This window comes from Convolutriloba macropyga, chromosome 10 (assembly GCF_964194025.1).
Source record: "Convolutriloba macropyga chromosome 10, txConMacr16.3, whole genome shotgun sequence".
NCBI classification, from domain to species: Eukaryota; Metazoa; Xenacoelomorpha; order Acoela; family Convolutidae; genus Convolutriloba; species Convolutriloba macropyga.
Genome location: NC_134477.1, coordinates 18,507,995 through 18,580,083, shown reverse-complemented (window position 1 = coordinate 18,580,083; position 72,089 = coordinate 18,507,995). Strand labels below are relative to the sequence as shown.

The 72,089-nt window shown below is 37.7% G+C and overlaps 1 protein-coding gene across 1 annotated transcript; it reads left to right on the top strand.

Annotated features, from left to right (window-relative positions):
* The first annotated feature begins 54,941 nt into the window (after positions 1-54,941).
* Positions 54,942-60,150, top strand: LOC142348341 (alpha-1,4-N-acetylglucosaminyltransferase-like). The gene is made up of 3 exons (XM_075399655.1): positions 54,942-55,200; positions 58,919-59,145; positions 59,851-60,150. Exons 1-3 carry the CDS (start codon positions 55,088-55,090, stop codon positions 60,102-60,104), a joined length of 594 nt encoding a protein of 197 aa, XP_075255770.1. The 5' UTR covers positions 54,942-55,087; the 3' UTR covers positions 60,105-60,150.
* The last annotated feature ends 11,939 nt before the right edge of the window (positions 60,151-72,089 follow it).

The following is a 72,089-nucleotide window of genomic DNA, read 5'->3' as shown; positions in this document are numbered from 1 at the left end:
CTTCACTCACTAGCCTAATTCTATGGTGATTAAAATGCTATTATTGTCCTTTTCGGATCACCGCCTCAAAGTGTGATAGGAAAGCCACAACCAAATAGTCCTCTTTGTGTACGAACTTACTCGGGAGTGAGGCTTATTTGAAAGGAGATTTTTCACTAACTGTTGCTTAACGTTTAAAACCCCGACATTTCAATAATTTTTGGCCACGTTTTATTTTCACTCTTCAAAAAACAGAAGTTCTCTTTTAAGCCTTAATTTACCTAAGCAGTTCTTTCACTTTATTGCGGAACACCACGTAATGCTAACATTTTCACACTTGTTAAAGACTCCAGTTCCAATCTAATCGAAAATCGTTTTTTAAAAGCTCAAAGCCTGAAACGGGATGATTTCCAAAATGAGTCACTTAGACAGACATTTATCAGAAACTAAAACGACAGCTGTTTAAACAACACAAGACGAGAATGATTTCACTAGAGTACGCAGTAAAGGGAATAGATTCAGAAACAAATACAAATTTCAAGCGAAAATATCAGACCGATGGTTGTCTCTATCAATCCAAGGCCATCGCAACTTCAGTTCGTGCGAGCAATGCGAATGAGATTCCCTATGAGTAGGATCAAGCATATCAGAAAATCTAAGAACGAAGCCGAATTCTTTGTCCACCCAGAGGACACGGCATCCAGAGAGTGCCTAATGTTGCCATCTACCATCCAAGAAGCCTTCCTTAACGCAACTGTAAATGCTATAAACACTCTCTCTAAGCCAAATTCTTCGCCAAGTTTTGTAATTGTGAAATTTCGCCACAAAGTAATTGGAAGCGAGCAAAAACACAAAATTTTGAATAACAATGCCATGGATGTAATCAACGTAACAAGGATAATAAAGAGAAATAGTGGACAGCCGACAAAGCTAATACGATTAATCACCAGCTCAAACAATCAAGTCAGCCGTGCTCAGAAACGCGGCTTTAAAATAGGCTGGCAGCAACACCAAAGTGCCAACAGTTTCTTCATTCTGCATAAGAGTGTAGCAAAGCAACTCGTTGTCTCCGTTGCCCTCAAGAGCTTAGCGTTAAAAACTGCGCAATCCAAAAAGAACGCGCCAAGTGCTCAAACTGTTGTGGTGTTAAAGCCACTGTCTATCGCGGCGGCCCTGCCTGTCAGATCAAGACAGCTGAGGCTTCGAAAAATGGACACTATTTATTCAACTATCACAAACAAATTCAGGCCGCAGAGAAATCACGAAATGACTCCCTCTACTGAAAAGTTGCTATCCTATTAGAAGAGGTCCTGAAAAAAGAACCCTTTTCAACACCATGTCATACAAGGTCAGAATTATTGATGTTTCCGACACCGCTTCACGTATCTTCAACGAAAAATTGATAGACAAAAAAGACATCATCGAAAGCGCAAACATAGCCTCTGTATCTACGGCACCAGCGAATCAAATATCAAACATTACGAACTTCAGTCAAATTGGATAAACTTAGAATAATGCAATGAAGTTGCCTAAGAATATGTATTAAGCTGCCCTCGATTAAAAAGTTTTGAATGATCTCCCTACACAATTCTCCGGCGGAGCCCCTAGCCACAGAAAAACTGCCATCTTTATGCAGCCATTTTAACCGTATTATGATTGAATTGATCTTACAAATCAGAAAACGGCAAAAAACTTCCTAATCTAATTGACAAAGGTCATTTTAATACTCCTAGCAACAGTCAATTTACGCAACAATAATCAGACGGCAAAAACAGAAATATGCCGGATTTGCTCCTTTGCGATTTCACTGAATCAGATGACCTAGTAAAAGATCAAGGCGCAACAATTACGACAAAATTGAGTTTCAGGAAAAATAAATTGTTTCACAGGAGTCGAAACTAACTTTTATAGAAAAGAAGTTTAAAGAAATCACAGAAGTTTTTCATGCAATCAAAATCTTGGCCCCGCACAAGTCAAGAAAACTGATATCGATCAATTCACTGATAAATTGAAGGTTTAATTCACGAATCAATCGAAGATTCTTGTTTTAGTACAAAACAGTTTCCATACAGTTTTGAGACACCATAAATTGATAAAATTGAAAAGAGAAAAGCGAAGAGAACTAAAAACCGCACCCAGAGAAGAACACAAACCACTCAAAACAGAAATAAATTACATCCAGAAGGAAATAGAACGATCCCTAACAAGAAGCAAGCACAAGATAATAGCGAAAGTTTGAAATTGCCGGTGAAAAACGCAGCCACAGGTTCCCGAAAGCAATCAAAGACCTATGGCCAATGAGAATCAGTTAAAAGAAAAATGTAGACTACCCAAGTTAAGTTTACAAAAAGCGCATGGCATTCACAGACCCTAAATATGTGAAATCTTGAACAAGTGCTAAGTGACACAATGCGATGTGACACAACAGATTTACAAACAGCTGATCAAAACTGCAATAAAATGAACAAGGAAGCCCTGTCCCTGTTAGACTAAAACTGTGACAATGCGCAAACCTGAGTTGTAGTCACAGTAAAAAACTTTGAAGACCTTCTATGGTGTTCGAGAAATTCTTGCCCAGGATTTGACAGGATCTTTTACAATAAACTTATAGAGCTACCAAATTGTGTTAAGGTTTTAATACGCGTTCTATTTTCTAGCTCAAAAAACAACTTGTATGTTCTTGTTATTTGGAAGGAATCCCAGAAAAAAAGCTGTCAAAAGGAAACAAAACAAACAGAAATTTGTAGGCCCATTAATCAGACCAATTGTCTAGCAAAAATTTATCAAACTGTAGCAAAAACCAGTGAAACTCACCCAACACGTAAGTTAGGCTTTTCAGTGGTTGGAAAAGGTTAGACTGGTTGGTGCAGACGTTGATAAGGCTTTTGATGCTGTGTGGCGTCTTGGGTTGATCCATAAATTAAAATCAATAGAGCTAAAACTATCACTCATCAATTGAATAGACTCTTTCTTATCTCAGAAGAACGTATACGTCAAGATAAACTGTGCTATCAGTAAAAGTCTTTGCCCAGAGGTTGGAGTCCAACAAAGAGGTGTAATACCTTTAATTGTCTGCCGTTTCTACGTTAGACGGTTGCCCAAAACTGAAAGCCAAAATCTCACAATTCGCAGACGATTTTGCATTATATAACAGATCACGTTGCACTAAAAAAATTTAAACAACAATCTTCGATCTTCAATAAACATCCTTCTGAACTGCTGCGATTTACTCATAATCGAAATTAACAGTTGTAAATCTCAATACAGGTTCTTTCAAACTCCCTTAAAATAAGACTCGGCGCCAGACCTGAACATCAAATGAGTGCCTATTGGAATCACTAAATCTCATTGGTATCACTGTCAGCCAACATCTAAAGTGGAAACACTACAGCAACAACCTAGTGAAGAGAGCAAAGGGCAGAGTAATTGACGTCTGTAGACTAAGCAAATTTAACATAAACGAAAAAAGTCTGCTCCTAGTCTACAAACACGGGATTCAACTTCCGTTGTCGTACGCAAGTGCCTGCTGGCTTGATCATTCCCAAGCGCTCATCAACAAAATCAAAACGTTCCAAATCAAGCACTAACGAACCAAGATCGTACAGAACCCAAAAACTCCCTGACAAAGCATATATTGCACCAGTTAGAAAAATGCCGACAAAAATATCCAGAGGTTATATTAATCGAGCAACCAATCAAGGGATAGAGTCCATGCTAAGTTTAATAAAAGAAAAAGACCATATTCACTCAATACGTGCAAAAGAACTCTTGATCATCTCATTTAACGCCAATTTCTCTTTTTTCAGACCCATTAGTAACTGATTAAAAAAACCAGAACATTGGGAAATATTAGGATCGAACCTCATTGCACCCCAGACTCGAATATCCATTCCCTTGCAAAACTGGGTTTGGAGACCAAACAAAAAAAGAAAAAGAGGAAAATTAATCATAACAACTAAATAAAAACAAGTAAAAACTGATAACTGATGAAATGAAAGTGGAAAACACAGAAAAACGGAAGCAAATCGATGAAATGCCTTTTTATATCTGGTCCTCCGAATATGCAGCACAACAGCGCAGTTTTAAAAGCGCCAAAGCAAATCAACAAAGTTTAAGCGACTACAATTATTTTCCAAGTCAGACTAAAAAGAAGTTTTTCTCCTTTTTCTCTTTCTATTTCTCGCTCTTTTGAAATATTCTACTATCAATTGTACCGCAAAGCTAACGGCACAAAGCTCAGCAAAACAGAGCAATCGACAGACAGAATCCACAAAATTGTACAACCTAGTGGCTTGAGCTCTGCTTTATCAGTCTATCTATTCTTGTCCTCTTTTTGCGTTTAAAATTACATTATCTTCTTTTTTCACCAATCCAACATTTGAAAATCGAGTCAATCCGTTCTGCGAATTCACACTTTTCTAACTTAAGAGAAACATGTTCTTTATTATTAAATTTACGAAGTGTTCGTTCTACGATAATAATTTGATTATGTTTGGTTCACCGAATTACGATTAGTAAAACGTCAATGAAAGTATACTTCAGCAAAGCATATTTCCCTATGCGTTTTAGATTTTTATGCTTTTTTGGTTGATTTTGGAAAACCACAGTTTCTCAGGATATTAGGAGCAGGCTAAAACTATCAATCAATTTTTCTGATTTGTTTGTTAATCTGTTTCCAGTCCAGTTCAAGTGTTACAGAGCCATCTTTCTCGACCATTTCTCATATTCTTCATCGATTCAAGTTTGCAGCCTTTCAATGTTTTCCTGCTTCAAACTGTTTTAAACTATAGCTGTACTTTAGTTTGAAAGGAAGGAGGTACTCGGCAGTCATTTTGTTGTACTGAGTTCAAAGATTTTCTGAAGTCGGCTTTTTTTGTTAAAAATGGGAAATCATCCTTTTCGTGTGAAATAAGAATGCAATGATTTACGGATATATTCAGGTCAGGATGTGCGTTGTTGGAGTTGTTGATTTCGACATCCAACAGTAGTAGTTCACTTTTGCCATCGCCTTGGGTGCACTGTAATAGCTGCATCTCTCGGTGCTCTAGTAAACCGCGTCCGATGATTAAAGTTCGATTTGCTACTGCAATCCAAAAATTCGAGGATTTTTTGCCGCCCGTTGAATATAATTCCCTGTACTATACTTCCCCAAGAATATATTTTGTTCGATTTGTGATCCATGACTGATCTGGTTACACTTCGATTGGTTCCCTAAGGGTTTGTTTTAGCACTTCCAAAAAGTAATTGAGAATTGAGAACCGGTATCAATCCGAGAAGCAAATTGCCCGTTGTTCTCTTGTATTTTCAATTTCTTTGAAAAGGGTGTAAACAGTTCGTGTGATTTGGCTCGGATACACACCGCCGCACACTCATCATTTGTACGCCTACTTTTATGGAATTGTCGTCTGGTGTTCCACTTTGTCTTAGTTGTCCCATGTTCCTCTTGGCTCTACGCAGATGACGTTCCCTTGAGTTGATATGCGTACTCGCGCGTGCTCAATTTCATACATGTTGCACCCGGGCGATTGGTTCTGTTTTTATTTCAAGTGGATTACTTTTTGAGGTTGTGGAGAAGTTTTTTGTGTTTCCCATACTTTATCATACGCTAATGCTTGCCCTAGGGCTTTAGTTGCTTTTACGGCTTCTACGTAGCGCCCATTGAACGCTGGATCTCCTCATGTGAACATTTTATTTTCTCATTTTTGCCCAAAAATGCCTTTAACATGAAGGAAATGTTGATACTATAGGTTTGTTTATGTTTTGCACTATTGTTTTTATAAACAGCAGCTGTTTATGCTAAACGGCCAGTTCACTTAAGTGGTGTGCAATACAATACAAAACAATTTATGTACAACCAGAGGTGAAAGAAGTTATATACACAGTTACATACATAGTAAGAGGAGTTTTTTAGTTTATAAAAAAATGAGTTTGAGAAGTTCTTGTTAGGATTTAAAGTTCTATATAACTGCAGTAGAAGACTTCCTCTGCCTCAGATGCACTCAGCCATTTCAATTACCATGGAGGACTTCTGCTGGCTTAACTTGACGTATACAAACGCTAGTGGATCGTTTTCTTGGCTAGCCTCGTGGAAATTGTTTAAAAGGAGTGTGATAGTTTCTTCAGGTAAGTATGATGAATAAAAACAAAAATAAAATAAAATTGAAATGGGAAAACTTTAATTGCTCCATGGGCGTGGGTAGCACTCGAACCCAAGCTTGTTGATGTTTTGTTTCTTCGAGGTAATAGTTCACTGCACTAAGTTGACTTATCGTACAGAACCCAAAAACTCCCTGACAAAGCATATATTGCACCAGTTAGAAAAATGCCGACAAAAATATCCAGAGGTTATATTAATCGAGCAACCAATCAAGGGATAGAGTCCATGCTAAGTTTAATAAAAGAAAAAGACCATATTCACTCAATACGTGCAAAAGAACTCTTGATCATCTCATTTAACGCCAATTTCTCTTTTTTCAGACCCATTAGTAACTGATTAAAAAAACCAGAACATTGGGAAATATTAGGATCGAACCTCATTGCACCCCAGACTCGAATATCCATTCCCTTGCAAAACTGGGTTTGGAGACCAAACAAAAAAAGAAAAAGAGGAAAATTAATCATAACAACTAAATAAAAACAAGTAAAAACTGATAACTGATGAAATGAAAGTGGAAAACACAGAAAAACGGAAGCAAATCGATGAAATGCCTTTTTATATCTGGTCCTCCGAATATGCAGCACAACAGCGCAGTTTTAAAAGCGCCAAAGCAAATCAACAACGTTTAAGAGACTACAATTCTTTTCCAAGTCAGACTAAAAAGAAGTTTCTCTCCTTTTTCTCTTTCTATTTCTCGCTCTTTTGAAATATTCTACTATCAATTGTACCGCAAAGCTAACGGCACAAAGCTCAGCAAAACAGAGCAATCAACAGACAGAATCCACAAAATTGTAAAACCTAGTGGCCTGAGCTCTGCTTTATCAGTCTATCTATTCTTGTCCTCTTTTTGCGTTTAAAATTACATTATCTTCTTTTTCCACCAATCCAACATTTGAAAATCGAGTCAATCCGTTCTGCGAATTGACACTTTTCTAACTTAAGAGAAACATGTTCTTTATTATTAAATTTACGAAGTGTTCGTTCTACGATAATAATTTGATTATGTTTGGTTCACCGAATTACGATTAGTAAAACGTCAATGAAAGTATACTTCAGCAAAGCATATTTCCCTATGCGTTTTAGATTTTTATGCTTTTTTGGTTGATTTTGGAAAACCACAGTTTCTCAGGATATTAGGAGCAGGCTAAAACTATCAATCAATTTTTCTGATTTGTTTGTTAATCTGTTTCCAGTCCAGTTCAAGTGTTACAGAGCCATCTTTCTCGACCATTTCTCATATTCTTCATCGATTCAAGTTTGCAGCCTTTCAATGTTTTCCTGCTTCAAACTGTTTTAAACTATAGCTCTACTTTAGTTTGAAAGGAAGGAGGTACTCGGCAGTCATTTTGTTGTACTGAGTTCAAAGATTTTCTGAAGTCGGCTTTTTTTTGGTAAAAATGGGAAATAATCCTTTTCGTGTGAAAAAAGAATGTAATGATTTACGGATATATTCAGGTCAGGATGTGCGTTGTTGGAGTTGTTGATTTCGACATCCAACAGTAGTAGTTCATTTTTGCCATCGCCTTGGGTGCACTGTAATAGTTGCATCTCTCCGTGCTCTAGTAAACCGCGTCCGATGATTAAAGTTCGATTTGCTACTGCAATCCAAAAATTCGAGGATTTTTTGCCGCCCGTTGAATATAATTCCCTGTACTATACTTCCCCAAGAATATATTTTGTTCGATTTGTGATCCGTGACTGATCTGGTTACACTTCGATTGGTTCCCTAAGGGTTTGTTTTAGCGCTTCCAAAAAGTAATTGAGAATTGAGAACCGGTATCAATCCGAGAAGCAAATTGCCGGTGGTTCTCTTGCATTTTCAATTTCTTTGACAAGGGTGCAAACAGTTCGTGTGATTTGGCTCGGATACACACCGCCGCACACTCATCATTTGTACGCCTACTTTTTTGGAATTTTCGTCTGGTGTTCCACTTTGTCTTCGTTGTCCCATGTTCCTCTTGGCTCTACGCAGATGACGTTCCCTTGAGTTGATATGCGTACTCGCGCGTGCTCAATTTCATACACGTTGCACCCGGGCGATTGGTTCTGTTTTTATTTCAAGTGGATTACTTTTTGAGGTTGTGGAGAAGTTTTTTGTGCTTCCCATCCTTTATCATACGCTAATGCTTGCCTTAGGGCTTTAGTTGCTTTTACGGTTTCTACGTAGCTCCTATTGAACGCTGGATCTCCTCATGTGAACATTATATTTTCTCACTTTTGCCCAAAAATGCCTTTAACATGAAGGAAATGTTGATACTATAGGTTTGTTTATGTTTTGCACAATTGTTTTTATAAACAGCAGCTGTTTATGCTAAACGGCCAGTTCACTTAAGTGGTGTTTCAATACAATACCAAACAATTTATGTACAACCAGAGGTGAAAGAAATTATATACACAGTTACATACATAGTAAGAGGAGTTTTTTAGTTTATAAAAAAAATGAGTTTGAGAAGTTCTTGTTAGGATTTAAAGTTCTATATAACTGCAGTAGAAGACTTCCTCTGCCTCAGATGCACTCAGCCATTTCAAGTACCATGGAGGACTTCTGCTGGCTTGACTTGACGTATACAAACGCTAGTGGATCGTTTTCTTGGCTAGCCTCGTGGAAATTGTTTAAAAGGAGTGTGATAGTTTCTTCAGGTAAGTATGATGAATAAAAACAAAAATAAAATAAAATTGAAATGGGAAAGCTTTAAATTCTCCATGGGCGTGGGTGGCACTCGAACCAAGCAAGTTGATGTTCTGTTTCTTCGAGGTAATAGTTCACTGCACTAAGTTGACTTATGTTTCTGTAGGTTTCTCAATCCAAAGCTTCGTTCTTTCAATGTTTAAGTCGTTGCGAATTTAAAACGGAGATCGACAAACTGAATTGAACGGTTTCGAACCGAAGCTCCCAGTTGCGCTGTTTTATTAGCGGTCCAAGATAAGTGTCACGTATGATGTTACAAAAATTCAGCTTTCATTCAAATATGTTACTGTCCGCTTGATTCCATTATAGCTAGGGCTTAGATCGGTGGCCCTGATTTCAAATAGTCCTAATTCGATGTCAAAAAACAAAAGATTGACGTGAGAAACAGAAACGGTTATGATTGATGAAGAGAGGGAGAAAAAGAATAAACAGAAGCGTCGTTTCTGACTTAAAAAAGCATTATTATAAAAGTGACAGAATTAGGAAATTGATAAATAAAAGTGCTATGGTAACCTAAACCATAAAACCACTGGAACCAAACCACGCGCAGCACAAGAGTGAATGTTTTTGTCTAATCTCACAGATGTTTTCTTTTTAAATCAGTGGAGCGTTGAGGAAAATAGTAAAATAGTCATCAATAAAATAGAAATGAGAGGCTTCGAAAGAAGGCGTAAATGTTGATCAATAACTACACATAGAGATATTGATGACAGCCGTGATCTGTTCAGCCCCGAATTAACTAGGCGAGAGGCTGGCCGAACAGATGAAGACAATTGAATGAGATGGACAGAGAATGACAAAGATTGAATTGTATTTGGCCCCGAATTGACTAGGCGAGCGGCTGGCCGAATATATTTAACACGTCTGATTGTTCTGTTGTTTTCCATATTGTTAATATAGCGGGAAAAAAATTAATTATAATAAGGAAAGTTGGAGGCAACTGAGCTGGACTCGAACCGCGGTCGGGGAAAAAATGTTCTTTCTGTCGTTAATAATCCAGGCTTTGTCGACAACTCCGGCGCTTTCATCTTCTTCAAGACGTTAGAAATTTGATGCAGTTCATTGGATGGAGCAAACGTCTCAAGAAAATAAATGTAAGGTTGCTGGAGTTAGAAGCGAACCGCAGTTGTGTTTACTTTGTTAAACCTTTTTTTGTGCTCTTCGCAACTGTGCCATTCGACAGCTACTTTTGGTTATCCGACTGCCAGTTTTTCATTTGCACTATCAGTCAATATGTTTTCCTGTTTGTTGTTGCACTTTTTTCCCTGTTTCCTTAGTTTTCCTTTCTCAGTTTTTGCTTTTCTTTCGTCATTCAGCCCATTTCTGTTCTTTGAAAGATGAAGATCTTTGATATTGAATTTCTGGGATTAAACTGGGATTGATCCTTCGTCTGGTTAGTTGAATATTCTGTGTCACTATTCTGAGCAGTCAACTTAGCCACTAGTCTGTTGTTTATGCGGCTAGATGATATAGTAATTTAGATGATCAAGATTGCTTTTGCAAGAGTTTAGCGGGCACTGTCGTTTCTTATATATCAGCTCTGATACAGACAGCATGTTGTGTTTGATTGCCTTTTGAATATACCCGTCGGCAAGTTCAATCTGCATTTCCCTGACTGACTTCAACTTTGCCTCTTCGTGGAGTTCTTAAGTCTGGTACCATCTTGGTTTTCGAAGGCAAATTCGAAGGGCTCGGTTTTGAACGTTTTGTTTTTTATTGATAAAAGCATGGGATTGATCCAGCCAGCAAGCATTTGAGTACAAAAATAGTGGTCTGATCCAAGATTTGTAAACCAAAATTAGGCTTTCTTCGTTAACGTTGAGGTTACTAAGCTTCCAGAGTTGACATAGCCTGCTGTTCGCTCTTTGTATTAAATCTTTGCAATGTTCATTCCACTTGAGGTGTGGAGTAAGAATGATAACAAGAATTTTATCAATTTGGTCTTCTGAATGGACATTCCTTTTATGTTGAGCTCTAGAGAAGACTCTTTCTTTCAGGGGTTTTTAAAGATCAAGTAATGAGTTTTATTTGGGTTAATTATGATTTTCAATGAGTCGCACCAATTGATTAGACTATTCAGATGTTTTTCGATTAATTTGGGAAATTGTGACCTCTAGTAGAAGGCAAAGCCGTCAGCGAACTGTGAGATCTGGGTTTTTATTTTCGGCAAACCACTGACGTAAATGAGAAAGAGAATGAGAGCAATTACGCTCCCTTGAGGTACTCCAGCTGTCGGGTTGAAACTATCACTGAGAGTGCAGTTTATCTTCACGAACACATTCTTTTCGATAAGATTGAATTTATCCACCTTATGACTGAATTGTTTAGCCCTATCGAGTTTAATTTGTGCACAAATCCTAGGCGTCATACAGCATCGAACGCTTTTTCGATATCCAAGCATACGAAACCAACTAATTCTGACCACTGAAAGGCTTCACTGACGTGCTGAGTTAGTTTAATGAGGTATTCTGTGGTCAAGCGGTGTTTCCTGTAAGCACTCTGAGTCTCGCCGAATATATTTTGGCTTTCACAATATTCCATAACAAAATTTTTCACAACCGCTTCACATATTTTGGCTATGCAATTTGTAAGACTAATGGGTCGGTAGTTTTCAGCCTTCGATCGGTCTTTGTCTTATATTGGTATCATTTTATCTGCGATTCTTTCCAGTTAACAGGAACGAACGAGTTGTTTATGGAGCTAGATATGAGGAGACAGGCAAGGGCTTTAACATTCTTAAGTAGTTCTTCAAGGATTTTGTAGCAGATTTTGTCCGGCCCAGAGCATTTTTTTCTCCTCTCTTTCAATATTTCAACAAATTCTTTTGTTGTAACCACAATGCCAAGTTGTTCAGTATGTTCATTTGTGTTTTTTATTGCTTCTGTTTCGTTTTCAATATTGTCGCAGAGTTCAAAAATAATTGATGAATCCGTTTCGTGATTTTTCATTGTGTCCTTTAGCAGCTGTTTGAACATTTCACTTTTCTTCTTGTCGGTGACCGCCACGCAATCTTTGTAGAATAGTTCTGGGTGTTCTGCTGTTTTTTTGTTTGGGCTCGTTTTTATTAGTTGTTTCTTTTTTTGCTTTCCAGAAGCCTTTGCTACCCTTATCACATGCATTTTCCAAGACCTTTGCTATTTTTTTGTCTTCTGATCGCATCATTGGTCGTTTAATTTCTTTCTGTGGGTAATTTATCTCCGTTCTTAAAGAGGTATAGTGATCGCCAACTGCTATTTTGAGTTCTCTTCACCTTTTTCTCATCATTTTTATCAGTTTTTGCGTCTCAACACTGTAGGGAAACTCTTTCTTATTATTGCCGGAGTCTTCCAAAGATTTGTGTATTAATTCAATTAAACTGGTGCTAAACTGATGTAATTCTTTCTTCCTGGATACTTCACAGGCCAGAGGTTTGATGCTCTGTGTATTTTTCTCGCACGTTCTCTAAATTTTCTGTAGTTGATTTTTGATTTTAGTTGAAAAACTTCACCTTATCTCAAGTTAAGGGTCGTAATTGTAACGTTGCGATAGCTGCCTAAATCTTCTGATACTTGAAAGTCGTTAAAATGCGCAAAATGTGAATTATCGCAAAAGAGTAGATCTAACATATTTTTGCATTTTCCGTCAAACGACTGATAGGTGTGATAACCGTTGTTCAGCAGTTTAAAAGTGCCCTCGTCAATAAAATTTAGGAGCTTTTCCCCATTTTCAGAATCGTAGGAGCAGTTTAGTTCATGGTGGGGAGCATTGAAGTCGCCACATACGAAGACATTTTTCAACTTTCCTGAAAATATTTTATCGGTCGAGAGCGGCTTTCCAGGGGAATTATAAGCAGTTATTATCCAAAAATCATCGAAGGAGGGCAACTTAAGGCAAATTTTAAGTGTTTCTGGTGTTCTTCCACTGCAATCAATTTCTTTTTCTACTGGTTCTATTTGCTTGATAACAATGCTCTTCTTCACTAAGAGAGCAGAGCCATGATGACCGTTGTTGCAGGTTTCCGTTGCAACGATGTAGTCGTTGAGGGAGGTTGTTTTTTCCCGTTCTTAACTTCATTCAAACAAATTACATCTATTTTTTCTTCTGTTAAAAACAAAATCAGATCACTTATTTTGTTGTTTAGTCCGCGACAGTTCCATTGCAAAATCTTGAGCTTATCCATTTTGCGAAAAGTTTTGGCTGTTTGCTAACTTGTTTGTTTGAATTAAAATAACATGAGCTGTTTTTCTGCTTTTTATGCTGTCAAGTATTCTCTGACAATAAATTTTTTCATAGAAGATATGTGAGCCGCCGTTAAGGACAATATTTATTATGTCACTGTAAGACATATTGTTAAGAACTGTTCGTATCTTGCTCAAAACTTCAGCAACTAGAACAGCAAATTTTTCAGTTGATGGCGTTAGATCAGTTTTTGCTTGAGAGTTCAGGTTATTAGCTACGGCTGAGAATTTGTTCTCATCTTTTTTTTGAGGCCTCTGCTAACCTATGCTGATATGCTGGACAGCCTCGATAAACTGTCGCTTGAGCACCGCCAGAGTTTGAGCATTTGGCATTTTTTTTGCAACAGTTCGTTCTTTAACACTATGATCTTGCGGGCAGCGAAGACATCGAATTGCATTAGTGCAAACCCTTGCTGAGTGACCAAATTTTTGACATTTGAAACATTGCATAACATGTGGTGGTTCTCGGCTTGCTTCACACCTGTATAGCTGCCAGCCTATCTTGACGCCATGTGTTTGAGCTGCGTTGACTTGATTGTTTGATTCCGTAATCACGCGTATTAATTTTGTCGGTTGGCCCGTTGCTCGACTTATTATTCGTGAAACTTTGGTGACGTCCATTGCGTTATTATTAAAAAGTTCTTCTTTTACCTGATCTTCAGTAATGCTGTGGTGAAAGTTTACAATGTCGAAACTTGGTTTAGTTTTAAGCTTAGGATGTGTATTTTTGGCAATCACTTTGGCATTTGGAAAGGCCTGATTTAGGTTTAGTGACAACATCAAGCTTTCTCTTGAAGTGAGGTCCTCTGGCTGAATAAAGAAGTCGGTATTGTTCTTCAGTTCTCTTATTTGATTAATCTTGACGGCTGGAATTTTTGACTTGATTGTTTTTGCAAACTGAATTTGTGATGGTGTTGGATCAGTTGAAACAATCATCGGTCTTACGTTGTTGATTGGAGTTGGCACTTTTCTGAAACGTTTTCTTTTATTCCTTACTTCAGTAAAATCGCTTTCATCTTGCGTTGATTGTTCTGCTGTCATTCTAGCCTCAGATAAAAGTCTGTCAATTTGGCTCATGTTGAGAATCAGCCTCAATGAGGCTATGAGTTAAAGGAAAGAGCAACTTGAAAGAACTACTTACAAAGATAAAGCTAAGAAAGAAGGGGATTTAAAAGAACTTTTGAAGAGCGAAATTTAAAAGAAAAAGTCAGGATTTTAAATCTTAAGCAACTTTTAGTGAAGAATCTCTTTTTATAAAAGACTCACTCCCAAAGGACGTTCCTGCTCAATGTGGAGTACTTGCTTGTGGCTCCTATCACACTTTGAGGTACTGATCCGAAAGTGACATTAATAACGTTTTAATCATCATGGACTAATTAGGCCAGTTCACTTAAGTGGTGTTGCTCTTGAGCGACCTTCATCGCTGTAGAATTTCTTTCTTGAATTAACAGTTATTAGATTTTTGGACATTATTTATCCAAAAGAAAAGGCACGCAACAAATATTTTGACAAAGTTAGAACGTTATTGATCACACAATGAGGCGTACAACTTACTGAGGATCGTCCGAAGACGCCTTAGTTTAGCTTTCTTATAATTACACATTAGCCAGAACTCGAACGTGTATTAACAGCAAACTCAATATGACCAATGGTGAGGCTTAATGGACTAATAACTAAAACACATTTTATTCAAATATGTTGACTTTTTATATAGTGTAATTTTTGTTGGCAGCTGAGAGGCAGATTTCTATTACACAAACACCCTAGTTAGAGCGAACCCGAAATTTTTGTTATAAAAAGTCAAACTTTGGTCATCAACTGATCATTCTCCATAACTGACAATAGGCTGATCTTGTGGGGCGGGCGTCTGCTTTTCACTGTTTGATTATCAAAAAAATTTTCATGATTTTGTTACTGAAGTTTCCCGTGCTATCGTTAAGTTTACGGGATGCCCAACAAGATCCGAAATTTTGCTGGAATTACTACGAGTAAAGTTTGCAACAAATAAATTTAAAAGTAAGGGCAGTAAAAACGAACAGACATGAGAAAGCAGATCAAGTTTGATTCAAGTTTGATCATGGCATATTCTTGTTTCGATGCGTCTGATCACAATGGGTCTGACTTTGTCTGGATGGACCGAAAAAAACACCGAGTCGAGTTTTTCCGCCTGAAAAGATGTCAAAATCTGAGAGTTAGGCACGGTTAAGGCGCACCTCAACCTCGTAAGTCCTTAATAATTTTATTGGCCCAGTTGGTAACAGCGTTATGCGATGCTTTTTTCGAACACCATAAAAGCAGATTGCATTCATACATTGCATCAGAATCAATCGACAATTCGTCCATATTATGAATGCACTTATTTATTTTCACCAAAAAGAGTTTTCTGCAAAGTGTGAATAGATCGATTTCTGATTAGATGGTTTCAAACTATTATGTCAATGGATTAATTTTTATACAGCCCTCGAGAGAAAACAACTTGGGAATCTAAGAGCTTGAGAGAAATTGTAGGCTGTATTGATCAAATCATTATTAACTCAATAATGTTAGTTGAAAATATTGAAGCATGAAGACATTAAATAGATTCAGTGGTGGTAAAGAACAAGGTAAAATTGTAAAATATTTATCAGCAATTTGCATGAAATTGATCCGAAATAGAATTTCATGCAGGAGTTGTATCAAACAAAGTCTTTTATGCAACATATAGCTCAACACGACCTATTCAGTCGAGGTCGTGAAACTTGGAGAGTGCCAGTGTCTTTTTCAGCCAATTTTCCTCTTTTTTAAGTAATGCTGGTTTTCAAAAAAGATAGTTGATAATATTGATCAGACATAACCCAAAAAATCACACTTCAGAACTAAATAATCATTGAATCCGAATTTGCAAAACATCCTTCCACAATCAGTACGATGTGGAAAGATCCGTAGTGAACAACTCAGGAACGCTTGTCTTAGCAAATGTTTAAAAAAATTCGCTGTCGTCCTCTTGGGAGAGAAAACATGGCAGATGATCAACCGCACGGCAGCTTCAGATTTATACTTCAGCTTAGGCAGGGAAGCACGGCAAATATTCTGCTCCCAACAATCCCATCAAGAATTTGACACAACGACAACTTCTGAGTTGAGACTAATTGTTGATGCAATTTTTGTCAAACAAAAAAACAAAAAATTTTCGTACGAATTTTTACAACAAATTCGGAAACTTTTGCATTAATTTGTAAAATTTTGTAAACTCTTGCCTAAATTTAGAATCAGTTTGGAAATACTTCCAATAATTTACAACAAAATTACAAATTTAAGCGACGCTTTTTTCGAACACAACTAACGCACATTTCATTCTTACCTTGCATCAAAATCAATCGACCATTCGTCCATATTATGAATGCGCTTATTTATTTCTTACCAAAAACAGTTTTCTGCAAAGTGTGAATAGATTGGTTTCTGATTAGATTATTTCAAACTATTTTGTCAAGGGATTATTTTCTGTACAGCGCTCGAGAGTAAAACAACCTGGGAATCTAAGAGCTGTTATAACAAAACTGCGTATTTATAACGTATGAGCACAATTAATTATTAATCCAAAAAATAACACCTTATTATTTTCAAGTTATTGCGCTCTTTATTTACTTAATTGCGCTCAGGAGAGGAATTGTAGGCTTTACTCATCATATAATTATTAACTCAAAAAATGTTAGTTTGAAATATTGAAGCAAGAAAATAGTAAAAGGCATAATTATAGACTAATTGTAAGCAATTTACATGAAAATGATCAAAAATAGTACCAACGTCCTGCAGCAATAGCGTCAAAGATGGTCTTTTTTCTTGCTAAATTTTGCTCAGCAGGACCCATTGCATCGAGATCGTGGATTGATTGTGGGGGGGGGGGGCTGCCAGTGTCGTTTTCAGCCAATTATTTTCCATTTTTAAGTGATGTTGGTTTTCAAAAAACAGATAGTTGATAACATTGATCAGATAAGCTAATTCGCGCTGGTAAGATTTTCAGCAAAACGCAGCCACAGTAAAGAACAAAAGGTAACAAATGAAGTTTGTTTAACGCGCTGCATATTGGTACCGCAAAGTAGGCTCAGACTCAAGATTTCTGCTTATGTCGGAGACCGATTACATAACATAGGTTATCACGGACCAGTTATTTGGCTGATTTAATACCAGATCTGAGTAACCTTGTGTTATGTTGACTCCACGGTCAATGACACCCACATGCAGATGATTCCTCATACTGGCATAGTACTCCCGGGGCGAGGAAATTTGACAAAAATTATTTAACGTTAGCGGTAAATGGCGTTCACAAGTAAAAAAAATTCACCGCAATTTTCTTCATAATTTTTCGGTGAATACGTTGACTTAGCTATATAAAATCAGCACATTTACCGCAAAATAATGTACAAGAATTGCGATGATTTTCTAGCTTTTCAACCCTATTTACTGCTTATACTACATAAGTTTGCGGCTTTAAGCATACATCTAACATACGTTTTTCCGACCAATTTTGACGTTTTTCGAACCTGTTTTTGACGTTTTTTTACCTGTTTTTGACGTCTTTCCGACACATTTTGGCGTTTATCGGACCTGTTTTTGACGTTTTTTTTAACCTGTTTTGACGTTTTTCCGACCAATTTTGACGTTTTTTGGACCTGTTTTTGACGTTTTTTTGATGGATTTTCTATGGCCCAGTGAAATCCCATTGATGGATTTTCTATGATCCAGTGAAAATCAGAGGTTTCCCATCGATGGATTTTCTATGATCAGAGAAAAAGTGGCAATGAACCATCGATGACCCATCGATGAACTTTCCATGAAGTTTCTATTATCCATCGATGGGATTCACTGGGAGCCCAACCCGGGATAATTTTGCTTATCTTAGCGTAGATTAGGAAGGTTTTTGCATGAATATTTTGCATCATGAATATTTTAGGTTGCATTGTTTCTACTCGTAGCCTTCATTATGTGAGACTCAAACCACTCAGCCCCTATATGCTAGTCGGCTCTTCTACCTCTGTGCCACTACGAGATTAGTTTTCTTAAGGACTGTAATCTTTACAAATCGGACTCTCACTTCACGTATTTTAACTGGTAATGAAAGAGTTGATTTCCGTGGTGATTATAAGCGTAGAGGTAACAACTCAAAGAGTTAAGTGAACAAAATTTCATTAAATCTTTTTTCACAATCGGCCCAAAGGAATAACACTTAAACGGTCTGTAAGATAAACTTAAGTTTCAATATACTGGAATTCAAAATTGGTTATCAAACCTCAACAAATCACTGAAAGCAATATTAAGAAGGACTTAATAGTTGTGAGAACAACGTTTTGTTAAACGCTATTGTAATTTTATAATTTATGATAACTGAACGCTAAATTAACCGTTGATTTTATGCAAGACCAGCACAAAATTAAATGTGAAAATAAGTAAGATTAGCGCTTAGAAACGGCGATATTTTTTCATCGCGTGTGATACCTAATCAGGTTCCTTTATCAAATAAGTGACTCAAAGTCAAATTGATTTTAATTTGTGAATGATATGGGATGTCTTAGAATTTTCCCTTATTGTAATTTTTAACTCCGACTGGAAGGAAGTCATGGGATAAAATCTCCGTAACCCCATTTTTTGTTTTAATCATTATCTTAATCTCATTTCTTGACAACAGTTCATCTCTCCGATCTTCTTCTTAGCCAATCTTAAAAAGATAATTTTTCTTGCCCCAAACGTAACCCCTTGTGAAAAAAACCAAAACGCGACACTGCAAAACAATTCCAAACCCTAGTAAAGCGCATTCTATTTTGTAATCAAATCAAAACCCGGATACAATTCAAGTAACAAAACAGACAATCAGCTAACGATTGCATAAGCAATACAAACAAAATTTCCATGGAAAAGTCGGTAAATGAATCGGCACGTTTTTTACTGGGGATTGAGCCGTTCCGGGAAAAGAGCGCTGAGAACTGTAGGAGGTGCACATAGGTGCTAGCGAAGTAAGTTTTAACAATGGATGTATTCTTGAAGACCTCTCAAAAAAGTGATACTACCAGACGAACCAATCTACGAACCAGAAATAAAAAATAGCCCAAAACAATTGGAACCAGATCGTACACGCCAGCGGCATCCTCTGTGAAAGATGCGCGATCACAAGGCAGATGAACTCTCATACATTTGCTAAAGCATAAAATCACGTCAGAAATTTTCATGCCAAACGTATATTATGAACTCGAAAAGATGACAACAGAGTTGTCGACAAATTTTATCGAAATCTTTGCCAAACACAGAACATAACAGTTTTTTACTACGTCTTCCTTGCATGTAAACAAATGGGAGGTCAACCCGTTGAGTACTTCTACAGAACTCCACAAAAACTTTCTTTGAACTGTCATCTCGGGAGCAAAAAAGGCACGATCATCTGAAATTAGTTCCTTGCGAATACGCATAATGGCAAAATAAAGTAATGAACATGAATGGCGTTGAAATGGCAATGAACATAGAGACGGGCATTATGAAACAAATGCCAATAACAAACGAACACTGCCAGTGCCAACATCACATCACAAGCAACTCAAAAGCAAGTTTGCATCATATCCAACAAAATTATGAGGCCATTGCACAAATTGTTCAACAAAACAGAGGGACAAATTCTCAATTGCCGAAACATGGTACAAATTGCAGATCAATCTGAAGTCCTGGTTGTAAAAGTTCCTGCCCAGCTCTAGCTAAGGCCAGTAACAACTGTGGTATCAAAAACCATTTTGCAAAAAAGTCGAAAACCAGAATTGACTAACAACATTGAGCCAAAACAAAGGGTGAATCACGTTGATGATATCAATGCTGACAAGACAGTCTCGGGCAAAAAGAGGATAATGTTAATCAAGTAAAAAAACATATGAAGACGTATGAAATATTTACAATGCCAACTATATCTCGGATTTTGAAGATACACAAGAGAGTGGTGTTACGGTTGTAGAAGCATTTTACAATTAGAGAACAGTCGAACTTGTAGGTCTTAACAATCGCATTCTTAATGCAAATTCGGTAGTTCTAAAGGACTCGCGCACCAGTTTTAACACCATTAACAAAAGATTTGCTGATTTGATCATCAATCTAGATTCGAAAAGCTAAAGAACATACGACCGAAATATACAGAAATTAGAGATTTTCTCAAAAAATAGCTTCAAAATAGTTCTAACAAACGAAACGAGAACCTAATGCGTCGATCGGAAATTATCAACTATTGAAATCACGATTGTTGGAGACGGACAAAGATCATTGTTAGGTAGGGAATTTTTGTAAGAACTAGGGTTGTCAACCTTTTACTATTCTAAACAGCATCCAAATGTACCATTAATGACCTATTAAAACAAAAATATTAAAAATTTTTTTCTCAGCTATCGACAAAATTTGGCGAGTCAAAAAATTGCAAACACTACGCATCCAAAACATCGAAAAGGTCGGATAGCACCTATTCATTTACAAGCAAAAAGTTAATGCTGATATTTCAAAACTAAACAAAAAAATGACCTATTGCTCAATTCGATGGCTGTTACAAAAAGAACTTACTTTCTCCCATTTTTATTACAGTTGATCGAAAGAAATGAGTTAGAGGAGCAATAACTTCAAAGAAATGAATAAAAATAAAGAATAATAGTAGGTGTCGCTTGACCAATATTGATCATTTAAAAGACTCTATTCAATAAAAGTTGCCTGAAAACTGGAATAAAACAGCTTATTTCTCAAAACTGGATCTAAATTACCCATTTTGTCAATTTATATTCGACCTGGAAACGGCACAATTTTGTGACTTTAAAATAGTCAGTGGAGAATCTACAGGCTCTTACAAAATAATTACTGCGTTAATTTGCCTAAAAGATACGTCGGTGGCATTCCTGAAAACAATGCACCACACTTTAATTGTTTTGAAAACCACTCATGGTTTCATAAACGATATTATCATCGTAAGTTGTTTCAAAAACGAAGATCAACTAATTCTTGTTTACAAATGTCTTAACAAGTTGAACAAAATTAACTTGAAAATCAATTTGTTAAACGCATTTCTTAATAAAAACGACTGGTTTTGCTATAGATTAACCGAAAATGGAATATCACCATTTGAATCTAAAGAAGCAGCAATCCTAAAATCATCGCCTCCAAAAAGTTTGAGCCAATTTACAACTTTAGGTGTATGTTTGCATCGTCCTAGCAAAATTTTTTTCAACCCTGCTCATTTATGCCCTCTGAGTCATCTATCTAAAAATTTAGTATATTTTTTCAACCAAAATAAAAACCTTTTTATAGAACAGATTGCATTGGCAGCAAGACATTTACGTCATAACCAAACAATGGCTACCCGCATCAAATGCGACGCATCCTCTCCTCGTTTAGGCGCTTGAGAGTTGAAAAACGTAAGCACACATTGCTTTTCTGGAATGCAAATGAATCGCGCTATAAAATCAAAGAGTTAAAACTCTTTGAAGCGTAGTTTGTATGTAATAACCTGAATCCCGTTCCTTAGAATCTGTGGAATTATATCTATTGGGTATAGGTTCACCGTCGTTAACCAAGATAGAGAATTATTGTGAACAATTGAAGAACATCGTTCAGACCATTACTATTATTTTTATTATTGTATGCTCAATCAAGTTCAATCGAATTAAAGGCATCAATCAGAAAAATAAAAAGTTTGATTTCGGCATGATTAGTTTATGCTTCTGCTTTACAGAGTTTTTTGGTTAAAACCATTGATTGCTGTTTTCGATGGAGCCAATTCAAGCGCCGGTAATAACTTCTGCTGGCTCTGCTTGCTTTTATTCCTTTTCTTGGTGTTTTTGAGTAGCCTCGTAGTTATTGATTAGTTCGTCCTTTTCTCATGCGCGGTAAGGTATAATTAATTTTTCAGAAGAGAAAAACGTCGTTAATTAAGATGATTAATTCAAGATGTATGGCGTGACAAGGCGATATAAACAGAGATTGATGGAAGTTTAAATAAAAGTAGAAAAGAAAAAAAAAGAAAAAAATAAGACTTTGCATGGTGGGGGTTGAACTACTGCGCCCCGTTTGATCATAAAATTAGAGGACTGCGGTACACCTCAGTGTCTTTTTCGTAATGAAGTGTAAATATGTTCTTGAAAGTAAGAGTTAAGATGCATTAAAATAAATTGAGGGACGGTAAGGAAACTTGCAGTTGCAACAGTTAAAAACTGAATTTCAAAAAGAAATTGTAGCCTTAGAAAAAAAATTAGGAACGCTTTCCTGATTTAAAATGAAGCTAATTGATTAAGATTTTCCAACAGATAAAAGCTGTTTAATCTGCTTGAGTTTTTTCGAAGAAGAACATCATTCAGAAAAATCATTAGAAAATGCGAATAACCTGTTAGGTAGACCAATTATTATCACTGGTTTGAAAGTTCAATGTACTACTGGGGCCAAAATGGGAATGTCAGCTAAAATTTTCCGACAAAGAAAACGAAAATCAAAAGTTACCAACAAATATTACAAAGAATTTGCGGTTGTCACAATTTCCCGCTTCCGCAAAGCAATTTTAGAAGTCTCATTATATTCTATCTATATTAGCCGTCAATCACACCCAGATTTTCCCGTAAATTGTGGACATCCACTAGTGCCACGAGTACCATTCAAAAATACGCAAAAATGAGTTTCTTTTAGCTGTTAATGCTTGAACAAATCAGTTGTTTAGCCGTCTCAACTGGAAGTTGAAAACGTTTCCTGGTTAATATAATTAACACATCAAACTTCCTAATGTTCCAATCTCCTTAATCTAGAAAGATAATGCAATCAACAATCAACTGCCCGGATCGAGGTTTTGTCAAAAAATAATGTAAGGTTAGCGGTGAATAGCGTTGAAAAAAAAACTTTTTTCACCGAAAACCGCCCGTATCTTTTAGCGTTCAATGCAATGAAAGCGTGAATTTTTGTAAGATTTGCGGTTTTTAGCGGTGAAAAATTTTTCACCGCATTCTGCTGGTAGCGGTGAAAAATATTTTTCACCACATTCTGCTGATAGCGCTGAAAAATTTTCACCGCAAAATAAAAAAACATTTTTCACCTCTTAAATATTTTTGTCACCGCATACATCGAATTGAGCGCAAATCTTACATTTTTACTCAAATTGACCGCAAATCTTACATCTCTTACCGATTTTTAGCGGTGACACCTCGACCCGGGTGCCCTGAAATTCGAACTCCTATTTCAATCATGTGACTTCCCAATCGACACCCACATCAACTGTAACCAAAATTCAGATTCCACCCAAACGTCTTTTGAAATTGAACTTTTTCGTGAGTAAAGGATTCAGATTTATCTAACTCAGTTACTCATTAAAACCAAGATATATAAGCTCTAAGATATATCAGCTATATTCTGGTGCCAAGAACGCAGAGCCGGGGCAACTTTACAAAAATTCGGGGCAACTTTAAGCTTTTAAATTTATAAACACGCATTGTTCATAAATTGAAATTGGAGTACAGCGGTCAGTTTAGACAGAATCTTTGTCCTGATTGCGAATTTATTGAGCATTTATGCGCTAAACTTAATATGTGCAGGCCAGTTACGGAGTGTTCAGTTACCACTGAGAATTACAGATGGGGTCCACAATTAAAAGAGCATAGTAGCATGTCGACCAGAAGTTCGATGCTCCAGAGAACATTGTTGTAAGGAAAGTCAGACAACATCTAAGATGAAGCTGAACTGTGGTGAATTCAAACAAGACCCAAAAGTGTTCACGACTTTCAAATCGAGAGCTTTCAGGTCCACTGGGGACAACTGTGAACCTTCTACCGCTGTTCCACTTCCAGTTTAATCAAAAGCCGGCAGGAGATGGCATAGGTGTCGGACAGAGATGCAACGAATACTTGCAAAAAACTGTAAGATTCGTCTAAGAAAATTTTTATAATCGAAAAAAACTTCTGATTTTTGTCGTAAATTGATTAAAAAACCGACAAATCTAGCTAAACCTCCCTTTACTTAGACGGTCCTTTATCAATCTTTTTAAGTTATTTTCTCCGGTCACCGATTACTCACCACTTCACATAAAAAAAACAGCGATTGCGGTGTTTTTGTCGTTCTTGGCATTAAAGCGAACCAAGAAAAAATATTTGAAAAAAATTGACCAATTGTGAAAAGATTCCTTAGCAGTTTATAGAAAAAAATGTTTTTAATCCAAGATGAACTAATTGCATAAAGTTGTCAAATTTAAAAAAAGAACAAGTTAGTCCATTTTTTCAAATTAGGAAAAAAAACTCCGTATTGAGATTCTTAATTTATGACTTCCGTATTGAAAATCGCGGAATTCTTAAGATTTCCGTATTGAAAATCGCAGAATTCTTACTTTAAGGTCTCCGTATTGAAAAATTGTTCGTTTAACATCAGGGTTCGGAGTTTGAGCGGAGCTCACATCACTTATGACGTAAAAAATATTATATGGTATTTATATTAGCGGCCAGCTCACTGCATCACGCCATAAAAACTTTGCCTCAAGCGCTACAAGACCATTATTAAAAGGAATTTATGCATTACCGGGTCTGAGTTTTAATCCCAACACGTTGAAAAACCGAAAAAGCGCGCAATTTCAAATGAGTCACTTCTTTCGTGATAAAAAGAGGCTAGTTATATGGCTATGATGTTGTGAACAATTAATTTTTGCCTCATAACAGCAATAACAATCAGCCTTTAACACCATCGCAGCTTATTGCAGTGCTTGAAAAATATCAGGAGCGTATAGAAGCTATAGTGTATTACCCCAGAGAGGGAACTCCTTATATTTACAATCAGCTCGAGCGTAGTACTCTAGTTACCATCCATATAGTGAAAGACATTGTTTCTAGATGTAAACAGAAAGATTCTAGTTTACTCAAAGAGTACAGAGCGTTACATCAGAAGCCTGGGCTTGAGCTGAAAACACTCACTATAGTGATAACACATAAGAACAACCTCCGGTCTTTGATAACACACTCGCGACCGAAGAAACTTTCTAAGCTCCGTCGTAAAACGCTTCGCACCCGTCATGCGTTCGAGGAGGCGCACAACACCCAAGCCTTTGATAACCTGAATTTTTTCATTCTTGCGTTGTTGTTGTGGTCTACCCGCTGACTGGCGTTGTGACTTAGTTTACTCACGAGTTATGGCTTAGTTTGTGGTTGCTTCTCTCCAAAAGCGCTTTACTTAACGTTTAGCTCTCCCCATTTTTTGAGTTATTCACTACCGTCCACTTTCCGCAGGTTATCTGGTTTCATTTTTTCGTTTCCTTCTTTTTGTTTCCGTTTTGCTGCGTTTCTTCCTATTCCCCGTTTATATGTTGTGTGATGTAGTATGTTGAGTTTTTGCTGTAGAAAAATTTTTGCAGCTAGTTTGCTGGTTGGTTGTTTAGAGTCATTGATTGCTAGAGTGTGACTTAAGTTCATTATGGAGTTACGGCTGGTTTGTTTCGTGACTTTCACAACACTTGTTTGCTAGCAATTTGTTGTAGCTTGATTATTTCGGTAGTATGCATTTTTGTTGTCTGAGTATGGTGAATTGTTAGGGTGTGACTTAGGTTTGTTCTGGAATTACGGCTAGTAAATTTCCTTAACTGTTCGACTTTTGGTAATACTACTTCAATGCCGTAAATTGTTTTGATTTTGGTAGATGAAACCCCATAATGTCTTGTGCTAGTTTGCCTGGCAGTATCTTCTCTCCAGGCAGTAGTAGTATGAGCAAATCGTCATACTATGGTTCAGTTAAACGCATTTATGTTATGTATGTGTGGGCGTGTACTTTTGTAATAAAACCAAATTAAAGTTTTGATTCCTGTTTTGATAAGATCATGGCAAAATTGCGGGACAAGTTCAAGAAAATTTATAATGCCAGGGCAAAATTAGAGACTGAACTTAATAACATCTATGGTGAAATTAACAATGCTGTGGATAGGCAAGAGAGGAAAGTTAAGATCGAACGTCTGATTGTGAAATGCAGAGATGTTTTTACTAGAGTAGTTGATAAGAATGAAGAGCTCTTTGGTCAGGCACAAAAGACTGAAGATCTAGATGCTGCCTGTAAGAACCTTGAAAAATGGTTGGAGACTGTAACTAAAAAAGCTGACGGTTCATTGCTGCTACAGGAGGGTACATCAATTCGGTCCAAGACAAAGGGACAGCAGAGCAGTATGCCTCTCACCATTCAAGATCAGTTTCACATGTGACTTCCTCAAAATAGATTAAGTCAGCGTCAACGAGACATAAAAATATCATGACTTAAAAGGGAGGAACTTGAGAAAGAACATGAGGCAAATCTGCGCATAGAAATTGCAAGAATTGGAAACTGAGCAATTTTAGGAGGATCATCGCAAGCAAGTTGCTGCTGCAGCCCGTGAGGAAAAAGAGTGGATGACAAAATCATCAGCAGACGGGTCTAGTACTGGCAAAATGAGCCAGCTCTTTGCGGAAAGAAGTTCAGTAAAGAGCGAGAAGCTTGTTCAAAATTGGTTCAATTCGTCACCGGCCGGGAACATGGAAGATGTTGCAAATCAACCGATTTTGCACTTTTCTGGTTCAATCGCCCAAGCCAACCAAGCAAATGTCCCACGGTCTTCTTTAACTCACCCTTCTTCAACTCAACTCACGCTCTAATCTCAATACACATGGTCAAGTTGAGGCTAACATAAACCTCGCTGTCCCTGAGCCACAAGAACCAAGTAGTAGAACCAATGTAACCAATAATGCACATATTGCAAACAACATCATGGAAGAGCAGCAACAGCCTCAATATACGCCTCCATCACCAGCAATAACCTTGAGTATGCCAAATCAACTAAACTCCCCAAACACAGCCCGACAACTGTCTCAAGCAACAACGCACTTCGATGGTTTACAGTTATATCACCAATTCCCTCGCAGGTTGAGCATGCCGTGACAGTTAAATTTAATCAGCCCTCTAAGTTCACCACCTTCTAATGCACTCGCTAATGCTCCGCTAGCACTTAATCCGCCACAAACACACATAAATGTACCTGCCCTCCCATCCCCCGTTTTAAAACCCGTACCACCGCATTTCCCGTTAATCCCACCAGCATTACATTTTTGCTCTTTCGCCGCTACAAGCACTCCTACTACACGCCAATAACCCATGGCGAATAATGTCAATCCTTTACCCCTTTCTTCGTCTGCACAATTCATTTCCTCCGCAAACGTTTTTTACCCCAATTATTTCATCAGCCGCCACCACAAAAGGAGTATCAGCCCCAAAATATTGTCCCAATAACCCACGCAGCCCCTGCTCCTCCGGACCCCAACGTCTGGCGTTTTCCCGCAGCAGTCCCATCTATTGCATTATCAGTTGTAGGTACATCTGTTAACATAAACACCGTACAACCGACCCGTTAAGCAACCCTCAGGTCCCTACATTGCTCTGCTCCTCCTTTTATGTACAAGCAGCAGCAGGTTCCCAAAATTAGGTAACATCAAACTTCATGCAATCGAATCCATTTAGTTCTTCCACAAGTACCGCCCCCACCTTCGTCACTCCGATAATTCCGCCAACGTATGGAGCTACCGTTCCAAACCCGTTGTTTTGGGGTGGCCCATTGCATCCCACACCTTCGGCTCCTTCTTTGGACTCCGCGGATTTGATAAAGCAGTTAGCAGATGAAATCACTTGCAAAAACAACGATCCATTGCCCGAGTGGAAGTTGTCAAAGTACAATGGTGATCCCATGCAGTGGCATGAATGGTTCGGACATTTTAAAAGCGCCATAGACTCACAGTCTTTGACTGATAAGGTCAAGTTAACGTATTTAAAACCACTTTATCTGGAAAAGCTAAAACCGCCATTGCTGAGTTCGCATACTGTGGATTAATGTGTAAAGATTGGTTGAAGGAGAAGGCCAAGGCACATGACATAACGAAACAAACTTTATCGAAGGCAAGAACTGAGGATAACACCAACTCAGTAGTCAAGACCAAAGTTGCCTCAAAAACTTACCCGCACCTAGCAGTTCTAGACCCAGTTACATATTGCTATAGAAACATCGAGATGATACTTGTACAGGATGTGTATCATGCCATCCGCCCGTTAGACTATTTCGCTGCCGACGAGAAGTGCTTGTCTTTCGCTGCTCGCTTGCCTATAGGTTGGGTTCTATGCGGCGCTCTACCGTGGTCTTCAGGCTAAGTCTTGACTTGTTTTAAAGCAAATATGGAGCAAGATATTGATTTCGCTAGTCAGGTAAAATCTCGGTACGACATGGAGTCGTACGGCGCACTTGAAAGTAGACCCACGATCCGCCGCTGATGCAAGTGCGCTTGATATTCTTGAAAACACCACAGTGCATAATGGAAAAAGGTACGACGTCGGAAAACTATTTGCTGAAGATAACATCGAACTGCTCAACAATTGTTTCTCAGCCTTGGATCAAGTAAAACCTTTGCAGAAGCGGCGTACGAAATAACAAACTTTAAGGGATAAGTATTCGATTACCATCGAAAAGGACTTAGACAAGTGCTAAGTAGTAAGGGTCTAAGATGCTCATATGGTAGAAAGTCGCCCGGAATGAGAGTGGTTTCTATAACACCTTCCTGTTGTTAATCCGAACAAACCAGGCAAGTTTCCTAGGGTAATAAACGGAGCAGCTAAATTATATTGCGCATCTCTTAATAAGTCATTACTCACTGGACCTGACTTATTGCAAAACCTAATCTCTGTACTCCTACCGTTCAGACAACATCCATTTGCCGTATTCGCCGACATCGAGGGAATGTTCCTCCAAGTTGGAGTGTTACCATGTGATCAGCCATCATTGCGCTTTTTGTGGCGGGAGGACCCCACATCAAATGTTTTGGTACACCAGTATACGCGCCATCTCTTTGGAGCAAAAGATTTGACTACCTACGCCCACTACGCAGTTCAGCGTACGGCAAGTGATAATGCTAAGGAGTACCCAGAAGCTGCGAAAGCTGACCTTGTGAACTTCTACATGGACGATTACTTAGACCCAATGGAATCTTCCGAGATAGCCCTCATTAGGTTGAAGGAATTTGTACACCTTCTCCGTCTAGGTGGGTTCAAGCTTACTAAGTTTGTAAGCAATGTACCAGATCTGGCTGACCGAATTGATGGGTCTGCTCAATCCACTGAACCGAAAGTCATCTTTTCATCCAAGGGGGAATCAATGCACGTGCTTGGGATTCATTGCGATCACAACAACGATACTCTGGTTGTGACAACACCATCACGAAAAGTTCAACACAGCGCTTGGTCTTAAGTCTCGTGTCAAAGGTCTATGACCAAATTGGTCTCGTCGCACCGTTTATTGTTGGTGCTCGGTTAATCTTGAAAGACATTTGGCCTGTCAATGGACAAAATTGGGATGAAGAGTTACCTAAAGACACAGTTGACAGATTCCTTGCCTGGTGTGCCAAACTGCCGCAGTTAGCTCAGATCACTTTACCAAGAAGTTACCTTTCAGGACCATTCCAACATCTTGAACTCCACTTATTTGGTGATAGCTCGCAAGACGTATTCAGTGCAGTAGGTTTTCTTAGAGCTCAAGTATTTTGCGCTTCCAGGGAGATTACAACAGAAGTGGCGTTTGTCTTGGGCAGGGCCCGTGTTGCACCGATGAAGGTAATGACAGTTCCTATGTTAGAATTACAAGCCGCTCTCCTCGCAGCCCGTTTAAAAAGGGTAATCTGTCGAGCATTAACGGTTACTGTGGATAAAGTACTTATGTGGACAGATAGTACCATGGTCTTGCATTGGATAAATTCAGCAAATAAACACCCCATCTTCATTGCAAATCGGGTTAGTGAAATTTTGGAGAACACCAGCGTTGACTAATGAAACCACGTCATTACTTATGATAAGCTGGCACGCGTGTTATGTCCGCTGATGTTTTGCAATTCAGTAGCTGGTTGAGGGGTCCGGACTTCTTGAGAACTAAGCAATACCCTTTCGTACCAAATACTAACTTCGCTGATAACATCAAGCTCGGCGTGGTAACCAAGGAACAAGATGATGACTCCATCTCATCGTTAGCCACATCCGTAACCCAGCCCTTAAGGAACAAAGCATTAATTTAATCCCGTTTGATAAGTTCAGTTCTTAACAAAAACTACTTCGTGTCACCGCATGTATGCTCCGTCTTTTACCATGTCATGAACATTACCGTACCGTAGACGGCAGCATAGCGGACCCAGTTAAACTTGACGAAGCCGAGCGTCATCTCCAGTACTTGGTTCAAAAAGATTCCTTTAATAACGAAAAAAGGGATCTTCTGGACCAGAAATCTGTTGAGAGGAGCAGCCGCATTGCTCAGTTTACTCCGTTTATTGGGCCTCATGGCCTCATCCATTCTTCTGATTGACTCCGACGGCTAGTGGAAATTGACTTTGACCAGAAGCATCCTATCGTACTGGATGCGCGTCATACTTTTGTTCAACTGTTCCTGCGGCATATATCATCAGGTCATCGATTTCTTATGATTAAAAGTACAAGAAGGTTACGCCATCCTTAAATTACGTTCCACCCTGCTTTCCATCAAATCAAACTGCGTTTTGTGTAGAAAGTTCCGTGCAGCAACTACTCGCATACCAGTCTCCCCCTTTACTAACACCGGGGTTGAATACAGCGGCCCACTCTACGTCACCGTTCGTCAGACTACCGAGAAGAGGTGGGGATCTCTTCACTTGTCTGACTACTCGTGCTGTCCATGTTGAACTAGTTCCTGTGTAATGGGAGTGGAGCTGTTCGTCTCCCGTCGTGGTCCGCCCGCTATGATTTGGTCAGATAATGGTACGAACTTTATGGGAGCGCAGAAAGAGCTCCGTGATTGTATCGAAAAATAGTTTACGATTAACATATTCTCCGAACTTGATCATAAGGGCATTAAGTGGAGTTTCAATCCACCCAGTGCGCCGCACCAAAGAGGCGTCTGGGTGCGGTTGGTCCGCAGAGAGTACTTTATACCATCCTCGGTATGCGTTGCCTCACAGATGAGGTGCTGGACACTACGTTTTGTTTCGTTGAGCACGCACTAAACTGAGCGCCGACCCGTCTGACTTAGGCACAACAACGCCTAATCATTTTCTACTTGGTAACCAAGCAACCGGAGTTCCGTCTATTGTTGGCGTTGACGAGTTCGATCTTCGTAAGCGGTACGCTCGTGCGAAGTCTTACGCCAATGCAATTTGGGCACGTTGGCTCAAGTGGAACGTATCCGCTCTGAACCGTAGATCTAAGTGGCAGACGCCTGCCGAGCAGCACCTCAAGATCGGTGATTTAGTTTGAATCGTTGAAGAAGGCAACCCTAGGGGTTACTATCCAACTGCTCAGATTAAAGAATTCCGATATGGCTCCGACAGCGCCCGCTCGTTAAGCTTGTACCATTGCTCCCAACGTCTTCTTCTGGGCCGGAGGATGTTACCGAGTAAATAGCAAAATGAGCAACGCTCTATTTAATGAAATGAACAATCTACTCAGCGAGAAAGTTTTATTACGTAACTTTTTAACCATGTAAGCCTTATATTCGTTCTTTGGCATAGAAAGATAAAAGACCTGCTAAAGACAAAAATCGACTCAGACAAAATACCTGCTAACAAATACAGATAGATTGGCCGGGCCATTATTTTGTGCCTTTTTTGCCTTGATGCTTATTCGTTGAACGTTGCTTTATATATCGATTTGGCAGATGGAATATGATTTTTTCCGATAGTGTGTTTTCTTATCAACTACATTTCTAATTAACGTTGCGGACCAAAGACGCCATCCCCAGGGGAGTGAGAGACTTCATACTCTAATACAAAGGTTAGGTCGGTGCGATTTTTAGTAGACACAACAACATAAATATAATTGATTCTCCAGCTAAAGACCGGAGGTCATTTGGTTTTGTTGAATGATTTATACATATCAAAAGAAGTTTGGGTTCAATGAAATTGGCATGTGAAGTTTATTCATTTACAGTTAAGTATTCTCTTCGTGCAATTGCTTTTCAAATGCGTATCTCCAAACAGCGTACTACAAACGTTTCACTTGTCAAAGCTCATTTCGGAAGAGTCTCAACAATTCCTTTTTAGTAATGTAAGCACAACAGATAACAGTGATAATGACACATATCAAAATATGTGGTCAGTCCGATGCTTAACAAATATCTTTTAATTGCATTGCTTCGCAAAGAATACGCTTTTGGCGCAAAAACCATCATTTGGAGCTTTTGTGGAAAACAAACCTTGAACTCCTTTCTAAAAATTGTTCGTCATTTACCTTATATTTAACTTAGAAGACTTAAAAGATTTTTTTCTTCAGCTTATCCAATAAAAAACTTTTAGGTTGTCTTCGTACTCCACAATTAGAATGCGACGGTCTTTTATACAAGAATATAAAAATTTGGCTTTCTTTCTTTTTATTTCCGATTGGCCGATTGTTAGCAGTTATCATGTATGACAGTGACACATTCTGGCAAGTTTAGTGACACAAAATGTACGCAGAGTGACGTAATGTGATTTAAAAACTTCCAAATATTTTGATGAGATTGCGGGCCTCATCTGATGTTAGTGTGATGATGGTGAAGGGACTAAACAGCTTGGCTTCACCGCGGGCCTGTGCTGGCAGTGTTTGCAGAAAATTGATGGTACTATACGCCCGGACTGCTCTTTGCCCCCCCCCCCCCCCACTACAATTTTCCTCAACAAAAATGGTTTGTGAGATTTGTGTTACCAATCCTTTTTTGCTACCGGTAAGAAGACCCGCAAACTCCGAACATTAGTTCATTTAAAAGTAAATACCATGAGTCAGGTTGCTCAAACTCGAATCATATATTGACAGAAAACGGGTGATGAAATTTTTTATTTGATGGGTTTCAGTGTATTATATGCACTGATACAGTAACCAATACAATATTCGACCATTAAATCGGTGTTTGAGCTGAAGTCAAAGTTTACAATCAGCATTGTATTTCCGGTAAAGTCAACCATTGCAATTTATAACTAGTAACTTTTTGTGGTTGTCAACACTTGTGTGCGTCATCAGCATTACCTATGAAAATTTCTTTTATATGAAAAGGTTTTGTTTTTTAAGGATGTCAATATATCATCTACTGGTCCGAGATATCAACTATAGAGGGCATTCAACAAGGCAAAATAAACTCCCAGACAAAAACTTGGCTTGTGATAACTTCTAACTTTAAGATAACTTTAAGTTTCCATTCTTGAGGTCATAAATTTATACATTTTAAGATATTGTAGTTCGGCGGTACAAAACTTATTCAACATAAACATTAAACGAGGATTTCTTTATTCATTTTTGCAAAATTGTTCATCAGGCATTATCTCAATTGAGTACTTTTATGCCTAAAACAGCTGCCAGTGAAAAGTAGGTTTCGGTAAAAGTTTCGCATGGGAACCATAGAAGTACAGCAATAATTAGACACTCAAAGTGCTTTGGGAAAGTTTTTAGTCCCCTTATACGCACTTATAATGTTCTTTTTTTGCGTAACTCGAACACAACATCTGCCCAGTTTAATATCTCAACAATCTACTGTTTGAGACAAAAATGAACAAAATCTTCTTTATCTTCAACAATTGAATTGGATTGTATTTGATTCTTAAGCGAATCATTTTTTCTGTTCTACCTTAACGCAATTTGTGAAATATAAACGAGTTATTTGAATTTTTTTCGTAATAACTAGCCTCTGTGAAATCAAAAGTTAACAAACAAAACATCAGCAAGTACAGAGAATTGAACTCTAATTGATTGCCGATAGTAATAGACTTGCCAGTAAACATTTACAAGCAACCAAATATATAACAATGTTTTTGATATAAAAGGTTAATCAAAATTAGAAACATCCACCGATTTATATCATACAATAACAATAGCACTTATGTTTGTTAAGTTTTGTTTTACAGTAGAGATTTTTAGATTAACTGGAACAAGGTAGAGAAAGATTTAATTCACTGAAAACCTTCTTTGGTGGGTTGCTTACTCTTCGAATGTTATTATAAACGGCAAATACTTTCAAACCTTTAAAAGAAAAATAATTTATTTTGAAATTGATAATCAAAATAATTTTCATGAACTAAATCTTTTTTCACTGTTTTCCGAGAGACTTGAAAAATTAGTTTCTGGCAGCGATATATTGCGACCAAAATTGGCGTATAATGTGTTAGAGAAATATTTTTAAAACTAAAACACCAATAAAATTTGGAAAAATCTCATTGATTTTGAAAAGTCATAAGAAACATTAGGAAGGGAAGTCTAAATTGAAGTAAAATATCTTCTATTGTTTTTTGCTAGTTTACAAACGTTTTACGCAAACCATTGAGTAAAAAACAAAACTAAGCAAAAAACTTCCATCTGTGTAAACTTTCTTGCTAGGGAATATGTATGATCATTAAATCCCTTTGAAAAAACTTGATATTTTCTGTCAAGAACTTGAGAAATCCTTGAAGACATTGAAAACAATTTGGTAACTGTAAATATCAATTCTCTCAACAATTCAAGACATAACTGCCTGACAAGGAAAGTATACCAGAAAAACTTTAAAAAAACGGCACTTGAATTTCAAAGATAGAGATATAGTGGTAACGCCAATTGGATTGTAGGGTAGACGTACATTTTATTTAACCATGAGGTAGGGAAAATGAATAACTAAAGGTATGTTTTGCATTAAAGATTGGAAAAATTAATTGAATTTAAAGTCTCTCCGTGATTAGCTCCCATAAGTTATTTTATAAGAATAGGTTTAAATTTCACTAGCGGAAAACAACCAAAACTTGAGAAATCACGCAAAATCTTGTCAAGATCCTGTCAAGATCTTGGAAAAGATGTTATGGGTACAAAAAAATTCAAGTTTTGACATTCTTCTGGCCAAATATACACATTTTTTTGTAATTTTAGGTTGTGTTGGAATGCTATTAGAGCAAAAAAAATTGTAAATCCTGGATAACCACGCAAGTTCCTGCCAAGATCATGGAAGCCTTCGTGTGATTCTTGGATAATCCAAGATCTTGCATAGACTTGGCGTGGATGTCGTGGGTTCGAGAACTGGGAAGTTTAAAATTTCTTTTGAAAACGGGCCTTGGTTTTTTCACAGCCAAAAAACTGAAGCTGTTATGATTTGGATTGAATATTTTGATGTTTTTCCAAAATTCTATAGCTCCGGTGAAAAGACTTCTAACGGTAATGTGATTTGTTTTCGACGTCGAATTAAAGGAAAATTTTTCGTGTGTTTTTGGTACTGAAGTGTAGGAATCAATTCTTTTTGGTAAACTGGAGCTCTGTTCAACAAAACTTTGCGCAAGTAAGTGCCTTCTTTACTTCTCTAAAGCTATTCAAATGGAAGTTTTTGATATTTTAACAGTTCTTTATTCAGTAGGAAAACTTGAGTAATGTTACATGGAAAGTATTCAGCAGCACTGGAAATTGTAGCGAGCGAAAAACGGTATTATCTTACTCTCTTGTTCCTCATTTTCCCTCGAAACAACTTTTCTCTACCCAAACAAACGGTCAACAAAAATAAATTTTTTCAAACATTTGTCTCACAGTAAGCACCAGATGTTTTCAAAATTTTTCTCACAAAGGAATAAACTCTTCTCACGCAACTCTTCTCAATGAGCACTAAAACAATTCAGAATTTGATTGAAAAATGTATATGATTTCCAAATATTGATAGAAATGGAGTGTAACGGCTGCTCTCCTATCAAAGTCAAGGAAAACTTTACACCACCCAGTTCGTTTCAGCGGTTTCAAATCTGTTCGGATATTGTGTTTTTGCAGTTAACTTTTGTGAACTGTATTATCCGCTATACTGTAGAATGCCGTTGCATTAATTGATATTCAATAATGTCAAATAACTAATTGTTCAGCTTTGCCGAATAACAAATAACTTTGCTTCAACTAAGCAAAGTTCAAAGTTTCAAATAACCAAATAGTCTCAAATTAGATGTTTTTCAATGATATCTCCTTAACCACAAATGCTAGTGAGATAAAATTTCACAAGGTTATGAGCGTTAGGTAGGCCTACTATCTGATTTAAAAATAAACAACACTGGGTAAACTTCGTTGGTGGGGCTACCTTTTATATTTCATACCCAATCTTAATACATGGGCGAAATACAAAGTTTTGTATATCTTTGTAACCAAGTTCTCAGATCTACCGATCAACTAACTGGAATCAGCCTAGGCAACTGGTAAATGAATGAAACAAGAACGAACAGTTTAACTGCTCTGTAACTCTACTTATTAGAACTTCGTTCCGCAATGTGAAAATTTGAGAATTCCAAAGTCAATTCTATTTTCAATAAGTAGTGTTGTAGGAGTCAAGTTAGGCTGTATAATCACAAATATGATCTACAGAATCAAGACACGATAACAAGTAATTTACCGCTCAAGAAAGTGTGCTCCAATACGCACTGTATGTCAACTTAATATAACCAAATTTACGAGTTTCAACTGATTTTTGGTAGTTTTTCAAGCTCCTTTTATGCTGCTAGTCACGTGGATTTACATGTCAAATTCAACTGTTGATTGGTTGTAGATAATGATGTCGACAGAATGTGAACACTTTTCCATAACGTCACTTTTTCAGTGTAAATTTGATGTCATGGGAAATTCGTTAACCATATAGAAGTTTTGTCGAATATTCTGTATCAATAACAGGTTGATTCGCAATCCAATCGCAAAGAATCTGATGCAATACTGTTAAGTCGTAGTATTGTTTTGCTGGTGGTTGACGCAGTTCGAGTTTGAGTTATAGTTTGACTTCATGAATGACGATTGCGTACTAATAATAGTTGCTAAATATAAATAATCAAGAAAATGAACAAATCCGTATGACTTCAATAGAATGTAGCATTAAATTTCGCCTGTCGTGCTACTCTAGCTTTAAGCCTTGAAACGACCTTGAAGCGCTATTCAATTTGATTTCTGAGTTGTTAAGCTCAGCCGCAATATGGAGAATCTAAAACTTAAAGAGTGGTGCTTTTCAGAAGGCATCAAGGCAATTCAAAAATCTTTTTAGATAGAAAAAAAACAGTACTGAAGATTTCAAATAAAGAACCTGGTGGAATTGCAAGCTTACTATTTTCACCTTGGATTCAAGTGTAAACTGGATACTCATACTTCGCAAGTTTACCGTCTTTCGGAATCATCTTTACCAACATTTTACGTCAATTGACAAAAAAGTCATCTAAAACTTCCAGGTTTTATTTTTCGTTTGAAAACTTGCATCTATAATAAGAAACTTTTTGTGAAAGAATTTTGTTTCTGTATTAATGGTTCTGTATTACAAACTTATAGGAACTGGTTTTAAATGATTTTAATTATTAGATTTTTAGTTGTTACCAAAAGTAGATCTTGAACTCTGAGCAAAAAATGGTTTGGGTTGATAGAACTAATTGTAACCAAGGTTGTAATTAGTTGTAACCAATTGTAACTAAAAACTTAAGTTGTTCTAAAGCCCACGTGTGTTTATAGTTTTTATTACAAATGCAGATTTCAACATTTAGCACTGCCATTTTACATAGGAATTTTCAAAAGGAGTCGAGGAACACTAAACAAATTGCATCTTAACAGTAGCAATTTCTAACGCTTGTCTCTAAAAGCAGGTTCAATGAAAAAGAAAATGATCTGAAACCCTTCTAAAAATAATTTAAAAAAACCAGACTTCAATCGAGTCAACCACATGATAAGTGAAATTTTGTTTTGTTTAATTATCTGCTATTGCGCCAGAGAGGCAAAATCAATTTTTGCTCAGCTATGTGTGTACTAGAAAATTAGTTTTTTTGAAAAAATATGTGCAAATTGCTAATCTGTGTTTATCTGCGAGGAGACATTTTTCACGCAGACGTCAGTAAGTCTCGGTTCTTAAAATGCAGCAATGGAACCTTTTTTTCAAGCGGCAACTGTATATAAAAGATATAAACGAAGTGCATATAACATAATTTACGTATGTTATATAATTTACTTATAAACTTATATGAGATTTTAAAAAACGAGACCTCAAATCATGCAATAGATATCAACAGACTCTTTTCCTTCGCTCATTTTGAAAATTCCTATGCATTTATTACAATTTATTTTTCAATTCAATGTTTATATTCCTTGCATATATTTCTGAATTAAACACTAGGTTATTATCCATCTAATATATCAGATCAAAATTTTGGTTGTTGTTGTTGGTAAAAAAATAGGCGAAGCAATGGGAGGAGCTTTGATTTAACCATGAATTAAATATCGAAGTTAAAGCTCTCTTGATGATTGTGAAAGTGCCAGTTATGTTTTCTGCTTTGATTTCTCCGATCAAAACTATCACAAAAACGTAAACACACAAGATTGCCTGATTTTCTTTGGTTTTGATGTATCAGTACTGTTCTTCATTTTATTTTTATGAAGCGTTTCACCAAAGTGTCCTTCAAACATACTAAAAAACAATTGAACTAGAGAGCTAACCCAAATTCAACAGTAAATGTTTGCTTTGAACCGATCAATTGTTCACTGGGAAGATTTTGATACAAAATGCTGGATAAAACCTAATCGGTTCAATTTTCACCCTTATCAGTTTTATTCAAACTATTTCAGTCAGTATTAAAAAATACAGAAAAAAGTTTCTGTGGTGTTTTTTCACGTGCAATGAATCAGCTTTGCATGACGCAATAACCATTGGCTCAGTAGATTCAGCGGAACAATCAATTCGATCAGCCAGAATTTGACATTGCTTACAAACGTAGCCAGCATTAACCCAAAGAGATTGAGATGCAATTCATCTGATCTGCTGATGGTTTTTTCAGGAAATTCTTCTTAAACAAGATACTTGTCCACTTAGAAGGTTTCAAGTTCAAAGACGCCTTTCTCGGCTTCAAAGTAATGCTTCCGATTGTGCAAAGTTGGCCTAGATTGACTAGTCTTTCTCCCCAAAGATATGTTGCGTATAATTGTAGGTAATAGAAACCACCAAAAAATTGCAAAATTTTGAATTGCACCCTCCTAATGCTAATCATCGCATCTTTCATCATCTGCGTAACGTTTAGGTTGGATTATTAGTTTTACCCACAACAGCAAAGCAACAACCAACGCACTAGTCACAAACAGCTGTAAACAAAAAAAAGGTAACTTCAACAGAGTTGAAATAATTTTAAAATTTGTATATGTTTTTATATAATAGTTTACACTTTTTCATTTTATAAAATAACTTACCGCTCTTCAAAATCGAAACGCTAAGAATTTTTGTTGAGTATATTCAAATCAAATTCTGTAGATGTTTTGCATCCCTCCGTTGTTCTGAAAACAACCATAACACAGGAATCTTTAGCATCTTCATTCGTTGAAAATTAAACTCTTATTATCTTTGATTATAACGGTGGTTATTCCAACAAAACCAATGTATTCTTTTAAAAAATCATTCTTTCCTTAATAATGTTTTTCTTTCTTGATGGGGCTCCCTGGCCATTATTGTCCATATAATTGAGAAAAACCAAAAACTGCTCAACAATTGCATGTTTTGAAAAACAAAAGAATACACATATTGTTACTGATTTTGGTAAATCTTTTGTAACAATTCTCGTTAACAATGTTTTGAGCAGATCATAAATCTTTGAATAAATGATCAAGATTAAAACCAGATTTATAAAATTGGACAACAATCTTCTATGAGAGCCTTCAAAAGAGCACTTTTTATAAGTATAACACAAATTCAAATACTTTACCTAATATATTTCACAAGCTGCTAACGTTATCTGAGTAAACGTCAATTTAAATAATGATTGAATACAGTTGAGCAAGTGAAACGTAGAGATAAAACACAATGCTTGCCTTTATTTAGTTGCAAAATTGAAAACAAAAGTTCCGACATAAACGGTAATTTATGAATAGAAAACTCGAAAGGTACCCGACACTTTTTGTTCTGTAAAATTTGCAAAAATCGACAGCAATAGAGGGAAAAATGGCATTTTTTCATAATCCATGTTATAATTGCGTATAGTTTATATAATTTTGTATAAATATACGAATATATATATATATATATATATTATATATATATATATATAATATATATATATATATATATAAAATTATATATATATATATATATAATATATATATATATGTGTGTGCGTGTGTGTGTGTGTGTGTGTGCGTGTGTGTGTGTGTGTATTACAGTTACAGTAGTATAAATTGCGTTCAAAATATCACAAATTTTTCTCCTTCGAAAACTTTTCTTATTAATTTTGAAATCAGCAATCAAATATAAAAACAATTTGTTCGGTATTAATAACGGGTTCAGAAAATACTCATTTGGTAAAAAAAAATTAATGCAAAGAATTTCAGAATAGATTGCATATATTAAAGTTAAGCTTGAGTAAACTACGTTGAGTCAGAAGTTTTCTGTCAAAAAATAAAATTGCATCAGCAAAAAAACTGTAGGCTAAAACACCGTATTACATATCAGGTTCTTGATTCGATAAACTGTGACAAAGTTCTTTGTCAGGACTTGCTTTCAACGGTTCAAGATATCCTCCCCAAGGTGATGCTTTGTCAAATCATTTTTCTGCAATCTCACTGCGATTTTTCATATCGACTAACAGTTTTGTGTAAGTCCAACTTCCCTTGAATTACTGTTCTTTCGGATCTTTTCAACAATTGCCCCCCCCCTTTGGTACCTAGTAGAGAATCGCCACCCCTTTTATGCTATACTTTACCACAATATTAGTTGGCCTACAGTTTAGATAGCCGAATATCAGTTTAAGGGCAATTGCGGACCGCTGTTCACGGCCATGCCTCTCACGCGCTGTGGGATGTAATCCGGAAACCGCGGGTCGGTTATCGCGGCGAAGCCGCGACGCGCGCGAAGCGCGCCCACCAACCCGCCAGTCGGAAATTCTTTTCGCTTTGTATTCCAATTCGGCTAATTGCCCTAGCATGGCGCATTTTATTCTATCCAGTTTAACACAGTATGAGCATGCACGGAAAGTTGTTAGTCGTCTCTGATTGGTTAATAAATCGCTCGCTTAAATTCTATTCAACAATTGCCCCCCCCCCTTTGCAAAAGGGGGGCATTTGTTGAAAAGATCCGTTTTCTTGAAAAGATCCGTTCTTTCCTCAGGTAGATACTGCCATAATCAATTTTCGCAGGCAAACTTGGATCTTTTCTACTAGTGCCTCCCCCAGCCCTATATAACCGTTATTTAACAACCCCCCCCCATCTGAGTTTTCACGAATTGTAAGAGAAATACTTTCGTTTCATTGAAACCAGAGTGGTTGTGTAGATTGAATAAACTTTTAGAAAAGTGTTCTTAAGAAACTTTAAGAAACCGAATTTTTCATATATGTTTATGTATAAACTAACTTAAATTTAACATTATGTTTAAACATGTATAAATGGGGGGTGCAAAACTAAGATGGGGAGGGTCGCTACCAGAAAAGATCCGTAAATTTTACTTGAATTTGTTAGCGAATCACAATTTTATCATTCTAATACATAATGAGAGTGGTTCAAAACGGACTCCGCTATTATCTTTACCGCTTTCGTGCACTACTATATGAGGGAAATGAGAATGTTGTTAATGTGCAACACGGGAATTTGAACGGTACGAGGACTAAAGCAATTAAGAGATAATAAAAAATCGTTTCGGCAAATAACTTCCGATATCCCTATTTATGTCAATATGTACATAGCGACTCCGCTGGACCCTAGTAGTATAGCAGTACTGATTAATCATATCTCAATAGCAAATCGTCGATTAAGCACTGTATCATGCTATCTCAAGGGTAGCTTTCACTAAATGACTGCGCGCACAAAAGCCGTTTTGTTTTTTGTGTTTTTAGAATACACATGCCGTTATTGCATGTTTTGACGGATCATAAGACAACCTGTATGACTTTTTGAAAGTTTCAAAAATCATTTTAAAGTTTGGAGAGACAAGTAATTTTAGGTGTAGGTGGAGCGCAAAATCCAAGGTGTTAGGCAAATAGAACAGTCCTCCCAGTCCAATGCTGTACAAAACATGTCAGTAACCTGTCCAGAATTTTGAAGTTTATTGTCTTATATTTCAGATTGTCGTCGTGTATTGTGGTTTCAGAAATATATTAGTAACAGTATCAGTAGCAGCAGTAGTAGTATAGTAATAGTAGTATTAGTTGTTGTGTACAAGTTAAGTCTTTTTCACAAGTCTGTGAAATTCGCTGACAAGAGGCTTTACAGAATTAAAATGTTGACTACGCATGATAATGTAAGTCTGGTATTTTAAACTGTTCGGAGAGTTTCCAGAAACTCAAAATGTTTGTCTGATTTTTTGTCTTGACATAGCAAGAAGTGACATGATCTGACTATGGCAATAAAAAAATGCCGAATTGAAATGTTAAAATTCGGTGGTGTTTACTTAGGCACAATGATCGGGAGGGTAATGTATTGAATAAATTGAAATTGTGGTCTTTTTGCGGACACACCTGCGCTTTTGGGCGCAAACATTTTTGACATTAGACCGGTTATACCACAATAGAGCAAGAATAGGTACGGGATTTGATACCGAATAAATAATTGATACCCCACCCCCCCCCCCCCCCCCATTTAGAGACATGTCATTCGATGTAAAATCATGGATGTGTCCCTCGTGCGTTTTGCACCCCCAGTTTCAGAGTACGTGCCATTACATAGTAAATCATTATAGTTTTTTTTGGTGGGGGATAGGGGGTGCAAATGATATGCAACCACGAAGCTGAGGGGGTGTTTAAGATCCCAAAAAGATGTAAGATCTTAATCTAAAACATCACAAATTCGCCTATTTAATTATACGCACCAACTAGGCTTTCCATAATTGGAAAAGATCCTAGCTACAATGCAAAAAGTTTATGAGGCTTATTTCATTTTAAGTAAGATATATAACATACAAGTTTCCGGCTCGGTGGACATTTATCTTATTTAATAATTGGGATTCCGTTTATCATCATTATTACTTGTTACATTCCACTTTCCGCTGCAAGAACATACTATACAGTAATTCGGTTTATAGTTCATGTTTAATCTATTGCGTCTGGGGGTGAACTCTAACTGACCTCAATTAACTAATTTTATTTTCTGCGTAATCGGAGCGGAGCAACAATAGTCCACAGCTGCCTGTTCTCGGCTACTTTTTTCTTATTAGTCCTCACATTTTAGGCTTTTCTTTTCATGAGAAGCATTGCTCATTTTTGGTCACGGTGGTCACTTTTTTTGGGTCTGCAACTCGCACGTGTTTCCATTATTACAGTCAGGATTGGTCAGGCTATTGTCAACCAGAGAGTATGGTTGAGTGAGTGTTACGAAGTAAATAAGTAAGCGAGATATTATCAGCCAATCAGAATCGAGTATTTCTAAACTTTAAAATAAGATTTAAATACGTTCTAATATACGTAGAAAGTTCCGAAAAAGTTCATTTAACCTAATTTTAAGTAAATATAACCACAATATGTATCGATTAAGCTGGTTTTCGGCTTAATATTTTTAGGTTTTTAGACAACTGCCGTTTGAATACGAACTGATTTGACGTCAATAACATCAGACAAAAAACCAGTAAAAGAGCATCGAAAAAACCTTGCCGTCTAAGTATCACTTGTTGCTTTGTACGTCATAATGCTTACACGTTGTTGCTATACGCTGCTTGCTATCATTGAATGAATTCACAATCGAACTACAGTTTTTACTGAGTTAATATGGTGCCGCGATTGCCTTAATGTTACGTTGAAGAACAGTTGATGCGTTTAATAGGTTTATACGAATGTAGAGAGAGATTGAAATAAAACTGAACCGGCTTATGCCGTAACCTCTTCAACTTAAACATTGAAACGAGCGCGACGAGCGCAGGGTATTTTATAACCGATTATCATCTGAGATGGGTGGTAAATTGCAATAACCGTTACAAGTTTCCCCTCAGTGAAGAACGGAAACGCAAACAGCCCTCTTTTGCCTTACTTGACATCTAAATAAGTACATTTGGCTCTTTTCCGGTCATATCAGTTTAATTCCCTTGGTAGGACTTTTATTTTCTAGCTCACTATTTCATATTTCGCTTTCATGACGACAGCCGACATAATAACCCAACAATCGAAGCACAAGTGCAGGGGATAGTTTACCTCTACATTTGCTGTTATATTATCAACTAAAAATCGTCGTTGAGTAGAATCGATGCACAAGCTTTTTTTACAAGATCAAGGGAGAGAGTTGCAATAGAAGAGTGACCGGAACAAAAGGAGTTACTAAATAAACCCACTGGAAAATTATCAGTACAGTCAACTTTTCAGGCAGGTGGAGATAGGAAACGTGCGATGCTGATCTCAACTTCGAAGGAAACTGTGAGACAAAATTTTTGAAACACTTCCCTGCAGTATAATTAATTTGAATTTAGACGGCAAGAAACCCAACCCGTGAATTTTTTTCTGGATAATGGATTGGTAGAATTAAACGAATAGTTGTAGAAAAGATTGGTAAGGGGGCCCACAAAAAACAATTTTAGAGACAAAAAAAAACATCGATTTTGAAAATTTTTGGTTGATTTACCAAAAATTCGAGAAAATTGTTACAGTCGCTTCGTATATCAAATAAAACCTCTGATATAGAAAAAATTGAGAGAAAATAATGCTAAATCGTTCAATTTTAAAAAAATTTTTGGTCAATTTTGAGGCAATTCTTAAAACTAAAGAAAATCAATACCGAACATTGATATACCGTATTTTTGAGTTTAAAACCGTCCAGTTTACTGGAATACCGTTCTGTAATCAAGAATTTGCAAAAAAATTGACCAAAATTTGAAAAATTGGACAAAAGCATAAAATTTTGACAAGGTCGTCAAAAATCAATTTCTCCAACAAGAAGGTTCGATAATTGAGTGAAACTCAATTAACACAGAAAAAGTTGTGAAAAATTTCACAACCTCCGGCCTACAGATGAAAAAAAACGATTGAATCCCTATAATTTTTCTCGTCGCTCGTTTATGTACCGTTTTGTGCGCGTCCTTTTTGTCCTTTAACTTTACAATTCTCCGTTTTCCGTTTTTTCAATAACGTCGCTCTCCCAAAACTTCGCTTTTCGTTTTTTTTTTCGCTACTTTTCCGGATTTCAGTGTAGTATGTCATATGTGATAAAGTATGTTGTTGTTTTTGCTGTAGTATGTTGAGTATGCTAGTATGCTGGTTTGTTGTTTAGGTCTTATAGCTTTCTGGGGTGTGACTTAAGTTTATTCTCGAGTTACGGCTGGATTGTTCTTTGACTTTTCAACTTTACTAATTTACTAGCCCTCCTGTTGTAGTATTTTGATTTTGCTGCTCTATGTTTGTGTGTACCTGTATGATTGCTAGTTGGTTTGGTCTTGTTACCTTCTAGGGTGTGACTTAAGTTTATTCTCGAGTTACGGCTGGATTGTTTCTTGACTTTTCCAACTGTCTTAGTCTACAAATACACTATTGTAGTTCATTCAATTTTGCTGTAGTTTGTTTAATACCGTTAGTATGCTGATTGTTTGTTTTGGTTTGGGTTTTGATAGGATGTGACTTAAGTTTATTCTGGAGTTACAGCTAGTAAATTCCTTGACCTTTACATCCTTTTAGTGTACTACTGCATTGCCGTAAATTAGTTTGTCGTTAAATTTGTCGTTATAAACCCATTATGAACTAAGTTAGGTTGTCTTGCAGTAGTTTCTCTCCTTCTTCCTGGGGTGTGACTTAAGTTTGTTCTGGAGTTACGGCTAGGTTGTTTGCTTGAGTTTTTGCTGTGGTCTGCTTACATAGTTCTATCCAACCTCATTTCCCGCCCGTTCTCTCCCACCGTCCCGTTTCGTTGCGTAGCGCGTTTTCCACCCGCTTTCCCGCACGTCCCGTTTCCGTTCCGTCGCGCACTGCTCGCTCGACTTCTCGTCTGTCCCGTTCCCGTTGCGTCGCGCGTTGCTCGTCCGACTTCCCGTCCGTCACGTTTCCGTTTCGTCGCCCGCTCCTCGCTCGACTTCCCGTGTGTCCTTTGTCTCCCTCTGCGTTGAGCGCATAGCGTTCAGCGCTCCACTTCTGTTTTTGTCGGGCACAGTGTGCTCGACGACCTTCTTTGCTCTTTGGGTGGTTTGTTTTACAGACTGCCTACAGTGTGCTGTGTTTGGTGTCTTTTGCGTTGGGTTTGTTTTGCGTGTATTAGGTTTATTTGGAGTGTGCATATAATAGATAACCGTGTGCAGTGGTAGTTTTGCTGGCCTTGGAAAATAATAACATCATGATGTCTAATAGTCTTGATCAAAAAGTCAAAAAGTTGTACGCTGACAGGTCAAAGCGTGAAGCTGAATTGCATGCTATACATGAAGACATCCTTCATTGTATAAATAGTCAAAGTAGGCGAGTGAAAATTGAACGCCTAGTAACAAAGTGCAACGAAGCATTTATGACTGTTGTAGACAAAAATGAGGACCTGATTGCATTTGCTGGAAAAACAGAGGATCCAAGTGCTCTTGTTCCTTCATTAGAGTCTTACTTGGAGGCAATGACAACTAAGAACGACAAGATACTCACTTCAGCACGAAACTACATCAACTCTGCTGATGATAAAGTGAGTGAGTTCCAGGAACCAAAGGCTTCCATTCGTTCTAGACTTCCCTCAATTATAACATCGTCAAAAACATCTAGTCAGCGTAAACATGATTACGTAATTGCTAAGATGAAGCGTGAAGAAATTGAAAAACAGAATGAGGCAGCCATTCGCCTCGCTAAACAGAAAAAGCAAATGGAAATAGATGAACTGGAGGAAGACAACAGGAAACGGCTGGCAGAGGCAACTCTGCAAGAATTTGAATTGCTGGACGCTGTTTCCAAAGGTAGCCACTCTGAAACAACTGCAAGTGCTAGAAGTTCAATGAGAAGTGAAAAGGCTGTCCAGGACTGGATCAACACCTCACTTGCTTTAAGTTTTAACAATGAGAAAACTAGTGAACCAGATGTTATGATTGACCCTTCAGAAAGTCCTAGCCACAACAACGGCAAAACTGTGGAAGATCAGAACACTGAAATTTCAAGGCATTCTATTCGAAAAAATTGTCGAGGCAATTACATTTTAAGCAATGAGACCTTACAGCAGCTCGATCCTTATTATACTCCACCTGAAAACTTTTTGGCTGCCGCTAACACACAGGCGTTGTACCAGGCGCACCTGAGGGCGCAAATGGATCAAACAGGCCAGCAAGGCGTGGCGCTTCCAACCATAACTAACCAAGGAACCGCGGATAGTCAGCCACCTTCTGTACACGCCCCAGGGGCTTCTTCAACGCCCATTCAACAGCCCATTCCACCACAGACGTTCGCACCACAAAAAAATCAAAATAATGCATCAGAGTTTTTTCTACACGCACAATCCAGGGGACCTGAAACATCAAGTCTGCCGAAGAATAATTTGGCCCAGCAAATATGCTCCCGACAACAAATTAATTGTGTCCCCCGAGCACCAAACGCCACTCTTCCTCCTTTCCCGACAACAAATCATCCAGCTCCCGTAATAAGCGTTCCCTTGCAACCAAGCGCCCCACCAAGTCCAAACACTCAACAGCACAACACCGAACCCGCTCATCCTAAAGACCTTCTCATTCCGAACCCAGTCTTCGCACCTAATCTCACTGCTCCCATCCCACACGCCTCTTTGATTAACCAGCCTCTCGTCAACAACAATTTTCAGAATAGTAATAACCGAGTACACAAAGTTGTACGTTCTGTTGCTCCTCCTTTCCCAAATATGCCCAATATCCCTCTCGGCCAAAGTTTTGTGCCAAATATGAGTCATTGGCGTTTTCCGCAGCACAGACCGTCATTAGTCAACCAAGACATTACTACCGTAAATAATGTTGCTCCAAATGTACAGGCACACATCTCACCATCAGTTACTAATTTTCCACAACAAATATATTCGAATTCACCCCTTTTGATTGATATGCAATCACCATCCTGCACACATCAGGAAAACCCGATTGCAACTACAAGTAATATTGCACCTGGTCTAGCCACTCCGGTTTTTCAGCCAACATACCCCTATGTTGGGCCCACTCCGTTGAGTTGGAGCGGTCCGCAGGTGTCTTCAACTGCCCCTCCAATACCAGACAAAGCGTCATTGATTAGGGAATTGGCTGATGCGATAACAAGTAAGAAAAACGACCCCTTGCCCGAGTGGAAACTTGCAGAGTTTAATGGCGACCCATTAAAGTGGCATGAGTGGTATGGTCAATTCAAAAGCGCGATTGACTCGCAGTCGCTCACTGATGACGTTAAATTGACGTACCTTAAAACACTCGTCACCGGTAAAGCAAAGATTGCAATCGCCGAATTTGCTTACTGTGGTTTAATGTACAAGGATGCACTGAGGACTTTAGAACGTAAATTTGGCCAGCCACAGGCAGTCGTAAGTGCACACTTGGACAAACTAAGCAGTTTTCCACCTCTTAAAATGCACAATAGTGATAACATCATAAACTATTCTGCTGCAATATCCAGTCTCGTTGGGGTTTTCAAGTCGTTATCATATGATGCTGATTTGAAGAGCGCTTCCCTACTTAACCAAGCGGTACAGAAGTTACCACCAAACATGAAAGAGTCATGGTCACTCTTTACGGTTAAGAAGCACTGGGTTAAGCCTACCCTCCTTGACTTTAACGATTGGCTTAAAGAAAAAGCTGAGGCCCATGATCTTATGAAACAAAGCGCAACCAAGGCCAAACCTGAAGAGAACATCACTTCAGTAACCAAGACCAAAACAGCCTCAAAAGTGTTTGCATCAAATTCGCAACAGAGGGAAACAAAGAAGCAAATGCCATCTGCTTCCACAAATTCTTACTTTCGATGCATTGTATGCAAAGGTAACCACCGGTTATGGGAGTGTCGAGTTTTCAAGGAAAAGACTCCAACCCAGAGAGCTAAGTTGGTGGCGGATAACAAACTTTGCTTTTCGTGCTTACGGGACAAGCACTTATTCCGCCAGTGCCCTCAACCAAGAAAGTGCCGAGCAGAAGGATGCAATAGTTCGCATAACACACTATTGCATGGAGCAGATAGGGTTTTCCAAACAAAACAGTCGACCAATTTCAATACCATTCAACCTTCTGGCAACACAGGTCAAAGTAAAGCAACTTCTAGTCAACTACAGCCTAATAAGACCACAACAATGTCATCTGTTACTGATGTTAAGGGGCTCCTTCAGGTGACTGAATTGCAGTTGGTCAATTCGTCCGGTTTAGATACCAAGGTTTTAGTTTTGTGTGATACCGCCTGCAGTAACTCTTGGGTGGCCGGTAGTCTCGCAGATAGACTCGGTTTGCACGGTAAAGCACTAAAGCTAACTGTCAAGGGTATTAATACCGAAGAAGTAGTTGATACTAGGGTTGTTGAAGTCACTGTGAAACCAAGAGAACAACAAGAATTCAAACCATTCACCGTCAACCCTTTCGTTAAGGAGAGTCTGAACGTCGGCTCAGATATAATTAATGTACAGGCCCTGCAAGAGACTTACCCACACTTAGCGGTCCTTGATCCCGTGACTTATTCCTATAAAGACATTGAGATGATACTCGGACAAGATGTCTATCATGCCATCCGCCCGTTAGAATACTTCTCTGCCGATGAGAAGCGTTCACCCGTTGCCGTACGCTTACCCATAGGTTGGGTCTTAAGCGGTCCGTTACCATCAAGTTCTTGTTTAACCTCAACGTGCTTTAAAGTGAATATCGAACATGACAATGAGTTAGCAAGTCAAGTAAAGTCATGGTACGACATTGAATCATTCGGGGCAAACAAGCAGGTCGACTCCAGATCTGAAGCAGACGCAAGGGCTCACGAGATCCTTGAGAGTACCACCATACACAATGGCCTGAGATACGATGTCGAAATGCTGTGGGCAGCAGACAACACCAAGCTCCCAAATAATTACTTCTCATCCCTTGTGCAACTAAAATCTCTCGAAAAACGTTTGGCCAAGGATGAAGACCTCAGAGAGAAGTATACTAGTACTATCAAGGAAGACCTAAATAAGGGGTATGTAATTGAGGTTCCGGACGTTCACAAGGTTGAGAGCCGGTCTGATAAAGAGTGGTACCTACCCCACCATCCGGTTTTAAACCCGAACAAACCGGGTAAGGTGCGTAGGGTGCTCAATGGAGCAGCAAAATTTCATGGCGCGTCACTGAATAAATCTTTGCTCACTGGCCCTGATCTGCTCCAAAACCTTATTTACGTACTTCTTCGCTTCCGACAACATCCATATGCCGTCTCTGCCGACATCGAGGGAATGTTTCTACAGGTTGGGGTATTACCATCAGATCAACCATCACTTCGCTTTCTGTGGCGGGAGGACCCCACAACTAACGTTGTAGTGTATCAATATACGCGCCATATATTCGGGGCTAAAGACTCACCCACATGCGCCAACTATGCACTGCAACGCACTGCGAGAGACAATGCCAAGTTTTACCCCGAAGCTGCAAGAGCCGTCCTTGAAAACTTTTACATGGACGATTACCTTGACTCAGTGGAGTCTCCTGAGAAAGCCATCAATAGATCGAAGGAATTGGTATATCTTCTCCATCTCGGTGGGTTCAAGCTTACAAAGTTTGTAAGCAATGTGCCAGATCTAGCTGATCGAATTGATGGTTCTCCTCAATCTACTGAGCCCAAGGTTATTGTATCATGTCAAGAGGATTCATCGCAAGTGCTTGGGTTAAAATGGGATCACACTAATGACACTTTAGTTGTGAGTCGGGGTACAAGCTGCGCTAACACCAAGTCCCTCACGCAACGCTTGGTCCTAAGTCTTGTCTCGAAAGTCTCTGACCCCATTGGTCTTGTCGCACCGTTTACCGTCGGTGCGCGACTGCTCTTAAAAGACATCTGGCGTGTCACAGGACAGCAATGGGATGACGAGCTCCCACAGGACATGGTTCAAAGATTTTTGGTCTGGAGTGCGGACTTACCAAAGCTTGAAAACATCAAAACTCCTCGAAGTTACTTTAGTGGACCCTTTGATAATACAGAGTTGCATATGTTCGGTGATAGTTCTCAGGATATTTTTAGTGCCGTCGCATTTCTTCGAGCCCGAGTAACAACCCCTACGGGCAAGATAAAAACAGAGCTTGCGTTTGTTTTGGGGAAAGCGCGCGTGGCGCCAATGAAAGTAATGACTGTCCCTAAACTGGAATTGCAAGCAGCTCTACTTGCCGCTCGGCTGAAGAACGAAATTATTCAGGCGCTTACTGTAACTGTTAACCAAGTATTCATGTGGACAGACAGCACGACCGTTCTTCAGTGGATAAACTCTAATGAAAAGCAACCAATCTTTGTTGCAAACCGCGTTTGTGAAATTTTGGAGTATACCAGCGTTGACCAATGGAACCACGTCGCAACTAAGGATAATCCAGCTGACGCTGGCACGCGTGGAATGTCCGCTGAGGTTTTGCAACTAAGCAGTTGGGTCAATGGTCCACATTTCTTATCTAACTCAAGTTTCCCTTTCGTACCGAACAAAGACGTCATTAATAACATCAAACTTGGCATCAACCAAGCAGTCATCATAGAAGACACTGTCTCTCTAGCTACATCTGTTATAAAACAGACAACTCCCGTTCCGTCGTTATTCCCATTTGATAAGTTTAGTTCTTATCAAAAGTACTTGCGCATTGCCGCATACGTTCTCCGGCTTTTGCCGAAACATGCCGGCTACCGTAACCCCGATGGTAGCATTACTGACCCTACTGAGCTTGACGAAGCCGAGCGTCATCTACAGTACTTGGTGCAAGGAGAGTCTTTTGAAGCCGAAAGAAAAGATCTTCTTGACAATAAATTCGTTAAACGGAGTAGCCGAATTGCTCCACATTCACCGTTTATTAGTCCAAACGGGCTAATCCGTTCCACGGGCCGCATCAAGCGGTTAACTGAAGTTGGGTTTAATGTAAAGTACCCAATCATCTTAGATGCACGTCATCCGTTTGTAAAACTGTTCCTTGAACACACGCACGTAAAGCATTACCATCAGGGCGTTGAATACCTAAGATCAATTGTGCAGGAACACTACACAGTACTGAAACTAAGATCATCCTTGCGTTCCATCAAAGCACACTGCCTGAGATGCCGAGAAATCCAAGCTGTAACTATGCAACCAATCATGTCTGACTTACCTAAGGAGAGACTTGCTTACCAGTCTCCTCCCTTCACGAACACTGGCGTTGACTACTTTGGGCCATTCTATGTTACTGTCCGCCGTACCACTGAGAAAAGCTGGGGCTTCCTCTTCACCTGTCTCACTACTCGCGCTGTCCATGTCGAGATAGTTACATCCATGGACACCAGTTCTTGTGTTATGGGAGTTGAGCGGTTTGTGTCACGTAGGCGTAAGCCTGCCATGATTCGGTCAGACAATGGCACTAACTTTATTGGAGCGGAGAAAGAACTCCGAGAAAGTATTGAAAAGTGGAACGTTGTCAACATTGCAGCTGAGCTCGCTCACAAAGGTATAAAGTGGAGATTCAATCCACCCAGCGCACCACATCAAGGTGGTATCTGGGAGAGATTGGTACGCAGCTTCAAACGCGTGTTGTATACGATTCTTGGCACGCGTCGCCTCACGGATGAGGTACTGCATACTACCTTTTGTCTCGTGGAGAATGCTCTCAATTCGCGTCCATTAACACCCGTAAGCGCCGATCCGTGCGATTTGAACGCTTTAACGCCCAACCATTTTCTTTTAGGAGAATACTCTACCGGTATTCCGTCTGTTGTTGGCAATAATCAGCTTGACCATCGTAAACGCTACGCCCGTGCGCAGTCGTACGCTAATGCGATCTGGTCCCGTTGGATCAAAGAGTACGTACCGACGCTGAACCGACGCTCTAAGTGGCAGACGCCTGCCGAGCAACACCTTAAGACCGTTGACTTGGTTTGGATAGTTGAAGAAACCAACCCTAGGGGTTACTACCCAACCGCTCGGATTGTGGAACTCCGTTACGGCTCCGATAGCGTCGCGCGCTCCGCCGTTTTACGTACGCCGACCGGTTCACTCGTCCGCCCGCTTGTAAAACTTGTACCAGTTTTCCCAACATCTTCTTCCGGGCCGGAGGATGTTACGAAGTAAATAAGTAAGCGAGATATTATCAGCCAATCAGAATCGAGTATTTCTAAACTTTAAAATAAGATTTAAATACGTTCTAATATACGTAGAAAGTTCCGAAAAAGTTCATTTAACCTAATTTTAAGTAAATATAACCACTATATGTATCGATTAAGCTGGTTTTCGGCTTAATATTTTTAGGTTTTCTAGACAACTGCCGTTTGAATACGAACTGATTTGACGTCAATAACATCAGACAAAAAACCAGTAAAAGAGCATCGAAAAAACCTTGCCGTCTAAGTATCACTTGTTGCTTTGTACGTCTTAATGCTTACACGTTGTTGCTATACGATGCTTGCTATCATTGAATGAATTCACAATCGAAATACAGTTTTTACTGAGTTAATAGTGAGAGTTCATCCTCACATAGAGTTTAAACGGATGCAGGGACTCAAGGGATTTTCTCTCGGGTTTAGTGAGTCCCTTAAATTTGCAACGCTATCGAACGTTTCAATGGTCAAAGTTCAAATTTATAAAATGCAGACATATAGCAAAACACTGCCCATTTGCATGCCCCGAGCTTTTCGAACGTTCGCTTGCGTTGCAGCTTTATGGGACTAACTATATTACCCCCACATAGTTGATTACCAACTAAGTAAAGTAGAAAAATATAAAAACCGTTTTCAGTTTTTGAGTTTTACCCTATCAACTCCGTTTGCAATGCTTTGATGAGTTTTGATTATTATTTTAGTAAAATTAATGATGCCTGAGCGAAATTTTAGAAAAGTTACCTTCGGGTTTTTGATTTCCCTTTACTTCACATGCATCTTATACTCATACCTCAACCATTCCTCCAGTAAATTCCTTTTAAAACGCGTTCCGTCAGCAGTTTATATTCTAAGAGTCGAAAACTATTTACCAAATATTTCCCTATTTCAATTACCCAAGAAGAACAAACTAAGTGACAAAATTTACCTCTCAGAATTCAACGAAACATTTTCGGAGCCGGCCCAGATATTTTTCCTGGAAACTTCCGGACGTCCAAATCTGAGAGGGAGGGAATGTTGCGCTGTGGAATCTGCCGCCAGAAACTCTGGTCTAAAAGTGCAAGTTATTTTGGCATCTAGACTTCTCGATTTGAGAATCACAAATTGCATGCGAGAGGGATCTATTATCGCTTATCTATTATATTGATTTAGTTTTTAAAACTTCAAAACAACAGTGTGTTTGTGTCCAGCATTTTAGAGTATAATAGTACTGCAAGAAAAAGTTGAATTGATCAACATAATTAAACACAAAATTGATCAACATCAATGACTTCGAAGCAAAAGTACATGGCAACTTTAATATAATTGAACTCGCAGATGATACAAGTTTTCATTGTACAAGTGAAAACATCGAGGAATTGCGGAAAACACTGATAGAAGTCTGGGACAAAACGGAGGAATTATTTAAAACAAAATAAATTGACTTTGAAAGCAGTGAAAAATATCTCTTTTTCGTTTCCCTCGTCTTGTGCTCCAAGCTGTCTTGAAAACAAGACGGGGGTACGAATGGTCAAAAGCGATATTTTGGCATTTGGTTTTAATTTCAACGCTTTGTAAATTAAGTCTGCATAAATTGCAACACTTAAAAATTTCGTTTAATAAAAACAGGGGGGGGGGGGGGGGTGCATAAACGGAAAAGATGCAACTATTTGATTCGCCTAACCGCTGAAGTTTAACATTAAAAATTTTTGACAAGAGTTAACAAAATATTGTCTAATCAAGCTTTTGCATTGTATTCTACCACCCTTAAAAAAATTTAAAAAGCGGAGTAAATCTCTCTACGCACTTCAGCTTGCTGTGAACAAAGACCTGAACATATCTTTCTACACTGTCAACGTCTCCAAAGTACTCCAAAACACTCCAGTAGAAGGTCTCGAGAAGGAACTCGAAAAAGTGAAGAAGGCACAGGAAAAGACTATTTTCCTAAGCGATGTTCTGAGAATGGCTTTGACTTTCAAGCACGGAGGATTCTATTCTGATCTGGACTCGCTCACAATCAGAAGTTTGAAGGAGTTGAGAAATGTATTCGGAACAGCAGATACAAAGACACGCAGGTGTGCATAATTATAAGTACTGCTACAGACTTAACATCTTCTGCGGACACACATAACATTGCTTGAGAAACAAATTTTGCTGGTTTTGAAATGACCGAAAGCCGTGATTATAGGTTGTCCCCGCACGGTACCCTAAAAATAGAAAACATTTTATTATATAGTTCATCACATTATACGTGTTAATGCTTGGGATCGCTATGAGGTTGTTAATAATAAGCAGCACTTAACTGGGGTAACCTAATTCGGGCCTTGATTTATGAAAAAGACTATTTTCGGTGCCATGAAAAGACCATGCCGGACTCAAAACAACCATAGACTTGACTTTGTGGAATATCTGGTTTTGTGAAATATTGTCACGGTTGCCTTTCGTGTGACCCAAAATGTCATTCACCGCTTTTGTTCGACCAAAAACTGAAGCTCGGCGACATTTGCTTCATCTGAACTTCATTCTGAACTTCAGCTCGACCAAAAATCTAGATATTATCAAATTATCAGTCAATGTAATATTTTTCCACGAAACTTTTTTGCAAATTCTGAAGAACCTTTTATGAAATACAAATTTTTGTTCTATCAAAAGTTCAAGATTTCAAACTTTTGGATCAAACTGTATGCCATACTATATATCATGGCTATATGGTAACAAACTATTAGAATTATGTACCTAGTCTCATTTAATCAAACTATATGGTATTCTAACCTAACTGGTTCAACTTAGGTTTTTACTTCGACTCATGATTTGACAATAGCTTGGATCAGTTTCTACTGAACAAATTTTTATTAGATTGAAAATCCTGGGGCGACAGTCCAAGAACAATTACATTGGTTTGCGTTGATTAAAAATTCTTGAGCTTTGCTATGTTTCTATTTCAGCATAATCAACAAAAATATAGGAAACAAAAAAGTTTTCCATTATTACTTTAACAGATTATTGAAAGCAGTTTGCTCGAAACATAAACAGCCCGTCAACACGTTTTCGCCTTAAAACGCACATCAAAAGATTTTTTGTTCTAGAAATTCAATCTAGCTCGCGCACGATAATGGTGAATGGTGTTATCGTTAACGCTCATAACACCATTCTCCAAACATTTTATAGTGAGCTGTTTTATGTAAGCTGTTAATATGAGCTTAAGGACGCCGAATTGAGCTCTGCTAAACATTTTTGATTTAATATTTAAAATTTAATTAATTTCAAATGCGGAAAACTATATCAGAAAATATTAATTTAGTCGTAATTTAGGTGCGCATTTCTGCACAATTGTGCAATGATTGTGCCAAACAAACTTTTTCCTGCTGACTAGGAATTGCGCATTTTTGAACGTATAAAAGATTGACTTTACGCTCAGTTGCTCGGTGCTGTTCTTTTTACTTAACTGCAGAAACGTTGGTCTTTTTCTGCCCCACATTTTCTTCAGGAACTGTTTTGGATAATTTTTGCCTATGAAGTTGGAATTGTTATGTTTTGAATGAAAATCCTAAGATGCTCTGCGAGTACGTTGTAAATGATTTTTTATATTAACTAGGAGTGTACAATTTGAAAAAATTAAAATTTAAAACATTACAGTTTGCTTGATATATTGGGACGTGTAGTTAATCGTCAATTCAAAGTTTAAATTTCAAAAGAATTGCCCGAGTCCAATTCGATGAAAATATTGCACATTTTAAAATAAAACAGAGCATTTACAAAACTGGATTTTGAGCGTGTGCAAACGGGATTGGATTGGTGAAAAAATTTTGTCAGTAGTTGATCTTAATTGCTCAATATTGTGGTAAAATTATATATATATATATATATATATATATATATATATATATATATTAGATTGTTTCTCACACTGTTGGTGCAAAATCACGACAAATTTGTACTTTATATTGCACATCCAATAGAAGTTTTTTTTGCAAATTTGTGCAAAAATAACTTTACTTCTAATTATATTTGATGAAAAACGTATAAAATTATGCTTGTAGGATTCTACCATAGTCGTGCAATATGAACATTTTTCTGGTTTCAAGATATTCAGCCTAATTTTTGTGATTTTTTTACAATTGCTTCTTAATTTTTTTTCACAAAATCTATTGAATTCAATTTTGTGTTGCATGCATGACTCTCAGTTATAAATTTTTCAAAAGCATTATGAGCGTAACGATTACCCACAAAAGTGGACAAGCATCGTACTCTAGGTTACATATCTGCAGGAAGAAATTACAACTTTCCAGATGTTGACAAAAAAAATTTCCAAGAAATAGGATGGAGTAGAATAACCGAAGGGTCTATATCGTCGCCGTAACTTCCTCGTGGGCCATCTTGGACAGACATTATTCTAACTAAGAGGCAAAGTCCTCGATCAATCTCACAAATCCCGAGGATTTAAAGAATTAAAGTCAAAAAATTTCCTTAGCAGTTCGGTGCTCATCAGTGCAAACGAGGGCCTCAGATGAAGGAGCATCGAACAGCGCCATTGAAAGAAGGGAGCATAATTGGTCGTCGGCGGGCCCCGTAAAAAGTGCTCTTGTAGTCATGTCTTGCCTGCTTCCAACTGTTGGTATTGTCTCCATTGAGCGAAAGATGGTCTTGCAGTTTCGAAAGTCAACAATGTAACAAAAGCGAAATCGAGACTTTTAGATGATGTTCGACCATTCAGTAGCAATTTGGCTAGACTCCAATTAGAATCTCTTGAAAATTCTAATCAGCCTGAACCTCGTTGCTAGTATGGCAACGAATGCAGGGTGAGTAAGGTTGAGATACGAGGGAGCTTATGATGACTTCAACACTGTATGATTGAAAAATGATAAGTAGTGCTTGTAAAAACTGTGTATGTCCCCTGTGCACAGCTAGTGTCTGAAAAGAATATCTGCCTGCAGGAAATACTGGGTAATATTCAGGTGAGAATGATGTAGTGACAGTCACAGATATAACATTACAGAGTAGTGCTGCGGCTGTGATAGCAGAATGGATTAGCAGAAAAAAATAGTGACTACATGTCTGTTCCAGACAACACATGTTCTGCTATGTCCCGAAAGATGGTTTACGGAAACTTGAGACGGTGTTAGCACCAATGCTCTGGTCTTCACGGCCGGGAACTAATTCCTCTATAGGTCTGATGACTAAATACCTAACAAAGGGGAGGTGCACTGTCAAAGTAATAAGTTTTTGGAATTTTGCAAGAGCTCACATCTTCTTGCATGACATCAACTATCGATTGAACCTATTTGAGCATTTAAATACGGTTGCTTGTTCCATGCTTTAGATCCTAAGATATTCAAGATAAATGAAAACAAACGTGCTCGGCACATATTATCAATAAATTGAAGTTGATTTACAGACATGCATTACTTCTGAGTGAGTTAATGATGCATAGCGAACAGGAACGTCCACTAATACTGTTCATTAATTCAAGTGTTCACAAATACATTGGATCGGAGATGAAGTTGAACTCTAAAATCAGGTATCCAGGCAACTTTAGTATACGTTCAGGATGCAAGTGTCAATTTCAAGTAATTTTTATTGAGTCACGCAACCTTGCTTCAAACATGTAATGGAAAAATTTTGAAAGCTGGCACTCTATATAGGAAAATTTTGCCCTTCAGAACCTGGAACTGGAGAGATAAGGCATTTTAAAGCTTGCACGTGAATGTTTCATGCACTTAAGTCCCCGTACACTAAATAAACCAACTGCAATGATGCACTAGTTGGCATTAACGTGTTTTGTGGGGATTTTAGGAACATGCGTATGGAGTGCACGCCTAAGAACGGAAGCCTTATAATCCAAAACCTAATCAACGGAAATTTCCACCTGGAGAAAGGGCACAAGCTAGCGTGGGAAATTATGCAACAGATGAAGGAAAAGTTTGACCCCAATGGACGCTTTAATCAGATAGGACCCCTTCTAGTCACGAGTGTTGCCCAGAGTCTGTTCAAGTTGCCTAAACCTCTGACAAACGTCAATGGTAAAGTTTGGGTTATTCTTACAAGGCCTTATATGATTGTTAGGAATATTGTCCTATAGCGGTTCAGCCGACACGGAAAAATGAGAAATAGCGACGACGCTTTATTCTGATTGGTAGACAACCCGGGATTGATTAAAATATTGCTAGTTAATCCAGCCATCACAGTTGGTGTGTGTGTGCGGGTGAGGTTGTCTGCTTAAATTAATTTTAGTTGTCTGCTAAATCCCCGACCCTATTTGGTTTGTATGACTTCCTGGTAACCTGTGGAATATACTCTTCTTGTAATAGTGATAAAATCATCATCTGTGAAAACTGCAAATAGACCGGAACTACCACTGAATTTAGCTCCGATCACAAAATTTTTCAAAAAAACTAACCTCAGAAATGCTTAAACGGCACGAAAAAAGTTTTAATAGACAGAAAATTATCAGGACTCGTTAAGATTTTTATTAGATTTTTGAGAGGAAACCGAAACTTCGGTTGTTTCAATTTGAGAATAAATGTTTGATTTATAAATGTATATAACATTAATCGCGCGGTTATTTCAATTTACGATTGCATATTTTAAAAAGAATTAAAAAATTGACTGTTTTTCAGCAAAACTCAAAAAATTTTTGATCGTTATGTTTAGTAAGTTTCCATGAAATGGCGTTTTATGGTTGGTAAGTTTCGTTTATGGTGGTCAACCCGGGTTGAATATTTCAGGTCCTCAGCTGACAATTCTCCCTTTCTACTCTTTTCTCCCCGTGAGCTGTCAGACTGCTCATCAACAATACTGGACCAATAAGCCGAGGACGCCAATTCAGTGGGAAACTATGTTCAACTGCTCCTATGCTGTTCATTTCTTCGGCTACTTGAACAGTAGGAGACCAATTAAAGGAGACGAGAAAAAAGAGGCATACTCGTACCTTGGAAAAAGACATTGTCCTCTATCAATCAAACCTCTGAAACAATTTTGATGAGGAAAATTGAGATTTAATCTGCTCTCCCCCAACCCCCGCCAACCCCCCTGAATTGGCATATACTTTTTACACACCCTGACGAACATGCTATTTTTCTCATAGCAACGTGCTATGTAAGAGCTCATAATTAATAAAATTACCATTAATTAATAATAAAACACATTGGAGTTGGTGGGGGGGGGGGGTGGGGGGGGGGGTTGTTGGGGTTCAGAATTTATTGGAATATTTCTACCACGTAGTCATTTCAATTGAACAAACTCAGCTAGGATAGTCAAAGTTAAAACAAACACAATTCGAGATTTATATCAGTTAAGGGTTGCCCTGGCCGAGATCCCACGCTGTAGTGCATTTTGACGTTCAATCTTTTCCGCTATTCATGAACAAACTTTTGGGCATTCAAAATAACTTATAACACTGGCACGTTTCGTGATTTGATAAAAAAATTCTCGCAATGCCATCTGATTAAAAATTAGTGCAGTGCATTAATGTGTCTTAAAATCGGTTATCAACATGCAATTATCTGTAACCTTAGTAGCACATGTTCCCTTATCGAAAACCGTATATTCCGCAAACACGTCGGTCTGGGATATCAGCGGGGATACTCACTAAATTAAAGAATTTAATTATATACTTATAATTATTAGATTCAGCTTTAACAACTTTAACCAGAACAAGTTCAGAAAAAAATAGTTTTCCAAGATCGCGTTTTGTGCACCCAGCTTGTTGATACAACAGTAAGTGCAAATAAATTGCTTAGAACGCAGAGCGGGCACTGAACTGCAAAGCGCTGATTTGCCCTCAATTGAAGTAAAGCCATTGTGATGTTTTACAGTTTTCAAATGATACAGCAATTCTATGTCATGCAAAAAATGAAGCACCGGTACAGGTACTGGCTCTGGATGTTTTAACCAAAACTGTGCAGTATATGCAACAAAACAAAAGTAAATTTCAAGTGATGGGAAAAACGGAATTATCGTTTTAAAGTCGCAAAACTATTATGTATTCAAAGCAACTTTTCTAAAGGGCAAAGGCCCGGAGCCAACCAATAAGTGCAGGTATTTTTAGGTTTGAGTAATTATTAGGACATAGCCTAAAAAAGTCAATTGGCTAAAACGATCAGTAAAATGGTTTCAGTGAATAGATTTTATGCGTGTTTTGTCATCAAATACCCATAAAACGAGAAGAATATTTTCAAATCACTTTTGTAAAATCTGGAATTCAGTGCAATTTTCTCCAAAATTTACAGATTATTCTAATGATACAATTAAAAAACAGTAATATTGGAGCTAAAAACTTTGATTTTTCAAAACCAATTGTGATACTGACAGGAATCCTCTAAAAAAAATTTTTAGTAGAACTGCAAATAACCAAACTATCGCAAGATAGGTGCATCAGTATACTACAACAAGCAAAGGAACGCACTAAAAGGCGTCAAAATAATCGATAATATGCCAATCAATGTAAACCACAGTACCCGTTCCCTCTTTATTACGCGGCCATTGTCCGAAACGGCAAATTTCAATAATTTTACTGTTTTGTGGAATCGAGTCGACAAAACGTGTACCCATTGTTTCTCGATTCATATACCACTTTTAACAATGGAATTTAGTTACACAAAATGTGGAAATAAATAACTTATGTTGTAGAAAGGGCTTGCATTTTGTCATGAGTATTTTCGGATAAGCGTAACCAATTTCCACAACTACGATATTCCCTTAATTACTTGGAAAGAGTTACTGATAGCGTGGAAACTAGTGACTAATGGTGTGAAAAGCGGCAAAATATTGTCCCAAATTTTCACGCTAGCACCAAAACACGCTTTGTGAAAAGTGAGAGCACATGTATTCAAATTTGAAGCGAGTTTGAAGCAAATTAGCTTATTGTGAAAAACCCAAAAAATCGAATATATATACTCGATTTTTCGGACATTGGCATCGTGAATTTTTAAGCCTCACTTTTCAAGTGGAAATGCATTAACGGCCCAATTATATAAAGTTTATTAGGAAGAGGAATAACTTCCAAGTACAATAGGAAAAGAGACGTAGAAAATGAATTTCAATCAAAAGTTACAGCAGAATTGCTTAAACGGTACCACAGAGTTTCAAAAGACAGAAAAAAGCATGACTCAAATAATTTTTATTAGATGAATTTAATCACACAAAAATCTCATTCGTACCAATTCCAGAATCAAAAATGCTTGGTGAACAATATTCAAGCATGTGACTTCAACCAAGTGTTTGTTTGAATATACATGTTTCAGTGTTTAATAAAATAATATTCTAATCCTATCTTAACACATGAGAAAGAAAAAATACTGTGGATTCAAATCGAGACCCACTTACCGCTAAGGAATGGAATTTTCCTTGAGGCATGACCAAACATCATCATCTTTATTGATTACAAAGAATTTTTTAAAATTAATTCAACTGAATAAATAAAATTACATTGTTTTAAATTTCTTGATCAAACAAATTTGATAAATTTTTATCTGCTGAAGTAACAGTTGAGTTTTAAACAGTTCTGTTACAGAATTTTATTTTTGACCAGCTCACCTCAAAAAGTTTTCGGTTTCGGCTTAACGACTGTTCTGAGCTGATGGTAACATTTACATCTGCAAAATTAATTCAATAGGAACATTTTTGCTGGTTTTTGTCTAGAAAACAAGATCTGATTGATTTTATTTAGTGTACAATTTAGCCTCTTTTGAACAAAAAAAAACAATGATTGCAATAAAAAATCTTCGCATTAAGATATTGAGTAAAGTTGGATCTGATTTCATAGAGACATCTAAGAGTTTATTTTTAAATTCGAACAGCTTAAAAATGTAAAATGAGTTGAAATTCAGGAATAAAAGCATCGAATTGTTTCCGGAATAGGCACTGAATACGGTCAATTAGTGTTCCACTTGTCTCCCATTAAAAATTCGACAGTTTAGTTCACCCTGTTTCTTTAGCCTGTGAAGTACTTTATCGTACTTCAACTTAACCAAAATGATTGATAAAAGTACAGATTTATTTGCATTGTTAGTAGAATCGCGTATTTTACTTTCTGACTTTTAGGGTAATGTTTTTTTTTTTATTTCAAAGATTAGTGCCTTTTTTCTGAGAGTAACAAACTTTCTGATTTTTAGTGCAGTAATTTCTGATTTTAGGGGGCTGTTTTCTTTTCAACTTTTGTAGAAGTCTAAATTCAGTTAGCTCAGAAAACAAAATTTTTCAGATTAATTTGAACTTAACACAAAATGACGCTATTGTTATGAGTAATAAATAAAAAAGAAATTTTTGTGTTAGGAATATTTAACAATTGGTCAAAATTTATTTATGGTTTCTGTTTGGCAAATATTAAATCCAATACACATTTTGCAAAGAGAAACCGCAAATGCCCGGGAATAGCATGATGGCTTCTCCAATGACGCAAATATGATTTCCTCAATTTGAGCCACTTTGATGTGAAGCATTAATTTTACTAAGTTTACTTGTTTACCGTAAGAAAAAAGTTGCTGGTGAAATTTACTTGACAAAAAGTCTAAGTGCAGGGGAGAGCACCTGGCAAAACCTGAACTTCAAATCTGGGAAAACAAAACTTTTTTGACCAGTCTTTGTAGAGTATGGCATGGTAAGATATTGGAACCATGTATTCGACGTCAGCGAAGTGGCAGTGGACAGGGAAAAGTGAGTGTGAAGAACTGTGAGGAAGAGGCAGAACTATCTCTACAAAAAAGACCGGGCCGTTTTAACCTGAAGAGTTCTGATATTGTCCTATGATGAAGTTGATTTAGAGTGTGCCCGTTTGTGTGTGTGCGTGTGTGTGTATTTGTGTGTGAGGGTGACAAATATTGAAGAAATTCATTCTGGCGGGAAAAAATAACCTGTACAATACATGAACTAAACTAACTTTACCTAAATCAGAAATATTGACGAAAAAAGAAAAAACAAAAAATGGAATTGCCATATATTATTATAGAGAACTTCCACTATATAAAATGCAGATTTTAGGCTTAGGGGTGTGGACAGGATGAGAGATGGGAGTATTTGGGGGTATGGGAAGGCAGGGGATTGAGGTAGTTGAGGCAAGGGGTCAGGTAGGTAACAGGGTAGGTTGGTGGGTTTGGGGGGGGGGGGGGGTGCAGGGGTAAGTGATGTAGGGGGTAGGTGTGGGGGAAAGGTCGGTAGGTAGGTATGTATGTAGCTACGTAGATACATAGGTATAAGGAGGCATTTCTGTAGTTCGGAGGGATTGTTATCAGATGAAATCTTCTCAAAATTTCGTTCTTATTACCAGCAGTTTTTGATATCTATACATTTGATCAAGTCATGAACAATCTTGCTTCTCCTAAAAAAAACATAACTGGTCGAAACAGGACACAACTGACTCTAAGAATCGTGCAGTGTAAAACATAACTAATCTTATTTTAACGGGTGAAGGTAGGTTTGGAGTGGGGGCGCATTCAAAAGCTTTTTCTTTGCTAATTTTGTCTGTACTGAAAAAATCGATTGGTTACAACTTTTTCGAAGAACTTTGAGGACAGCTCGAAACAACTTTCTACCGATTTTGCTCTAAGAAGTTTTGTTTAGTTCTACGCATAAGTGAAATCCTGACAAGAAGTTTTTTCTAATTGTCATAAATGCCATACATAAATGTATGGCATTTATGTATGGCATTTATTCAGAATGTCTGCCTTTTTTCATTCAGAATGTCTGTGTTTTTTTACTGAAAGCTTCAATAACAGTGAGTATTGAGCTGAAGGCTTTATTTGTTGATTCCCACGTCGAATTGTTGCTCATCTAAATGATTTCCTTTGTTTCAATTTTTTGACAAATTTCCTCAATTGTCTAGGAAAATGTCTGAATTGCCGTTTAACAGCACTTTTGTTGCTAATTTATGGCCCAGTGCCGATAACAAGAAAATTTAATAAAATACTTTGAAGAGACTGCTTTATTTTCCTTCATCACAAACAAAGTCATTACATTTTCTGCCTGGTTTCAGAAGCAAGTTTATTGTCTATTGTAGCGGAAAAACACAAAGATATTTATATTTACCTTAATGGATCCCGAAACTACATTAATTCCACCGTACGCTCAACTTATATAACATCAGAAGTAACTAGAAAAGCAAAACTCTCGCGATATAATTGGAACAACTCTCAGAGAAAAACTGAACTGATTGACACAACAAAGCAACTTTCAGGGAAAATAGAACTAGTCACCATAGCTGTTTTCCCATCCTCAAGCGTCTATTTGAGGGCTAATATTGATTGCTTTGTAGGACACAGCAGTATTTAGAGGTCATTATATCAAGTATAATCATATAAGGAAAAGTCAAAGCGTTCAAAATGAAATCGGAAATGTAGAAGTCATGATTTTTATGTAACCACGTTTTAGCTTCATAAGCTTTGTTGACTGTCTATATTACAGTTGATTTCTCGATATGCTTTCATTACAGTAAAAAATATATACCTAATGTTTTAAAGGGAAAGGCGTATTTAGATAATAAGTTGGGATTCCCCTACTCCTACAATGGTGACCCTTAACTATTAACATACGCCTAATACGGAAGCTAACTACCTATATTTCCCTCACGATAATCAAAATCAAACTTAATCGTTTTATTACAAAAAAAAAGTTCGAGTCGAACTTTACCTTTGCTCGACTTCTTAAATTTGTTTCCTTTCCGGGGCCCCGTTATTTTTTCCCATTACCGGTTTTACGGCGATGGTTGGTTCGAGGGGTAGCCCGGTAGGTACAGGTTTGGGGGGTTTCGGTACGGTAGGTTCGGGTTCGGTAGGTGCAGGTCAAGGTTTGGTAGGTAATGGTCAGGGTTTGGTAGGTACAGGTTCGGGTATGGTAATAACAGGTATTGGTATGGCGGGTACAGGTATAGGTACAGGTTCGGGTGACGCTGGAGGTTCGGTAGGTACAGGTATGGGGGGACAATTTCCATCAGGATCCCAGACTCTAGCTGGAGCAATTGATCCAAATATATTGCTCGCTCAACAACATATAGCTTCAGGAGGCTACGTTGGAAGAGTTTCTGTGAAACCTCCTGTTTTCTACAGGTCAAAACCTGGAGTATGGTTCCGTCAAATGGAATCTCAATTTGTCCTTGCCGGAATAACAAATGATGAAACAAAATTTCATCACATACTTGCTGCAATTCCCGAAGACGTTGCAATCAATCTTCCAATGGGCATAGACAATTATCGTGACATTAAAGAACATATCTGCGGCATATTCCAGAAGTCAAAACAAGAAATGATTGAAGAAGCCCTGGGAATGATTTCATTGGACGGCCAAAAACCTTCATTGTGCTTAATGAGAATTCAAAGAAAGCTTGCCGAATGCAACTTGACCTTAGATGACGATGTCATAAAACACAGGTTAATGCAAGCAATGCCAATTTCGGTTAAAACGGCACTCTCAGCACACCTAGAACTTCCCGTTGAACAATTTGCCAAATTAGCTGATACCATTTACAGCTACTCAAACACCATAGTTGCCACACCTACTCCAAACGTATTCGCAGCCTCAGCACAACAGATTCCAACAAGATCGTTGTACAATCAGCATTCAACAAAAAGCAACCAACCTATTAACAACTCAAAGTCTAACAGGTCAATCGAGAATACACATAGACCTTTCACAGCAGGTCAAAGGCCAAAAATTTGTCGTTATCATCTCTATTTTGCTGAAAAAGCAAAATCATGTAAACCTTGGTGTCAGTGGCCAGGACAAAAGCCCAAAAACATCGAGCCAACGTCTCGAACAAATTCTCCAGCTAATCAGTCAAACTAGTAACCCCTAGTTTGTGTGCGGCAACCTCTGGGGGAAATCTTTGCATTCGCATAGCCGCGAAATTAGGAGACAGTTCAATTGATTTCATAGCAGACACTGGTTCAATGACTTCAATAATTATGCCAACTTTTATTAATACAAACTTCGTTACTCCTACTGTAACAAAACTTAGAACAGTCAATGGAGATGCAATTAAGATTTTTGGCAGAATGTCATTATCAATTTCAACTCCCTCTTTGCGACGAACATTTCCTTTCACATTCTTTGTAGCAGATGTCAAAGACAATATTCTCGGCTTAGACTTTCTGAATGAATTCAAAATAACAGTTAATTGTGATAACCTCACCTTAATTGACAACTTAACAGGTCTTTCTACGAGACAATCTTTAACACCAGTTGACAACAGCCACTTATCAGTCCAGGTTGTTAAAAATGACTTTTCTTCAATTAAAAATGATAGACTAAGAGCGATTATGGAAAAATGTTCTGATGTTTTTGGAGACGTTAATTTTGGTGACGAAGCAAAACATAAAACAGTCCACAGAATTGAAACATCCGGTAAACCAGTTTTCTCTAAACCAAGACAGTTGACACCAGAAAAACTAAAAATGGCCAAAAAATGCTTTTGATGAAATGCAACGGCTTGGTATAATACGACCATCCAAGAGTCCTTACTCCTCACCTTTGCATATGGTTCCGAAGAAAGAAATTGGCGATTGGAGACCCTGCGGTGACTATAGATCTTTAAATCACATAACTGTGAGAGACAGTTATCCAATGCCTCAACTTTCAATGGTTGAACTTAATGGCAGAACAACTTTCAGCAAACTTGACTTGGTCAAAGCATACCATCAGATACCATTTCACTCGGATGACATAGAAAAGACAGCTGTAACTACACCTTTTGGTTTGTTTGAATTTATCAGAATGCCATTTGGTCTCAAAAATGCCGGGAAAACATTTCAAAGATTCATTCACGAAGTTGTTCAGAATATAAAAGATGTGTTTGTGTACTCAGACGAAGTATTGGTAGCATCCTCTGATATTGAGTCCCATCTTGAAACACTTGATCTCCTGTTGACAAGATTAAATGAATATGGCTTGCGTGTAAACCTAACCAAGTGCAAATGGCTTCAAGCAACTGTCGATTTCTTAGGATTTGAAATTTCATCTGAAGGAATTCAACCACTTGCTTCAAAGATTGAAAGTCTGATTGGTTTAGAAGAACCGAAAAACTACAAAGAGCTCCGAAGAATAATGGGAATGTTTTCTTTTTACAGGAAGCATATTCCACAATATGCACAAATTATTGAGCCTTTACAGCAACTTCTTAATGAAAGTCAACCAATAAAGAGAAAAAGAAGAAACAAAAACAATTTGGTTTTGCATACCATTGAACCCACTTATGATTGGTTTCACCAGCATTCAGAATCTTTCAGTAAACTTAAACATGCCTTGAGCAAATCAGTACTTCTTCACCATTTATCACCAGATACTACCTTGTCATTAACAACTGATGCGTCGGAAACAGCCATTGGTGCAGCTCTTCATGAGGTATCTAGTTCAGACAAAAATCGACCACTAGCGTTTTTCTCCAGACGCCTAAGTCAAGCAGAACGCAATTATAGCACATTCGACAAAGAATTGCTTGCAATTTATGCTGCCACTGTTAAATTTCGTTAACTCATAGAAGGCAGAAAAACCGTTGTCTTCACAGACCACAAACCTATAGCTTGCACTTTTCGTCGAACTAGTGCGTCCAATAACCACAGTCCTCGACAAGCCAGACAAATTTCTTTTATAGCTGAATATATAGACGAAATTCACCATTTGTCCGGTTCGGAAAATATTGTTGCCGACTGTTTATTTCGTCCTCCATCAGTTGATACCAAAGAACAATCCCAAATCGTGTCCAGCGTCTACATCGACGTTTTTGATTTGCCAGAATTAGCGAAAAGACAATCAGAAGATTTTCGTACTCAGATGATTAATGAATACTTGAACGGAGTACAAGAAGTTGATATTGGCAAAGAAAAACTTCTCTATGATAAATCTGTTGTTCCACGACCTATTTTACTTCCGGATTGTCGCTTTCCTATTTTCAGCCAGTTCCATGACTTATGTCATCCTGATTGGAAAGTTACAAAAAGGATGATACTAGCCAGATTTACATGGCCCAAAGCTGGTCAAAATATCAAAATTTGGTGCAAAGAATGTTTACAATGCCAACAAAACAAGATCTCAAGACATATAAAACCTAGGACATGCCAGTTTAATGACGGTATTACCAGGTTCAGCCATATACATTTAGATATAGTGGGACCACTTTCTGCAGTTCCAGATTCTCCTCATAGGTATCTTGTAACATTTACAGACAGAATGACAAAATGGGTGGAAGCACAACCTGTATCATCAACTACAGCTGATGTTATAAGTGATGCCTTCCTAAATTCGTGGTTCTCTAGATTTGGCGTGCCTTTGTACTTAACAACAGACAGAGGTTCTCAATTCGAAAGTGAACTCTTCGAATGCTTAGCAAAAACTATTGGCTTTTGTCGGCTTAGAACAACTGCTTATCATCCTCAATCAAACGGTCAGATAGAAAGATTTCATAGAACACTTAAAGAGGCTTTAAAGTCGGCTAAAAGCGATTGGCTCAGAGCCTTGCCTATTGTTCTGTTTGGAATTCGAATTAAACCTGACGAAAATGGAATTTCTGCACTATCAGCCACCACTGGTCTTGATGTTCTAATCCCAAACTCAATAGTCAGCGGTAAATTAGAAAAACTGTCAATTGAGTATATTCGCCAGCTACAAAGTCATTTAGACCTTTTAGTTTTCACTTCGGAGAGAAAAACAAAATCAAGTTCCAAAGACAATGTCTTTATTCCAAAAGAACTTTCTAGATGCTCTCATGTTTGGCTACGCATTGATCGTGTGAAACAACCATTAGAAGCTCCATATTCAGGTCCACATGAAATAGTCTCTTTCAATCATGAGTTGAACACAGCCCAAATAAAAGTGAATGGTTTGATCCAAACACTTAGTATACAAAGGTTAAAACCATGCAAATTACCTTCAGCCGTTAACAAGAGCGATGAACCAAAAATTTCTACAAAAGAGAGCCAAACTAACAACAATGTTGAGACACAATCAATTTTACAAGAGCGCTATTGTCTTTGCAATGAGCCATACAATCGAGCAATGCTCAAATGTTGTAACAAAAATTGCCTCATTAAATGGTTTCATTTAGATTGTGTTGGCTTAAGAGCACATCCAAAAGGATTATGGCTCTGCTCAACTTGCAAAAGCCCTCTTAATGTCAAGCAAGTGCGCATAGATTCTGATAAATTGAGCACTGATTGAACAACTTTGCCTTTTTGTTAACATAATTGCAGCTTTTATTTTAAATTTGCAGATTCAGTTTGCAACATTATTCTCCCCAATTATTTTTTAGGTTTGTTATTACACTTTTGTCCCCTTGACTCCCCTTTGAATTGTCACAAATCATAGCTGCTGTTATTTACAAAAGTTAAATATTCGTTCAGGCAAGTTTCATACTGAAAAGAACAAAATTTCTCCAAAAATTTGGCCGATTTTAACCATTTTCGATATTTTTTTGTCATCTTACATGACTAAAATTGGCGCGATTCTGCATATTTTGCTTTTTTCGTAACCAGTTATTGACATTAAAACACTTCATTTGTTTTATTTCATTATTTGCTTACCATTTTTGCTTATTTTTCATTATTTTTGACAATTTTGGTTATTTTAGGTTTTTTTAGCTTATTTTACTATTGGGCGACGTGGACAACCTACTGGGCGATGTGGACAAGTTATTGGACGATGTGGGCAACCTATGGGACGATCTGGGTATTATTTTGGTGGATATTCTACGATATTCGGGATATTTTGCGAGTTTTGGTGGTTATTCTACGATATTCTGGGTATTTTGCGAATTTTGGTGGGTATTCTGTTTTTGCGTTATTTTGGGTCTCCGACACTCAGGAGGGGGAGATATGTAGGACACAGCAGTATTTAGAGGTCATTATATCAAGTATAATCATATAAGGAAAAGTCAAAGCGTTCAAAATGAAATCGGAAATGTAGAAGTCATGATTTGTATGTAACCACGTTTTAGCTTCATAAGCTTTGTTGACTGTCTATATTACAGTTGATTTCTCGATATGCTTCCATTACCGTAAAAAATATATATCTAATGTTTTAAAGGGAAAGGCGTATTTAGATAATAAGTTAGGATTCCCCTACTCCTACAGCTTTTATTGATCTCCCTCATAGTTGATTTGTTTGTGCTGTTTCTGCTGCGAAGAATCTTTCATAACAAATGAAGCTCGGTTTTGAGTAAGAAATTAATTTGCGGAAAAGATATAAATGGTTAAACAAGCTAGTAGATTAGCTAATCTAGCTTGTCTTTAATTTATCTGGTACAATAGTACTTTTTTAGTTTGGGGTTATTGTTTGGTGTAGCTAAATTGGTTCATTTTATGTTTAATTTAATTCAGTTCATTTCATCTACCTTTATTTTGTTCATTCATTTAGTTCTAGTTTTGAAGATCGAATCTTATGATTTCATACTTGTAAATTTGTTTACATCCTGTGCATGATCTTTTGTCTGTTCACATTGTCTCGTGATTGTAAGTTGCCGCATTTAGTAATGTAATCTTATGAACAAATTGTTAATCAGTTTTGTTAATTTTGTCTAATTTCATTCTCTTCAATTTCGTAATTCAAAATAGTTGACTTTCTCTTTAACTAGAATCCGATTCGCCAAAGTCTTAGTTCAGACGTATCAAAAGTTTGATATTTGTCGCTGAGCAAAATACCCTACAAATAATTGAAAGCGATTTCGCTACGCACAATCGACTTAAATTCTGTAACTCGAATAGTTAATTCTAAAGCAACAAATAATAGCGTTAAACCGCTCCGCCAAATCACCCCTAATTAGCCGCTGTAGAAAAAGCTAATTGGTGCCACGAAACAATTCATTCCTACAGATTGTAAATCTGTACGACAGGCGCAGCCAGCTTGAGAATCGAGAAAAACACCGTTGTCGATAGAGCCATTTTGGGAACGACCAACTTCAGACCCACCAATCAGATGGGAGAAATGGAGAATTCAAGTAAAACTAGCGATTCTCGCTCGAGAGAATATCACTATAGACACATTGCTA

What these genes read in the sequence shown, in the direction of transcription:
- LOC142348341 (XM_075399655.1), top strand. Translation starts at nt 55,088, where the DNA reads ATGGCTTTGACTTTCAAGCACGGAGGATTCTATTCTGATCTGGACTCG. An exon ending in GCAGATACAAAGACACGCAG is followed by an intron (nt 55,201 to 58,918) that starts GTGTGCATAATT and finishes TGGGGATTTTAG; the next exon opens with GAACATGCGTATGGAGTGCA. An exon ending in ACCTCTGACAAACGTCAATG is followed by an intron (nt 59,146 to 59,850) that starts GTAAAGTTTGGG and finishes TGAATATTTCAG; the next exon opens with GTCCTCAGCTGACAATTCTC.